General features: G+C 40.5%; 1 protein-coding gene across 1 annotated transcript; it reads left to right on the top strand.

Moving 5' to 3' along the window:
• The first annotated feature begins 31,954 nt into the window (after positions 1 to 31,954).
• LOC145579148 (DNA-damage-repair/toleration protein 111-like) lies at positions 31,955 to 40,991 on the top strand. Its single transcript, XM_081636414.1, has 2 exons — positions 31,955 to 32,996; positions 40,515 to 40,991. The coding sequence occupies exons 1-2, from the start codon at positions 32,136 to 32,138 to the stop codon at positions 40,806 to 40,808; spliced, it is 1,155 nt and encodes a 384-aa protein (XP_081492540.1). The 5' UTR covers positions 31,955 to 32,135; the 3' UTR covers positions 40,809 to 40,991.
• The last annotated feature ends 31,098 nt before the right edge of the window (positions 40,992 to 72,089 follow it).

The raw sequence follows: 72,089 nt of genomic DNA, 5'->3' as shown, positions 1-72,089 counted from the left end.
CCTATAGGAGAATGCCACTTGGGCTTTGCAACGCCCCCGCCACTTTCCAACGATGTATGATTGAAAAGAATAGTGTCCTTCGAACTAGTGTATTATTCCGATAGGGGTTCGGAATTATTAGAAAGCTAACTTTTCAGTGAGGTCAAGTGATCGGAATGCCTGGGTGGAGGCCGCTTCCGATCAGTAATATTAATGCATAATTAATATTACAGCTTAATCTTGACTTAACACTTCGGGTCACACCCAAGCAACTAACGAGCCAAAGTGACGAATTAATTATGAATTAATTAATAAGTCGACCGAGTAATTAATACTTAGATGTCGGAAATTCGAGCTTGGAGCGTCGAAACCGAGCGTCGGAAGTCGAATCGAAAATAGTAAAAGACCAGACGTGAAAATAATAATAAATCAACAAAGACCAAAATACCCCTAGCATCGAAATGCCCCAAGCAAACCGAGTGCTAGGGGCATATGGCTTAGCATGGTGGCTAGCATGCGCACCAAGCCGAGTCTAGGCTGGCTGGTACATGCTAGCGCACCAATGCTAGCATTGCATTGTTGGGCGCTGCCTTGTGCGTGCATTGGCTAGCAGCCATGCTACAGCAGCATGGCTAGGCCATTGCGTGCTACCTAGCACGATGGGCCTCGGCCTAGCAGCCCGTAAGCAATGCATGGCTTGCTGGCCGAAGCATGGACAACAGCGCAAGTCAACCCACCTTGGGTGCCTTGATGCCCAAGTGTGGGTGCCATGTGGCGCAAGGTGAGAGGGTAGTGAGGTGTTGTGTTGGCCGATTTTGGGAGAGGGAGTGGGGAGCAAGTTTGGTCACCCACCCCTTCCAAATGGTCCTCACCTAACTTCTCATATGAGCTCGCCACTTGTTGATTTATTACTAGTTTGATTATTAATTTTATTTTAGCTTTAAAATAAAATGGGAAAATTAAATTCTCCCACATTGATGGGAGAGCTTTTCACACTCATGATTTTCCCTATAAATACCCAAGTTGGGGTATTGGAAAAATCACTTGAGTAAGAGTTGAAAAAGGCATCACTAGTAGTGAAAACCTTTGAACTCAAGGGTTGAAAAAGGCATCACCTTTGTGAAAACCTTTGAACTCAATTTCTCGGGTTTCGGTCGGGCCTTGCTAACTCCAAGGCATTGGACCTAGTCGTTGTTCGAGTTGTGGGTGGACTTCCGTTGGAGGCCATCGTATTTTCGAGCTAGCTTTCGAAGTAAGAGCCCCGCGAAGTCGGGCGAAGCACGCGTCTAAGGTATAATTATTATCTTAATCTTGTCATTAAGTTAATTATGTTTATAGTTTTATTTATTGCGAGTGTGGTCTTGTTTTGGGTTTGTTTCCCCGGTGAGTCGGACTCACCAAACCCCAACAGCGGTATCGGAGCCTCGCTCGTTTATTTTTAAAATCATATTATTTTTCAAGGTGTTTTATGGCTTAATTTTTCTGGTTTTAAGTTGCTAATTAGATTAGTAGCTCGTTTTATCCATTTTAACCTCGTATTAGAGCTGACTTCAGCTCCCGAACCCAGATTTTGACCCAAAACTAGTGAAATTTGGGTGGAAAAGGTTTTCTGAAAATGGCTCTACCCTTTCAGGACTCTGTTTGTAGCCAAAAAACGACCAGAAATGCACTTTTCGAGGGATTTTTCATTTTGACGAAAAAATTTAAGTCTTTCTAACCTTGAAAATTAATTGCATATTTATGGTGGTTATGTAATTGGTTCAATACATATTTTATATGCAATTTTTAACCTCTTTAGGCATGATTACTTGGTAGTAATTTGTGTTTGAAAGCTTGGTTTTATTTTTCACATAATTGCAATTTAATTGCATTAAGTGTGAAATTGTTGTTCTTTGAGGCTTCTAAGTACTAAAGATTCAATCTTTAATTATGTTAAGTGATTGAAACTTTAAAGTTACTAAATTCCATGAATTTTTGTTGAACTTTGTTGATTTAATCATTTTTAAGTTGATTGGAATCATAAAGTTTTAAACTTGTGATAGAAATTTGTTTATCTTCATATTGGAAGATATAGTTTTTCAAGGATTCACAAGTATTAAAGTTGGAATCTTTATTGAACTTATGTTCATTTTTCTAAATTCCGTTTAACTTTGTCAAAATCTCAAGATTAATTTAAATTGATTAAATTAATAGTGAGAAATTGCCTTATTTATTTTGTTGCACCAAGTTAAACTAATTTTATTAAAGAATGGTTCTTGGAAATAATTTTGGTTATATCCACTTGGATGAATTTTATTTGAGTCAGACTTGTTTAATTTTTAATTTTTTGCTCATTAAAATTAGTTCTAAATTTAATTTAGAATTAATAAATTGTCACGCGAAATTTGGGATTGAAATCCCGAGGCTATGGCACGCAAATCGAGGCAAAGCCTCTCTTGGCTTGCATGTGGCTGCCAAAGGGGCTGCTAGATGGTTGCGTGCAGCCTTGTGCGTGGCATGCGTGCCCAGCCACAGCAATAACGCAGCAGCACCAGCCAAGCAGCAACATGTTGCGGCTGTGCTACGTGCGTGCGTGCTGCTGCCGTAGCGCAGCACATGGCTGCTGTGGTGCGGTGGTGTGTGCAAGCATTTTGAGTGCATGGCTTAGTGCGGCAGGGGTGTGTGTGTGCGCTGTGCTGCGAGCTTGCGGCATGGTGCGCATAGCTAGCAAGCTTGTGCGGCCTCGTGGCTTGTGTTCTTGCACGCCCCGTAGAAGAGTCGACGCGTATGCGGTATTCTAAGCTATGGGTGTGACGCTTAGCATTGGTCACGGCTATATGCACCTCCCCTTAATTAGCACATATACCCCGGTTTTAAGGCGATGTTATTTTGCATTTTAGCTGTTTATTTATTTTAATTATTCTTGTGTATTTTAATTAAAATTTTGGAGGCTAGACCTCGGTTTTGAGCAGCGTTGGCAAAATTTAATTTTGGCAAATTTTGGGCTTAATTAATTGGATTAATTAAGTTGGATGCGGAATTTAGTGGGAGCTTCAAATATTAATTGCGCTTATTTACATAATCGGTTAAAACAACTTTGACTAGTTTTAATTAGGCGTGTTAATTAGATTAACCACCTAGATTAGTTACTAGTTATTGCGTGTTTATGCATTGTTACTTGTTTAATCGTTGTAAAATGCATGGGCCATTCACAAATAGTAAATGGATGAATGGAATATATATTCTCTCACAAGTTTAAAAAAATGGCAACTAGTGGGGCCCAATTAGGATAGAAAATACGGACTGCGATCCGTGATGTATTTTTGTAAATCTAAATATGGTCTGCGTACCATTGTGTATTTTTGTACCTTAATATTTAGATTAGTCCTAATCGTAGATACTAGTAGTTGCATAATTTTGGTCAAGTCTTGAAGATGGAGGTTCTTGGAAGACAAAGTCATGAAGTTGCAAAAGAAGACCTTTTGAAGACTTGAAGAATTCAAGGGGTCATGCTAGTTGCCAAATATGCATCAAATGCTTATGCTTTACATATTTATGATCATTTATATGAATTATATGTTAGATGCATGTTTAGGATTTCGAATGTTGTGATGATTAATTAAGTTCACTTAAATCAACCAACATAGAAACCCTAGGTCCCTAAAATATTGAGTAAAATTCCCATTCCAAAACAACACTTATTGACTTATTGAGAGTAGTGATGGGCTACGCCAAAGCGAGGCATCACTACTACTCCCTAGACTCATAAGGCATACCGGGTATGCAAGTTGGTTTTGGTTGTACTCAACGATATGAGTGATAGAGTCCTAACATGTCGTGGCAAAGTGAATAAATTGTTGAGAGAGCATTAGATGCGACGATTTATTCAACCAAGAGTGGCTTGGAGCCATTAGCAAAGCGTTGCTTACCTTGGGAGATTGAGTGCTAAGACAAGCCAAAGCATGCTTAGTCACTCTTTGTTTCCTTGGATCTTGGAATCGACTTATTTTCACAAAAATAGGGACAATTTTATGTGTAAATAAGACGTTAAATAAGTTTGAAATATGCATGAATTAAATTCAATCTTATTTAAGTATTATGAATGGTTTTTCATTAAAATTCTTTCAATTGTAGAATCATGTCTTCAAGTAACTCAAACAACCAGTTTTCATTACGCTCAATTCTCGACAAGGAGAAATTGAGTGGGCCAAATTTTCTTGATTGGCAAAGAAATTTGCGAATTGTTCTCATGCAAGAGCAAAAGGAATATGTCCTTGATGAGGAAATGCATGACGTTCCTAATGAGGAGGTGACTCAGGCTGCCCTAAACCGATGGCAAAGTGCCAATCGGGATGTCAAATGCATCATGTTGGCCACCATGTCTCTCGAGCTTCAAAAGACTTTCTTTGAGAAGGATACGACTTTTGAGATCATTTCTGAGCTGCAGAATATGTTCCAAGAGCAGGCCCGAACTGAGAGGCTTGAAACCCACAGACAGATCCTTGAGAGCAAGCTCAAGAGAGGAGAGTCAGTAAGCCCACATGTACTCAAGATGATAGGATTATTTGAGAACATGGGAAGGCTTGATGCACGGTATTCAACCGAGATGGAAATTGAAATCATTCTCCACTCGCTGCACAAAGGCTATGATCAATTCAAGATGAACTATAATATGCACAGCATGGAGAAAACCCTCACTGAGCTTCATGGTATGCTAAAGCAAGCCGAGCAAACGCTCAAGGATGAGAAAAAACATGATATGCTCATGGTCAAAAAAGGCAAGCCGTTCAAACGCACGGGCAAAAAGAAGAAAGGCTTTAAGGGGAAAGGTAAGAAGAACTTTCCGCCTAAGCCGAAAGCTACCAAGGACAACAAGGAAAAGAAGGTAGCATCTTCTAAATCTAATTCCGAATGCTTCTATTGTAAGAAGAGAGGACATTGGAAGAGAGATTGCCTCAAATTTAAGGAAGATAAGAAGAACGGAACCGTTGCTTCTGAATCAGGTATATTCGTAATAGACTTAAACTTCACTAGCTCAACATCATGGGTATTAGATACTGGATGTGGCTCACACCTTTGTTCCAATTCTCAGGGTCTAAGGAACGTTAGGAAGCTAGCGAAGGGAGAGGTTGAACTTCGGGTCGGCAATGGAGCCAGAATTGCAGCCGTATCCGTAGGAACTCTCAGTTTATCTTTGCCCTCTAGGCTTGTTTTGGAACTTGAAAGTTGTTACTATGTTCCCAACATTACCAAAAACATTATTTCAATTTCAGCGTTGGACGCCAAAGGTTTTGAATTTCGAGTAAAAGACAATGAATGTTCATTTTATCTCGATAATGTTTTATATGGTATTGCACATTCTGAAAATTGTCTTTATGTGCTTTCTTTAGACAAACAAGTTTATAATGTGAATAATACTACCAAAAGATCTAAGACCATGGAGTCAAATCAAACTTACTTGTGGCATTGTCGTCTTAGCCACATTAACGTCAAACGCATCAAGAAGCTTCTACAAGAAGGCGTTCTTGACTCTTTCGATTTAGAATCTTTTGAGAATTGCGAAGGATGTTTATTAGGCAAGATGATAAAACAGTCATTCTCCAAGTTGGGAGAAAGGGTCGATGACTTATTGGGTCTAATACATATCGATGTATGTGGACCAATGAGCTCCGCCACAAGAAATGGACATCGATATTTCATCACCTTCACAGACGATTATAGTAGATATGGCTATGTCTACCTCATGTCACATAAATCTGAATCGTTTGACAAGTTCAAAGAATTTCAGAGTGAAGTGGAAAATCAGCTTGGCAAGAAAATCAAAGCCCTTCGATCGGATCGAGGTGGTGAATACTTGAGCCAAGAATTCGATGACCATCTGAAAGATCATGGCATACTTTCAGAACTAACACCTCCGGGAACTCCACAATGGAATGGAGTATCCGAACGGAGAAATCGAACCTTGTTAGACATGGTACGATCAACCATGGGTCTTAGTGATCTTCCTATCTCTTTCTGGGGACACGCACTTTTGACTGTGGCACTAACACTAAACCGTGCTCCATCGAAAGCTGTAGAAAAAACTCCATACGAGTTATGGACAAAGAAACCTCCTAAGTTGTCTTTTCTAAAGATATGGGGATGCGAAGCATATGTCAAGAAATTGATTTCTAACAAACTTCATCCCAAATATGATAAGGTTTACTTTGTGGGCTACCCAAAAGAAACCAAAGGGTATTACTTCTTTAACAAATTGGAGAACAAAGTGTTTGTTGCTCGCGATGGTGTCTTTTTGGAGAAGAAACACCTTTCCAAAATGACAAGTGGGAGGAAAATCGAACTCGACGAAGTTCGTGAGGATGAGCAACAAACTCAGAATGACAGTCAAAGTGCTCAAACAGCATCTGTTGACAAAAGTCAAAGTGATCAAAATATGCAAAGTCGAACCGACAATGCAAATGCTCATTCTATTACCCTACGTAGGTCTCAAAGGCCGAGATCTCAACCTGATAGATATCTTGGTTTAGTATTAACCGAGAATCAAGACATTCTGATCGTGGATGGAGATGAACCAGCAACCTACAAGCAAGCAATGGCAAGCACCAACTCTACTAAATGGCAAGAGGCCATGAGATCTGAAATGGATTCCATGTTTGAAAATCAAGTATGGGACTTAGTTGACTTACCCGAAGGTTACACACCTATCAGATGTAAGTTGATTTTCAAGTTGAAAACCGAAAAAGATGGAAATGTATTCATTTACAAAGCTAGATTGGTAGCAAAAGGTTATAGACAAGTTCATGGTATTGATTACGATGAAACCTTTTCTCCAGTCGCAATGCTTAAATTCGTTCGGATCCTCCTAGCGATTGCTGCATATTACAACTATGAAATATGGCAGATGGACGTCAAAACCGCCTTCCTAAATGGTATTTTGGAAGAAATTGTGTATATGACACAGCCTGAAGGTTTTATCGACCAAAACAACGCTGGAAAGGTATGCAAGCTTAAGAAGTCCATTTATGCATTAAAGCAAGCAAGCAGAAGTTGGAATCTGCGATTTGATGAAGCCATCAGTAAGTTTGGTTTTATCAAGAATCCAGATGAATCTTATGTTTAAAAGAAGGTTAGTGGGAGTGACATCGCCTTCCTAGTCTTATATGTCGATGACATATTACTCATTGGACACAGTATTCCGTTACTAAAGTCTATAAAGGCTTGGCTCGAAAAATGTTTTTCAATGAAAGACTTGGGAGAGGCTCAGTACATACTAGGCATCAAAATCTATAGGGATAGATCGAAAAGGATGATAGGATTGAGCCAAAGTACTTATATTGATAAGGTACTAACTCGATTCGGCATGGAAGGAGCCAAGAGAGGCCACCTACCCATGTCGCATGGCATAACCCTAAGCAAGAAGTAGTTTCCTAAGACACCTGATAAGCGAGAAAGGATGAATCAGATTCCATATGCTTCGCTTATTGGATCGATCATGTATGCCATGATATGTACTAGGCCAGATGTATCGTATTCCTTGAGCGCTACGAGCCGATACCAATCAGACCCAGGAGAGGCGTATTGGATTGCGGCCAAGAACATCCTAAAGTACCTGAAAAGGAACAAGGATAAATTCCTGGTCTATGGTGGCAGAGATGAATTAGTTGTTGAGGGTTATACTGACGCAAGCTTCCAGACAGACAGAGACGACTTCAAGTCACAATCTGGGTACATATCATGTCTCAATGGAGGAGCGTTTAGTTGAAAGAGTGTTAAGCCAAGCACAACTGCAGATTCTACAACTAAAGCCGAATACTTGGCAGCATCTGAGGCAGCTAAGGAGGCAGTTTGGATTCGCAAGTTCATTGGTGAACTTGGTGTTGTACCCTCCATCGAGGGACCAATAGACCTCTATTGTGACAACAATGGAGCTATTGCTCAGGCCAGAGAGCCAAGAGAACATCAGAAGGTCAAACATGTCAAGCGGCGGTTTCACATGATTCGGAATGGAAATCAGAAGGTGAAATCAGAATTTGTAAAGTTGGAACGGATGACAATGTAGCCGATCCATTGACTAAACCTTTGCCTCAAGTGAAGCACAACAAGGATATTGAGGCAATGGGAATCAAGCACATCGGAGATTGGCTTTGATTTCCTTATTTTAGTGTTTTAATTAATTTTGGACAATTTTAATGTAAAGCACTATGATGAACCATTCAGTTTTGGAGTAATTAAATTTTTCATGCGATTTAAATCACTCCATTAGCTATTTAATTGTGGTTTAGAATTAAATAATGAGTCCATTCGATTCTTGGAATATTCAAAATAGGATATTAAGACCAGTCTTGGTAAGGAAACACCTATTAAGTGAACATTGAATATTATAATCGAAATTTTCCCTAATCAAGGTCATTTAAACGATGGACGATTAATGACCATTTGAGATTAGTGTGTAGTTTGATTTATAGCACCGTTTCTTGTGCTATAAGGACATGATTAAGGATGACAAATTAATCTTACCTTATAGTTCATGAAAAGGTATTAAGCGACATAGGAAAAAAGCTATACATTAAAAGCGCACTTGTCCGGAAGGACAAATGGGAGATTGAAAGGAATAGTGTCCTTCGAACAAGTGTATTATTCAGATAGGGGGTTCGGAATTATTAGAAAGCTAAATTTTCAGTGAGGTCAAGTGATCGGAATGCCTGGGTGGAGGCCGCTTCCGATCAGTAATATTAATGCATAATTAATATTACAGCTTAATCTTGAATGAACCCTTCGGGTCACACCCAAGCAACTAACGAGCCGAAGCGACGAATTAATTAGGAATTAATTAATAAGTCGACCGAGTAATTAATATTTAGACGTCGGAAATTCGAGCTTGGAGCGTCGAAATCGAGCGTCAGAAGTCAAGTCGAAAATAGTAAAAGACCAGACCTGAAAATAATAATAAATCCACAAAGACCAAAATACCCCTAGCATCGGAATGCCCCGAGCAAACCGAGTGTTAGGGGCATATGGTCTAGCATGGTGGCTAGCATGCGCACCTAGCCGAGCCTAGGCTGGCTGGTGCATGCTAGCACACCAATGCTAGCATTGCATTGCTGGGCGCTGCCCTGTGCATGCATTGGCTAGCAGCCATGCCGTAGCAGCTAGCACGCTAGGCGCGCCAGCCCGCAGCAGCTAGCAGCAACATGGCTGGGCCATTGCGTGCTGCCTAGCAAGCTGGTCCTCGGCCTAGCAGCCCGCAAGCAATGCATGGCTTGCTAGCCGAAGCATGGACAGCAACGCAAGGCAGCCCACCTTGGGTTCCTTGATGCCCAAGTGTGGGTGCCATGTGGCGTAAGGTGAGAGGGTAGTGAGGTGTTGTGTTGGCCGGTTTTGGGAGAGGGAGAGGGGAGCAAGTTTGGTCCCCCACCCCTTCCAAATGGTCCTCACCTAACCTTTCATATGAGCTTGCCACTTGTTGATTTATTACTAGTTTAATTATTAATTTTATTTTAGCTTTAAAATAAAATGGGAAAATTAAATTCTCCCACAATGATGGGAGAGCTTTTCACACTCATGATTTTCCCTATAAATACCCAAGTTTGGGTATTGGAAAAATCACTTGAGTAAGAGTTGAAAAAGGCATCACTAGTAGTGAAAACCTTTGAACTCAAGAGTTGAAAAAGGCATCACGTTTGTGAAAACCTTTGAACTCAATTACTCGGGTTTCGGTCGGGCCTTACTAACTCCAAGGCATTGGACCTAGTCGGTGTTCGAGTTGTGGGTGGACTTCCGTTGGAGGCCATCGTATTTATTGCGAGTGCGGTCTTGTTTTTGGGTTTGTTTTCGCGGTGAGTCGGACTCGCCAAACCCCAACAATGATGAGCATATATGGAGATATGTTGGAAGAGGAAATGGAGGTGTTCATGGATGATTTTTCGGTAGGTGGAGTTTCATTTGAGGCGTGCTTTGAGAATCTTGAGAAATGTTTGGCTCGATGTGAAAAGGTGAACTTGGTTTTGAATTGGGAGAAATGTCATTTCATGGTTGAGGAAGGCATTGTCCTTAGTCACAAGGTCTCTCACAAGGGCATAGAGGTGGAAAAAGCAAAGATTGAAGTGATTGAGAAGCTTCCACCTCCGGTTAATGTGAAAGGAGTGAGATCTTTCTTGGGGAGTGCCGGGTTATATAGAATATTCATCAAGGATTTCTCTCTTATTGCAAAACCTCTCAATGATCTTCTTCAAAAAGATGCCATATTTGTGTTTGATGAGAGATGCTTGGAGGCTTTTAACAAGTTGAAAAAAGCTTTGATCTCTACTCCCATTGTCCAAGCCCCGAGGTGGGATTTGCCTTTTGAATTGATGTGCGATGCTAGTGACATGACCATTGGAGAAGTTTTAGGTTAAAGGGTGGATAAAAAGCTTAATGTCATCTACTATATGTCAAAGACCATCAATGGAACTCAAAGGAACTACACAACAACGGAGAAGGAGTTCTTAGCAATTGTGCATGCTTTTGAAAAGTTCTGTTGTTACTTGTTGGGTTCTAAGACCATTGTCTTCACGGATCATGCGGCTCTCAAATATCACTTTGCCAAAAAGGAATCCAAGCCAAGGTTGATCCGTTGGGTGCTCGAGCTTCAAACCTTTGACATTGAGATTAGACATAAAAAAGGAGCGGAAAATGTTGTGGCGGACCATCTTTCTCGCCTTGAAGATTCCCAAATCTAAGATGATGGTTCTTCAATTGAAGATAGGATGCTTTATGACTCCTTGTATTCCTTTAATGTGAAAGAGCGGTCCATGGTTTTTCCGACTTGGTAAACTATCTTGCATGTGGGGAGTTTTCGCCTTCAATCTCCAAAAACCAAAAGAAGAAGCTCAAGAGAGAGGCTAGACACTATTTTTGGGATGATCTTATCTTGTACAAAAGAGGAATTGATGGCTTGCTAAGGAATTTTGTTCCAAATGAGGAGGTGCCAAGTGTGTTGAAAATATGTCATTTGGATCCTAGTGGTGGTCATATGGATGTTTCTAAAACCGTTACTAAGATTCTTCAAAGTGGTTTATGGTGGCCTCATCTCTTTAAGGATACATGGGGTTTTGTCAAGACATGTGATTGATGTCAACGTACCGGGAACATATCAAAGCACAATGACATGCCTCAAGAACCAATCCTTCAATTGGAAGTATTTTATGTTTGGGGAATTGATTTTATGGGACCGTTTCCTTCTTCTTATGGGAACCAATACATTCTTGTGGCGGTGGATTATGTGTCAAAATGGGTTGAGGCCATTGCCTCCCCAACAAATGACCACAAGGTGGTGATGAAATTGTTTAAGAAGATCATTTTCCCAAGGTTCGGTGTTCCCAAGGAGGTGATTAGTGACAATTACTCACATTTTGTGCATAATGCTTTTCGAAAGATGTTGAAGAAGCATGGGGTTCATCACCGTTTTGGCCTTCCTTATCACCCTCCAACAAGTGGTCAAGTTGAGGTGTCAAATCGTCAAATCAAGTTGATTCTTGAGAAGACGGTTGCTAGAAATAGAAAAGATTGGGCGGACAAACTTGATGATGCCTTGTGGGCATATCGAATGGCATTTAAGACCCCTATTGGCACCACTCCATATCGTCTTGTCTATGGCAAGTCTTGCCATCTTCCGGTGGAACTTGAATACCGTGCTCTTTGGGAAATCAAGAAAATCAACTTTGATTTAGCAAGTGCAGGAGAGCAACGGTGGTTAGATCTTAATGAATTAGAAGAGCTTCGACTTGATGCATATGATTGTACTAGCACCTACAAAGCACGTTCTAAGGAAGCTCATGACAAGCTTATCGAGAAAAAGGAGTTTTGTGTTGGTGACAAGGTCCTCCTCTACAATTCCAAGATAAAATTGTTCCCCGGAAAGCTCATGTCAAGATAGAGTGGTCCTTTCATGGTGCAAGAAGTCTTTCCTAATGGAGTTGTGGAAATTTCTTCAATAGATTCATCATCTCCTTTCAAAGTCAATGGCCACCGGCTTAAGAAGTATTGTGATGGTGTCTTTGTTGGCCTTGTTCATAGAATGACTCTTTATGACCCCCCTTAAGAAAGGGTGGAGAACATCAAGTTAATGACGTTAAACAAGCGCTTCTCGGGAGGCAACCTGACTTTCCAACTTTCTTTCCATTTTTCTTTTGATTCTATCTTTCCTCTTGATGCTTATGAATTAACCAATTTTCTTTGTTTGTTGTGAATTTTAGGTAGTTTTGAGATAATGGAGGTTAGTTTGCCAATAATCTTGGTAGCAAATTTTGAAGATGAAGTGTCCTTGTGCTTATTGGAAGGTTTGAGTAAGAATTGAGCTTTGTTGGGTTCAAGATGGTGGGCACATGAATCGTGGATATTGAACCCATCGAAAAGGGGTTTAGAAACTGCCTATGTTCGTGTTTATCATCATCATGGGTGTTGTGTGCACCGGTGTGCGCACCAAAAATTGTTCGAGCATAAGCAACCCAGAAAGGAGCGGCCGCACATGCGACTGGCGACGGCGCGCAGGGGGTTGGCATGGGCGCGCGCCTCTGCTACGTTCCCCCTTAAACGCACCCATTTCTCTTTTCTCTCTCTCCTATTTCATTTTGCTTTATTTTTCATAGTAGTGTTCAAGCATTCTCTTTATTTTACCTGCTATATTTCATCATAAAATCATCATTTTTCACTTTTCTTAGTTGATAATCATTTCAAATACTCAATTATATGCTTTGAAATTGATTTTCTCTCTCCAAAGTTGAGAAGTTGGGTATTGTTGATTGGGGTTTTTGAAACTTGTAAGTTTTGGGTTATTTGCTAGAAGTTGTGCTTAGTTCTCCATTTCATTTGAATTAAACCATCTTTCAAGGTATGAATTCTCTATTTCAATTGAATTTCATGTTAAATTTCACACCTTGTTTTGTGTCGTTGAATTTGAATGTTATGATGTACTCTTTCATGGTGATTCAACTTTCCCTATTTCATGACCCCAAATTTTGCATTCATGATGATTATTGGTGGATTTATGAAATTGTGATGCTATGATTTTGCTTGTTTATGCTACTATTTTTCTATCACCATTGTTGGTCTTCACTCTCTTTGAAGTGGTCATAGGGCTTATGAATGTTGCTCACCCTTTTTGTATGATGTTATTAATCACTCTTTGTTCTCAATTGGTTTATAAATCCTTTCTTAATTGTGGTTTGAATGTGCTTACATACTTGCTATGTGACCTATTATTCATTCTAACTCAATGATTATTATGGATTCATTCATTTTGGTTATGTAACTTGTTGTGAGCACCATCCCTTTCATGCCTTTGAAATATTGTATTGGTTTGATTGTGTAGATGGCTCCCCTTCGACGTCCCAAACGAGCCCGTAGCTCTAACTCACGTGAGGTGGTTCCACCCCCACTGAATGTGAGTGAGACCTACGATATTGAATTTGCAAAGAGCGAGCATTGGGATAACTTTGTCCGGCTCTCTTCCCGAAAGCTTCTTTCAACAAGATTCTATGATCGATCAACGACTACAAAGCTTGGCATTGATGAGGATGTGAGGCGATTAGCCCGGAATCTTGGGTTGGAGGACTTTATTAGCTTGAATGCTCCAACTTATGCCCGCCTCACCTTCGAGTTCCTTTCCTCTCTTGAAATACATGAAGAAAAAGTGGATAGTGAGACGGTTTGCATATTGACATTACAAATGTTTAACAACGACCATTCCATCCCTCTCTCCTTCTTTAATGAGATTTTCAAGCTTCCCACCCCTTCGGAAGATTCCGAATATATCTACCTGGCTTTTGAGGTGTTGCAAAACAATCATATTAATTGAGGGCTGATGGTGGCGGCACATCTCAGTTAAGGACTCTTACCAGCCTCAATACTCCAAGGCGGCCTCGAAAATTCACCCGGCTTTGAGATACTTTAGTCAGTTGCTTACTTATGCCTTTTTCTCAAAGGAGTCTCTTGGTGCAATTTCAAGGGAAGAACTCAGTTGGTTGTGGCTAGCGGATCATCCTTCCGATGATATTGGGGTCATTGATTATGGGACTCAGTCGATAGATCAGTTCATCGACATTCGCGATGGTGTATTCCTCTCGGGGAGAATCCAAATGGGTGGTTTGATCACCATCATTTCCCTTTCTCTCAACAAGAAATATGAGAAGATGATCTTGTCCCTTGAGCCCATTAGGGACCGTCGAGAGAAGTCCTCCTCCTACCTCCTCAACATATATGCTTTAATCAACCAAAAGTTTTTAGAGTAGACTACTAAAGAGGACTTGTTCATTTGGAAGGTTTCTCGGACGACCGATTGGTGCCCTAACCCTCACTCGGAGGCCACCGCTCAGTGTGTTAACACCCCTCTCCCTTGGCATCCCAACAAGTGGCTCATTGACCCCTCTCTCAAGCGAGCCCCTCGGCCCAATCTCCGTATCAATCCTTGTGTTCCTATCCATACTCTCCCTCCAGAGTTGCCTCCGATGTCCCGGGGAGGTACACCTTTGATCTCTTTCTCTTCATCCTCTTCTTCTAATTGTGACTTGTCTATTTTACATGCAAAGATTGATTCCATTGCTAATGTTTTCAATTCTTCACCTTTAGGGAATGACTTTGTATTAGGTTATGATTACCATGCTAGGTAAGTCTATGATATGTATTTGATAAGGGGGGAGAATGAGCCTTATGTAAACTATCCCTATCTCCCGGTCCAGTAGGAACCCATACCTCAATGGGTCTCGTATGACCCAGCCCATGGACCTAGTTTGTGCTATCCCTATTGGGAGGGGCCCCATGTGCCCCCCCCCCCAATGCGATTAGGGGGACCTCTCCAGCCTCTTACGACTATAAGAGGCCGGGAGGCTGTAACTTTGCATACGACCCGGCTAACCCAAACCCACTCCCTAATCCCAAGACCTTCGTTCGATAGGGGCTCTCGGGTGAGCCGGTTATAAATGATTGGTCCCACTATTTTGCTAGGGACAAGGCCCGGAGGGAGAGTAGGTTGAGGGGTAAGAACTCGATGGTGGTGGATGATGTAGTTAGCCATGTTTCTTCTGAGGTTGGTAAGGGGAGTACCCATTCTACCCCTTACTATAGTGCTGGGTGATACCATATTGACTACCCTCCCTTTTATGCTTGTTTTGCATTGATGATTGTTCTTTTGCCTGCTTTTTGCTAGGTTTTGGCTTGGGGGGTAGCTCATTTTAGGCTTGGGGGAGTATTCTTATGTTTGTTTTGCTACTTTGGTCTCCTCCTTGCTTCTGTGGTTCACTACGGTTCTGTCTTTGAGTTTGTGTCTTATTTCTGCAGATGATTTATGATGATGATTTCTGTCTGATGAGGTTATTTTCTGATGATGATGATATGATGTTGGTCTGTTGATTTATCGTTGTTTTCCTGCTGAATGATTGATTTTTGTTTGGATGAGTTTTCTCTCTGCTATTTGATTATGCTTCTCTGATTCTATGATCATTTTTGTCTCAATTTAGATGTTTCAAGTTTTTGTTTGGAAGTTACTAACAATTTCTTTTTGTATATAGCTTTTTATTTCTCACTTGGAATGTTATCCTTGCTTTTGCTTTTGGAGCATCATGTAGGTTTATGCTTCTTTTCTTTTCTATTCATTAGCATTGCTTGGAGTACCCGGTGAGATCTTTATATTTCTTCTTTCTCTTTTCCTTTCTTGTTTGTTTAGAATAGGTTTAGTCTAGGATGAGTTGATTGTTCGAGGATGCTTGCCTTGTAACACCTTAGAGTGTTTTGGGGTCATTGGCGATGTTGCCGAATGACCACTTGTATGTCGATTGGATTTTACATGTCTTGTATGTATTCTTGCGCATTTCTTTTTCTTTTTCCATCCTTTTTCTTTTTTTTCTTTTTCCCTCTTGTTTTCTATTTTTCATCCAAATATGAAAAAGACAAAAAGATTTTGAGGCTTTGTTTTCTTTTTAGTTGTTTAGCTTTTGTATTTGGACATAATACCATCCGAGCCTTTGCATTTGAATGCAAAATTTCCTATGTCGTATCGGTGTGCATATTTTGAGAGTATCTATGGTTGATTCTAGGATAAGGTATGCTAAGGTAGCGGTTTAGACCTTTTGGGGCCTTAAAGCCGGATTCCATTGGTTTGTGGTAAGCAGGAGTTGCTCCTTTTAGTGGATTAGAAGCTAATAGTAAGTTTTTGCTACAACCATGTGAGGTTTTATTTCTTCTTTCTTTCAACATTTCTTGATTGAGCGGCGCATGGATCCTTGGCTATTGTATAATTTATCTAGAATTTGACATTCATCTCCCGAGATCGCGACCGAGCCACTTAGGAAGGACAAAGGCATCTTTTCGAGGTGGTAATTTTTACTTTTCTAGGATAGTTTTCTTTTCTTTGTTTTGGGTTTACATTTGCTTTCTTGCTAACCATTTGAGCCTTATACCCTTCTTTTCAAGCCACATCTTTAACTTTTGAACCTTTTGTTTCATTCTTGTTCCCATCATTGGTTTTTGTGAAGCATTGGTCTCTATTGTTGGAGTTTTGGTGGATGAGAATGATTGTTTGGTTCTTTCATTATAATCAAGTTTGTGTTGTAAATATTTTGTGAATAAAAAAGCAAATGCAAGTTGAAAAAGCCGTCCATAGTTAAAAGAGAAGAGGACAATAAAGTTCAAAAATGAAAAAGTTGAATAAATGAGAAAAGGCAAAGCAAGTTTAATAAGCTTTGACAAAAGTGAAAAAAATGTGTGTAAAAATGATAAAGTTCAAAAATATTTTAATGTGAGTGGTTTTCTCCCTATGCATTGAGGACAATGCTTTATTTTGGCTTGGGGGGAAGCATTCTTACGCTTTTTGTATATATGATTGTGATTTTGGCTTTGAATAAGCTTGGGGGTGTTGGTGTTTTTGTTTGGTGATTTTGGCTTTGCTTCACAATTTAGGTATACCACCAAATTTCAAATTTTTAGCCTACCTTCACCCTTTTCGCCCTTACATTACAACCCTTCTCAAGACATTTTGACCTTTGTGGTTGAGTCACAAGTCGGTGGAGGGAGATGTGGGTCAAGCCTTTAGAGCGGTATGCAATAGTCGAGATGTCGAGTAGCCTTGAACTTCTTTCTTTTTCGGTTCCTTCGAGGAACCATTGAGATGCTCACTAAAGGTAGATTTGAAGCTAGCTGGGAGAACGCGGTAAGAATGGTTGGGATGAAGGTGAATTGTGCCTCATTAGTTCTCTACGCTTAGCATATCTTATGTTTCAATCAACCTTAGATATCTTGGAACATGCATACCCCTATTGTATAGAAAGTTGTTTATTCTCTTGCATTTGATCATTTGCAAAAGTCCATGTCAAAATCTATTTGTTTGAATTTTTAATTTTACTTTCTTTCAATGATTTTGCCTCATTTTTACCAAGAGTTATGGGTCAAACTCTTAGGATACCCTTACGAGACCTCACTCGTCCTCATTGGCGACTTTAGGGTTTAAAGGGCTTGTTGTAGCTAAAAACAATCGTGATTCCTACGAAAGTGAGTCTTAGTGTATATTCTTATCTCTTTCTTCCCTTTTTCTTGGTTTGAATAAGTATTTCATCCTAATTCTTCTTGCTTTTGTTTTGCTTGAGGACGAGCAAAAGTCTAGCTTGGGGGAGTTTGATGAGTGTCATTTATGGCACTCATTTAGCTTCTTTTAGGATGATTTTTCATTGATTTTACATTTTTTTTATCTCCTTTTCTCTAGTTTTACTTGTATTTTCTTTACTTTGCATTTTCTTTAGTTGCTTTCTTACTTTCTTGCTTTTCTTAGTTTATTTTGCATTTTCCTCTTTACTTGTTTGTTTTCCTTTGATTTTAGGAAGTTGGTGATGTTCAAGAAACTCTTAGGCATTCTCTCGGGGTATTCAAGGCCGAAGATGCATCTCGATTCCCCCTCTTGAAGCTCAAAAGCAAAGGAGTGCATCAAGTCTTCAAGGTCACGCTCTCATGCCGCGTGGACATCAAAAGACGGTGCTGAACCCACGTAAGAGCTTCAAGAAACTGCCTTAGCAACATGCATCATCCGGAGCGCACGGAGGCATCTTCGAGCGCACCCAAGGCACATGCCCTGCTCCCAGGGCGCGGCCACGCACACGGGAGGAGCGGTCGCGCAGGTGGATGGCGCGGCCGCGCACTCTCTCCCCTGTTTCCGTACCCATTTTGTTGCGGCCGCGCTTAGGGGTAAGAGGCCGCGCCTTTTGAGGTCTCTTTTGGACATCTAACTAACTTCTTCTTAGTTAGTTTTAGTATATATAGATTTCCTTCATTTCTAGAGAGAGAATATCATATAATTAAGCTTTAGATTTAGTTTTTAATGAAATTTTAGAGAGAGAAGCTCTTGATTTTGATGATTTGTACTTAGATTTTAGAGAGAGAAACTTGGTAATGTTGATGAATGGTACTTTCAATCTTCTTCCTCTTTGATTTTGATCAAAGTTTTGTAAGAATTCTTTACTCTTTAATGCAATTTCATGTTTGGTTTTTGATTTTGATTGAATTATTTGTTTGTTTGTTTTGATTTGATTTTGACAAGTTTGAGCATATTTTGATTACTATGTTGATGATGAAATTTGTGATTAGATTAGCTTTGTTGTTCAAATTTGCAATGAGTAGTGAGTAGATTGCTTGTTGGGGATAGGATGAAGCATGTATGAGTGATAATTCATGGTTAGTTAGGGGAATTTGATTGATCATCATTGTTATTAAATTGGTTAGTGAAATTTGTGCATGTGTTTGATATCTTGAGGAGTGATCAACCTCAACTATCGTGCTAGATTGCATAATAGGTTTCAATGACACGAACAATTGATTTGGAAGCTATTATTATCGATTGATCTTAATTTGCAATTTTCCTTTGAAGTCATTTGTAGAGGCATCTAGCTTAACCCTAGGAAATAGCTCTTTGAGTGATTTTGATTGCATTTCTTGCTTTCCTTCGCATTGTATACTTGATCGATTTCTTTCGCAATTAAATACTTGATCGATTTCTTTCCCAATTAACGTGCTTATCACGAGTGCATGTGAATCCCGACTCCCTAGCATTCTTTATATCTTTCTAGTAATCGTTTAATTACGTTGTTAGACTTGTTAGACCAACCCTCATTTAACCTTTGGAATAACTTAGCTTGAGACCGTAGTAAATACCACATTCCCTAGGGTTCGACCTGGACTTACCCCTATACCTAGGGTTGGGTTTGGTTGTACAAATTTTGTTTTGATCGGGGAACTTAATCACCAACGACCTAGGTTAATCCCTTGTCAGTATGTCCTCCTGATTGATGGTATGGACAGTAAAACCTATCTGTCCTTTTTAATGATTCAAATGGTCTTGGCTCGAGAGGTTTGATCTTCCCATTCTCGAAGAGCATTTTGAACATGTTCGCATAAGAAGTCCTAATGGGTGTGTATACCTTGTCACTCCTTTTGAGCGTTTCGATTACTTTGAGAGAAAAAGTTTTTCTTTCAGTAGTCTTAGTGGATGTCATCTTTTCAGCAATGCGTCTTTTCTCCATCTCCTTTGCTTCTTGGAGGGAATATTGCAGTAGAGTCATTGCCGCCCTCATCATGTTTATGAGAACCCATATATCTTCTTTAGAGGCTAGTTCTTCATTTGGAGGAAAATCACTCATGGCATCGAAGAAGGTTTCCTCTTCTTCTTCGTTGGCATGAGTTTCTTTAATTGGTTTGATGAGGAATGATGGGTCAACGTGACTGATAAGTGACTTTTATGTCACTTTTAGGGGTCCTTTTAGTGTTGTTTTCTGGTTATTTTTCGAATAATTTCTCTCTTTTTAGTCTTTATTTCACTTATTTTCCTATTCTCGTCTTTTGTCTTTTAATTTGAGTATTTTGGTAATTTTTAGTTTAATTTCGTAATTTATTTATGTTTCTTATTCTCTAATATTTTAAGTCTTGGTTCTAGGTAATAATGATCTTCTCGTTTTCCTCCTATTATTTACTTTTATTTTATTTAATTTCATTTGATTTTATTATTTCCTTTAGTTTTAGTATTTTATTTTACTTTATTTTGTCTTTATTTTATTTTATTTTATCTCTTGTTTTTGGTTGTAGGTGTTTTCGGATCCTTGATCAAATTTCAAGTTCAAATCGAGTTCAAGGTCCGAGGCACAAAATTTGAGCCAAGCAAGCTGCTGCCCCTGACCCCCAAAGTTGTTGCACTCTTATCCTTCACCACACCAATCATCTAAACCTACACCACAGCCCAAACCACCTTAAACACCTCCCCTGCTTCCCTCACCTCACAAACACAACTCCACTCACAATACCACTAGTCACGCATTCCCACCACTAAACCATTTCGCCACCACTCACAGCGTGGCAGTAGCAAAACACAGCCACCACAACCCCCTGTTCTCGCACTAACCCGCATCTCACACCCCCAAATTCGCACTTCCCTTACTCAAACACCATGCACACCAGCCCACAACCCCTGCTTCCCCATTTACACCAATAACGGCAGCAAGCCACCGCAATCACCTCGCCACCACTGCCCACAACAACCGTACCGGCGATTCAAAGCAATGTAGCCCGTAAATCACCATGAATTAGCAGCAAGTAGCTGCACCGCAGCAACAAGGAGCAACCCAGGTCGCAGCGAGTGCGGCTGCTGCTGCCGCGGGAGCGGGCGCGGCCTTAGTTAGCTCCCAGCCACTCCACAAACAGGAGATGGCTGGGAGATGCCTTGCCGCGGCCGCTCCGAGTTTTGTATGTGAGCTGTACAGATTAATGAAGTTGGACGGCTGCGATAACCCGCTCAAATCAACAGATGAGATCGGTGATGATGGTGTTTTAATGGGTGATTATAGCCATTGATGTTGATGATGCGTGGTCAGGATGAAATCAGAGCAGCCAAGTGAATGATGAAGAATGATGATGCGTGGGTCTGATTGTATTTTTGGGGTTCTTTTCCTTTTTATTTTCTTTTTATTTTTAGTTTTGTTATTTAATTATTTTAATTAGTTTTATTTATCTTTTATTTTAGTAACTTATAATATAAATACCCTTTGGGGTTTATTACTTTCTTAACTATTATTCTAATTGGATTAGGATTAGTTTTTCTCTCTCTTATTTTCTTTCTCTTAGGGTTAGATTGTGATTTTCTCCATTGCAAAACTTGGATCTTCTACAAGCTTTGTCAATTCAAGTCTTCCATTAGTAATCTCTTCTTCCCTATCTCTTTACTTTAGTTTATTGCTTTCATTTGATTTGCTTATTGTTTTGTTGATTCATTACTTACTTAATTGTTCTTGCTAGTTTGATTTTCATGTTCAACCTTGTTAATTGTGTTTTCTTACTTTGTTTAGTTTTCATGGTTTCCTTTACTTCTCTAGGTTAAGTTTTTAGCTAGGGGAAAGGGGTGAAAGGCATGGATTAACATTGATGATTTATGATAATTGATTGAATTCATGCTATGAATTGATGAATGTATGATATTTGATGGTTTGAGATTATTAGTAGCACATTATTTGATGTTCCCTAATTTAGATGCACGGGAGTGATTTGAATTAGGATAAGATATCTTTTACTTGAATGATTGCATGGAAATGAATTGTTTAAGTAGAGTTTTATGTATTGTGCACTCTTCATCCCTTGATTTAATTAGTGTCTAATTGGATGCGCGGAAGTGATCTCGATTAGGTCAAGATCTCATCTATTGATTTTCTTGGACAATTGCATGAGAGTGAATTGTTTAGGTAGAATTTTGTATTATATGGCATGATCTTCTTGATAATCGTCATTGTCTATCTTTGTTAATCGTGTTCGACACCCCCGTACCCCCTAGCGTTGTTTCCCTTTGGTTTAATCCTTCTTTATCTTTCTTTCTTAATTGTTTTAGTGTTTTTAATCAAAGAAACTAACCCAACAAAAATATACTCTCCATTAACTCTTGCATTAGTGAATTTGGTGTTTAAACTTGTGTGCTTCCTTTTAGGTCCGATCCTTTGCTTACCCCTATACTCGTATTAGGGTAGTAAAGTGTTTATAAATTTCTAATTTGATTAGGGTAGTAGACCAACGACCTACTTCACCTCGATCAGTGACCTTCCTCGTCAGAAATTGCCAAGGAGTATGAAAGTAGAGCACTATTGATACTTGGCTTTTTGCTTGCAAGAGCCAATGGAAGTTTATTACTATCGATTAGATCTTGAATAGCTTCTTTCAACTTCCAGCAGTTCTCAGCGAGATGGCCCCTGTCTTGGTGGTACTTACAATGTGCATTGGGGTTCCAACTAGCCGTCCTCTTTTCGATTGGTGGATCTCCATCCAAATGGTCCTATAAGAGTTATGAGACCTTTAGCATGAAGGCGATCAAATGTTGTGTCATAACTCATGCCAATAGGTGTGAAGTTTCTCCTAAAGGGCTTCTTTTGTCCTTGATTGTTCATGGCTAGGACCTCGTTCAGGTTAAATGTCAACATTGTTTGAGTGGGTAGTTTTGGAAGAAGAAGGATTGCCTTTCTTCTTTCCTTTCCAGCCACTGTTGGAGTTGCTAGCAGCTTTTTATTTTGCAAGGCCGTCTTCGACATCAATTCCTATGTCATAGACAGCCTTGAAAGTACTTAAATTGCTTTGGTATTTGAGATGTTTTGAGTACTTTTCTTAGAGGTTCTTGATGAACAACCTCACATATTCCATTTCAATAGGAACTTCAACCATTTTAGCGGAAGTTTCCCTCCACTTGTTGAAGAAGGAAGTGAATCCTTCGTTCTCTTTTTGTTTCAACATCGATCTCAAGTTCCCTATGGTCAGTTTCAACTTGAATGTTGCACTTGTATCTATCAATGAAAGCGTTTGTCAAAGAATCCCAAGAGGAAATTTTCTCTTTATCAAGGGAGAAGAACCATTGTTGACAAACGGTTTCTAAAGATAGTGAGAACAACGAATGGAAAGCTTTCTTATTAATTCCCTTAATATTCATTATTGTTTCGAAAGCTCTTAAATGAAAGTAAGGGTTATCAGTTGGCTTGAATCTAGGGATGTCATTGGCATTGAATTTCTGTGGAAGAAATTCTTGTCCACTGAGACCCCTTGTGAGCTAATCCCCTAAAACTTGTAGTCATTAGAGATTTTGCTCAAGCTTTCTTCCATTCGCTCAAGCTGTTGTTGTTTCACAGGGTCATTGACTTGAAGAGCGAGAGTTTTGAACATCTCGGTCAAGCTAGCCATGTTTTGCCTTAGTTCGTTAACTTCTTCCTGAGACGCCATTTTCTTCTTAGCCTTTCTTCTTTGTCGAAACGGTTTATCAAAAAGTAAGACTTAGATGAAAGTGTTGTCTTTGATTAGTCGCCCTTCTTTTCTTGACCAAGCGATGTAAATATTAAACCATTTTTTACATAATGACTTGACTCAAATTGACTTTGACTTTATTGGTTTTAAAAGCAAAAGCAAAAATAGGGTGCATTTTTTTTGGGAATCAAGTATGGGGTTCAAACATGATTATGTTGGGAGGATTAATATCCGAATTACCCCCCTAAAAAAATGACGAAAAACACGCGCACACAAGACTCTCTAGACAAGGTTATGGTGAAACACGTATACAAAGTGTGTGCTTAAAAAGTGAGTGAGAGTGGCATGCTTTGACACTTGTGTAAGACCATTGGACTATGTGCCTAGACTCAATTTAGGACTAAATATGGCTTTAGTTACTGATTAATTAGACTCAGCGTGAGGACTCGGGCAGAAAAACTGGACCATCGCAGAGGCAATGGGACTGTCGCAGCGCGTCAGGGCCATCGCAATGCGATTTTGCTATCGCGTCGCGATGGACACTTGCTGTCGCACCACAGGTCGTCAAACCTTCGCATCATTACTGAAAAGTCATTCTGGGCCTATTTCTAGCGTTCTACCTTAAAAGGACAAGCTATAATCGTACTAAGTCAGGTTTAGTCAATTTATAAGACTTTTATTACTTATATTAATTAATTAAGCAAAGTCCTTTAGTCATTAATTAGTTTATTTAGACTTATACACAAGTCAAACAAACATTAGTGTAAACACACATAGATTATGTACAAACAAAAAATGCACAAATAGTCAAATAAGCACAATATGATGCAATGAGTTTGCAACCTAACCATGGCTCTAGTTCTCTAAAGTTCAAGGAATAAGTTAGTCAAAAAAGGGTCCATGGTTATGAGTCTAGATGCATCGCGCGGAAGCCTTACCTTTGGAAGGGTTGGCACCTATGTGTAGGCGTCGTTTGAAGTGCACCTACGTTAAGCATGTTGTGAATATGCTTGGCACTCATAGGAAGTGGGAATTGACGTATACGATTAGGGACAAATAAAGTAGGGAGCCGCCAACAAGTTTTTAAGGAACTTGTAAACTGTTTACGGATCATAAAAGGCAACCACGATTAAGGGACAGCCAAAGGCAATAACGATTGACCTGTGAAGGTTACACCCCATTCATATCCATGAGATTACTAACTCCATATGGTTCGGAACCACGAAAGGAGGATCGGGGATCGATGATGGTACGAAGTGAGTCATGGAGTCACATTCGCCCGTATTGGCCTCTACTCGATTCTTATAGTGAAAAGTGGATTCCTGCGATATCAAACGCATGCAAACAAAGATTCAATTTGCTCCAAACTATTATTAGGCTAAATTGGTTGAATATTAACGCAACACATGATTCTAAAATATCGTGATCACTTGAATTAATAACAAGATTAAAAAGGAACCTAATCCGGTTTTCCAAATTATCTTATTAGGCGTGATTTTCAATTACATATTCCCTTTAAACATGCAATATGATGATCAATATAATATATAATAGAATAAACATTAATATTCGAAGCAATTTAACAATAAATTGTTAGTCAAATCAAATATAAATTAACCTAATTATGATACTAGCAATGTAAAAATAAAATATAATAAGTAATAATTAATTAAATACTCACATTACGCGCGTTCCTTTAAAATTCTACATCATGAATAAATTGTTAGTAACTTCAATAAAAATTTAAATCAAATTGAAATTAAATTAAATAAAAACTAGAGTTGATTTGATCCAAACCCTCAGTTAATTCTACCCTTCACACCTTGGTTTAAGGACAAAACCTCAGGTTAAGTATGATCCTTGAAGTGCTTAGGGAAGGAATAATGTAATTAGAAATACAAGTATAAGGTTTAGAATATAAGAGAGAGAAGAGAATGATTTTTGGTGTAGAAGAGAGGAAGAGAGAATGATTTGGTGCCCCGAACTGTAGAAATGAGGGGTTATTCATGAGAAAATGAGCAGAGGAAAGACACGGAATCCTAAAAAGATAAAAACCCTAAAAAAGGTTGCCGCAACACGTCAGTAGTATGCCGCGACACGGCAAAATATGCCGTCACACGGTATAATTTAGTGTGACGTGGGAAATCAGCAGCCCTAAAATGATAAAGCGCGTCCAGGTGTACACGCAGAAAACACGAGAAATTTCCGTGGCACGGAATATGTACCGTGACACGACACAGGGCACCGCGACGCAGCATTGTCCACTGTGGCACGGTACAATACACCGTGTCACGATAAAAACGCGCGTGAAAAAAATGCACAAATGACACGGAAAAAGCACCGTATCACGGTATGTGTACCGCGACACGGTACAGATTGCCGTGACATGGTACTAACTGCCGTGTCACGTCAGATATTGCCGCGACGCGGCAATTTTGCTGCTGTGCGGTAATTCTAGTTTTTTTTGCGTTTTAAAAACTACAATAACTTTTGATCTGTAACTCGGAATAAGGCATATAATATATCATTGAAAAGCTTATCATGTCTACTTTCCAACCCAATTAAAATCAGGTCAAAATCATTTGTGTATTTTAAGATATGGCCATTTTAGTGAAAGAGTGTCGGCTTTGGGCCGAGTTTAGTACTTTGCGCATATCTTCTTCGTTTTAAATCGGAATTGGGCTTATGATATATTGTTGGAAAGTTTATTTGAAGGCATATCCAACCAAATAATTATTGTATCAAAATTAGAAGGTCAAAAAATCAGTTTCTCTCAGTTTTGTGATGTGGAAACGAAAAGAGGAAAACAAGTTATGGCTTAGGGAAATGAGCTAGGAAATGGATTGGTTTATGAAATGTATTGAATGGAAACATGGATATAAGCACTCCAAAGATTAAATACTCAACCCGACCAATAATGGCGGTGAAAGGTTGTTCATCATCGGGTTTGATTTTGGGGAGACATTTTTAGGTGTCTACACTATGGATGGGACCCCACAAGTTAAACTTGTTTCCATGGTTTGGTGAATTCACAAATTCGGATATACCCTTCGTTGCAATGAGTGTTCTATTGGGAGATGGAGCGTGAATTCCCAGAGGGTTATGGCCATATGTAGAACACATATGGGTTTCAGAAAGAGGGAAAAACTGAATCAGAAAGTAAAATCGGCCAAACAGTACTAGAATTGGTTAAAGTAAGAAGGCAGACTTCTAGCTCGGTATCGGAAGAACTTGGCGCGAGACAACAGGGACCATCGCGAGGAGATAGCCCTGTCGAGTCGCGATATTTCTATCGCATTCGCGACAGAGCCAACGCACAGCGATGGGCACTGTTTTCTCAGCGCTACTTCCTACATCCCTCAGCAGCTTTCTGTGTTCTTAGAATTTTCCAGTTTTCGCAGCGTTTTTTTATTCTAGTTGTGAAAAATATTTCCCAAATTTCCTACGTGTAAAAAGCCTATGTTTTTGACACATTACGGATGGTCTATCCAATGCAGACCTTTTTTATGCTTATGCCAATAATGTCGATCAAAATTACACACATGAATACTTAAAACTTTTCGAGTCTCATCCACTGATTCTAAATCATTGCCAAAATAAATTTTATGAATTAAAATAGAAATCCTTCCTAGTGGAGTCGCCAAAAACTGTAGGGAATATTTCAAGCATCCCACACTTGAGCCCCACTGTGATCATACATTTAAGCATGGTGGCGTCCAAAGGAAAGGAAGCTAGAGCAAAAGAGTCGCCAACAAGTTTTAGGAACTTGTAAACCGTTCACAGGGTGAATGTTACACCCCTTCACGATCCATGAGATCGCTAACTCCATAGTGGTCCTGAACCATGACTAGATATTCGGGGATGAAGGTACAAATCCAACCTAAAAGAGATTGAACCTGCCCTAAAAATAGGCCTCTACTTTATTCTTCTCATATTCATGTGCGCTTTCTGAAAAACATATAATCATTATATTAATCCTAAACCTGTTTAATCTATGTTAGTTGAATATTAATGCATAAACAAATCTATTATTGGCGATCACTTGAATTAAAATCATATTAGCCTAAATAAAATTATTAATTATCTTATTAAGCGTGATTTCAAGTACAAATTCCTTTTAAGCCTGCAAGAGAGGGCGTGATCAAGTAATAACAATAATATACCAAGCAACATATAATATATTGATACAACAAATCATCGTCATCAATAATAATAATCTCAATAAAGCATAATAATAATAGCAAGATCCTAGGCATGATACTAACAAGATTAATAACAAATCCTAGCATGTCACTAAACAATAAAGATCAAAGCTTTAACCCTAACATGATACTAACATGATAGAAGAAAATAGGAAGCAACCTAAGCATGATACTAAAAAACAATAAAAGACATCCTAACATGATACTAGGAATCAAAATAATCTAAACATGATTTCTATAGATATATAACAATGAAATTACTCCCTTTGTTGCCTCGTATCTATTTCTATCAAAACAATGCACACATTAGTAACTTCAAGGAAAGTATTAAATCAAACATTTAATTTAGATAATTTAAAATAGGGATTTGGGACCAAACCCTCAGAAATTGTTAACCTTTCACGTCTAGGGCGAAGGCAATTTCGAGCTTGGTTATGTGCATCTAAGACTCGTGAATGTGGTATTGTGTTTTGAAAAGGGTTAGGGTTAGAAATCAAGAGAGAATAAGAAAGAATAAGCTTCTAGCTTTTAGAGAGAAGAGAAAGATGATTGTTGATGATTGAAAATGGGGAAATATGACCCTATTTATAGACAAAAACATCCGAAAACGATAGAAAAGAGTTTGAAATTGACTCGGAGTAAAATTGCTCCCATCACGATGCGATAGACTCCTCGTAGCACAATGGCACGGATATGATAAAAATTCTGTACGGAGTCCTTTTTCCAATTTAATTAGGTAATTAGACTTCGTAGTTATCACAATTAAAATCAGTTTTACCATTAAAACACTTGTTTTATCCCAAATTAAATTCATTATTTTTTCTAAATAATATAATTATTAATCCTAATTCCACTAAAACTTACAAGAACCTTCTAGGTTATTTCTAGAAGATTAAATTCAATCCTAATGACTTTAGGAATAACAATTAATGGACCCTCCACCTGATCATTGGGTTGTATATAAAATTCATTTTGGGCCCAGTTTAGTATTTTGGCTATAACTTCCTCATTATTCATCGGAATTAGGCTTATAATATATCGTTGGAAAGCTCTTTTCGAGCCCTATCCAACTACACTATTATTAGACGGATATCATGGACCAAACTAAACTGAATTGGACATTTTCATAAACATGGTACGAAAAGAAATATTTTGGAAAACAGACAGAAGTATTTTTATTAAAAACAAGTGCATCACGAGACTCTTTCACATTTCACCTTGTTCGATAATTAGGTGTCTACACATAACAATATCCAAACATCATAATTATACAAGTAATCAATCATACCAAATTAATTCTTGAATAATTAGTGGCCACATAGCTTTTAATGTTGAATCCTTTTTAATCTACCTCGGTGTCAAAGATACGTTAAACGCATAATGCGCCTCAAATCCTATCCCTCGGTGTTGGAAACACCTTAAGTGCACATAGGCACCACAATGTACTTTAATCCTCGTGTCCTTAGAGTCTTAAATATCTCTTTCCTCATACTCATAACATCAATAAAAATTATATGAACCATAATAAAATTCCCTTTTTATATTACAAACCAAATTAAACATTTAGTTTAATTAAACATGCTTCCAATCATTCCAATAATAAAAGTATGGTTCATACTCAACGTGCCAATATAATTATTTCCAATCCCTAATCCATCATAAATAAACCATGCTTCATAATTCAATCACCAACATCAACCAAATAACAAATTCCAATCAAAACCTATCATGATGCTACTTGGAATTAATTATTCAAATCCTAGCGTGTTCCTACATCATCAATAAATACTAAGTACGTAAACGTACCTTGAATACGATCTCAAAATCGCCAGGATTACACAAAATCACTGACTTGGAAATCTCCTACAAATCCAAAATTACAAAGAGGTATTAATATCTACTCCAAACAAATATCCAGCAATATATATACTCCTTATTTCACTCGTAAATTATTTAAAACAAACTGAAATTTAATTTAAAACCCCTTACTTTAATCCCAATTAATGGGTAGTAAAAAATTCCTTCAAGAAACTTAATTATGGCTTACTAACAAAATTACTAGCTTTATTAAATTATCAAAACTTGCTGTAAAAATATTTTAAAACACCTATTTCAATAATTTAAACCACCCATAATCAAATTCCTTCAATACACAATAATTTACAAACCTAAGGCTTTTAATTTGAGGCTTTTTAATTCAAAACCAAATCTGAAAATTTATTTACATCATACTAATAATCAAACATCATAAAATCATCAAAAAACCCAAAATAACTAATTAGATGAAGGATTATAATAGAAAGATTTTTTTTTATTTTTTATATAACACACGCACACGCACAAAGGGGAAAGGGAAGGTGGCTGGCGCCACCTCCCATGGCCGCTGCTGTTGCCGGCCCTGTGATGGCGGTGGCGTCTGGCTGTGGTGGTGGTGGCAGCCGGCCACCATGTGTGTGGTGGTGGTGGAGAATTAAAATAAATAAATAAAGGAGAAAGGGAAATAAGAGAGAGAAAGAGAAAGTAAGAAGAGAGAGACTTACCTTTGGGTATTCTCCACGTTGGGCAAAGTTTGTTTTTGCTCATATAGTGGGTATTTATACCCTCACTCAAAACCCTCCTTTCTAAAATTCCCTTCTTACCCTTAATGATCTCTTTCCTATTCAAACTACAATTTGACTTTACTTTAATATCATTGACTTTAAAAATTATCCTTTTATAAAATCATATGCCCCAATATTTTTAAATTATAAAATAAAGTATTTCAAAATTATTAAATAAATAAATTAGACTTTTAATAAAACTCTTTAAATTAATTAAAACATCATAAGTAATTGATTTCAACTTATTTAAATACTTTGAGAAATACTATTTAAATTAGAAATACGTGTAAAAATACGGGGTATTACATTATCACAACTTATCTGAACTATTTTTCCTCAACTTATCTTATCTAAACTTATTAACCCTAATCAAAACTTATTTTTTTTAAATAAGTGGAAATAAACTTGTTCTTGGTTCCCTCTAGGTTTTCTCATTGGGAGGGTTTTTTGGTTCCCTCTAGGGTTTTCCCTTGGGAGGGTTTTTCTAGCCTACATTGCAAGATTTTTTCTGCTTTTTTGAAAGTTTTCCTTCACTCTTCTCCTTTTTTCTCTTCTCTTCCATCTCTTTTCTTCTGATCTAAATTGTAAATTTTTGTAAGGACTTCCACCGGTGGTTTTATCGGTGGTAAGCCCCAAAAAACTTTTTAATTGCTTTCAATAAATGGATCCCATCTTTGTGATAGTATTAGGCTTATTTTTTTTGTTTGTTCTTGTGCTAAAGATTGAAGATTTAGGGTTTCATCATTTCCAAAAGTATCTATAAGGCTATATGAGTTTCTTCACCCAAACAACTACTCATCCGTGGATCTCAAGCCGAATTAGTGCTAACTCACAGTTTGTATTGCTTTAGTTGAAGTTTATTATTAAGGCGATCGTTGATCGAATTTGCGATGTAACTAGTTTTAAGGTGATTTGTACTTGTATTGGAATTTTATATTTTCTAGGAATTGTTTGTAAGTTCCGTTTGACTATCTTTCATAAACCCTTTCTCTTCTCATAAAAATAAAATAAAATAAAATAAGTGAAAATAAGGTAAACAAATAAGGAAATTTTGTCTAGAACAACCCTAAAGATAGGGTCATTTGTGAACAACTACCCATTTTTTTTTAATTTGTTTAGAATTACCCAGAAATTACAAAACGTTTGGGTAGCACTACCCATTAATTAACTCCACTACCCAATTAAGAAGTTATTAGGCCCACCTTTTCATTTTTTCCACTTAATTAACTCCCCTAATTACCTTCTCTCTCCTCCTTAATTAACTTCCTCTCCATTCTCACTCAAAAAATCCAAGAGAACATACTCAATCAATTGAACACAAATTCTCAATTTTTCAAGTAATGCTTCACATTTTCCTTTTAATTCATTGTTTATTGCATTTGTTTACAAGTTTTAATTGAATGCAAGTAGGATAATTAGGTGTAAATTAGTGATTCGGATTAGGGTTTATGAGTTCAAATAAATTTTGGGGTTTTGATTTCTAGGGTTTAAGTGTTCAATTGAGTTCTAAGTTTCGGTTATTTTGAATTTGAGATTGAATTCAATTGCATTTTAATTACTAATTGGCCATTGTAATTGGTAGGATATCTACTTGACCATTGTAATTGGTAGGATGTCTAAATTTAAGGGTTTTAATTTTTAGGGTTCAGGGGAAGTTAAGTAGGGAGGAGAGATAAGGAAATTAGGAGAGTTAATTAAGTGGGAAAAGTGAAAAAGTGTGCCCATTAACGTTTTTTTGGACGAAAAATGTTATTGGGTAGTGCTACCCAAATTTTTCTTCACTTTTACATAGTTTTTAATAAATAGTAATAAAAAAAACACAGATAACTGTTTACAAATGACTCTATTTTTAGGATAAGTCTAGACAAAAGTTTCAAACAAATAAGACCTAATTCCCAAATGTAACCAAATGAGTCCTTGGAATTACGTATTTGGGTGAAGAATTATACTCTCGGTTTCTGCTCCTTTTTCATAACGAAACCATAACCCGCTTACCACCATCTCAAATTCTGAATAATAGTTTACAAATTCATGAAATATTTCTTCTCAGCTTCGTGAAATCACCTAAGTTAATCACTTTGATTAAATTATTTTCTCTCAAATAATGTTGGGTGGTTTATACGGCGATCTTCCGCCGCCGTCGTCAACTACTGAGGTTGAAAAACCCGCTAACCCGTCGGCTAGCGCTGTATGGTCAAGCAGCGCGAAGATGGCTCCTCCGACGCTTCGAAAGCCAGCGTTCACCACACCGCCTTCTATCATCCGATCTCAGGCGATTATCAGCAAGCCCAAACCATTTAAAACCCTACCTGCGGAATACCCTCCATCAGAGGCCCTGCAACCGGCATTGGTGGGGATGACTTCATCCGTAGTTGAGGAGTACGACCCAGTGAGACCCAATGATTACGAGGAGTATAGAAGAGAGAAGAAGAGGCGAGCGCGGGAGGCGGAGCTGAAGCGGGAGCTCGAGAGGCGGCAGCAGGAGGAGGAGGAGAGAGAGAAGGAGAGGAGGGAGAGGGATAAGGATAAGGATAAGGATAGGGATGAGAGGGATAGTAAAGTGGGTATTTCTGGGGAGGAGGCGTGGAGGCGGCGGGCTGCAATGAGTAGTAGTGGTGGTGGTGGGCAGCCGCCTCGTTCCCCGTCTCCTCCGGGTGGGAGTGTGGATGGGTTTGCTATTGGGAAATCGGATACAGTTGGATTGGGTGTAGGGGCGGGAGGGCAAATGACCGCGGCACAGAGAATGATGGCGAAAATGGGGTGGAAGCAAGGCCAGGGTTTGGGGAAGTTGGAGCAAGGAATTACTACTCCTTTGATGGCCAAGAAGACTGATAGGAGAGCTGGGGTTATTGTCAATGCTAGTGAAACTAAGCAGCAACAGCAGCAGCAGCAGCAGCAAGAGAAGAAGGTAAAGAGTGTCAACTTTAACGGGCCGCCTACCCGAGTTTTACTTCTGAGAAACATGGTATGCAATCTACCTTCCCCAACTCGTTTAATGAAATATGTTTATTCTGCCTGTGTATTCCTGATTATAAAGTCAAAGATGATATGCTATTCCTTCTGCTGCCTGTCTGACGCCATTGTCGAAAACACACAATAATCATTATATTGCATTCAGTCAATGAATCAATCACTATAATCATTATATTGCATTGTAGGCGGTAAAAGATGTAGCTTTCTAATGTGCATTATGTTTGTCTTGAGTCCCTTTTGATGAATTTGCACATTTGACTTTGGTCGTGTTCGGAACTAGTTTTGAGTGGTTTGACCAATTCAAACCGCTACTTAATAAAAAGTTTGAGTGTATAGCACGAGTAATGTAGGAGCTACTACCACAACCATCAACTACCCCCACAATGCGTTTTGCCAAACATGGCCTTAAAAGGTACTGCGTTGAATAATAATCTTGAAAGTCCATGGTAAAAGATTTAAGTTGTTTGGTTCGTCCGTTGTGACTAGTAGATTGGCCCAATACTTTATGCTCCACTAGAATTATAACTCTAATTAATAGTTTATTGGATTGGATATGAACTTTGATTTAATAAGTTTAATTAGGTAATCAATATGTTTAGCCGAAAACAGCTATTGCTTAGTAAGTCTAATGTAATTAGGCATTTGGGCTTATAATCCTATAGAGTTGCACACACAAGTATGGACTATGCTGAATTAGAATTGAGTGGGCCAAATGAAACAAAGCCTTGCAACGCCCTAGGTTGTGTGTGTGAGAGTGGCTGTGCAATTATGTCAATAAAGGAAGAACAAGTCTCCTTTGATTTACTGAAAAGTCGGTTAAGAAATAATATCTTTAGATGTATTGCATATTATTGATTTCAATAAGATTTACATTTTCATCCCCGCGAGAATGAGAAAGAGAGGTTAATCTACGGCTTGATTGTGCGTGTGCGTGTGCGTGCTGTTAGAGGGATTGCAATTGGGATAATTCAATTTTCATCAAAGAGGCATGTACCAAAAGCCATATTAATAATCTTATTAGGTTTATAATTAATGTGTATAACTTGTATATGTATTTAATTCAAATCTTAACTGTGGTATCAATAGCCATCTTAAACATTATTTTTTAGTCTAATTATAAATATATCGTTCGAATTATTTATCCGCTCTTGGCGAGGCTCATGAATTCATCAAGGTGTGCGTGAGGCACACTTGAGGTGCATTTGTGGCACGCAAAAGCAATTTTTCGTAGTTGTTTATTGTGCACCTCGCTTTAAAGAGGCACATCAAAGCGCGTCATTTCCTTTATGGCTTTATCATCTCATTGAGCCTGAAGCATATTTATACATTGGTGATATTATTAATTGATCTAGTTATTAATACTAGTCTGCAAACAAAACTAGAATAATCTGCTATTGACGAAATAGTAGAAAAGGAACTTTGGATTTAAAATCATTATTGAACTATGGTACCACATAATCAGGTATCGATAATTAGTGGATTCGAATTATATAGTTATAATTAGGCCAAATGGGTTTTGATATAAATATATTTTGTAGAAAAACATCAAAAGAATCTATACACACATTGACTATGAATCTAATGGGACTATTAATATACCTTTTGATGCGTGCCTTTTTGGTAGGGATTCGATCGGGTTATGATCCAATTGCAATCCCTCTAACGGCTTGTACACACACTATATTGCCACAAGAAACGTGACAGCCTATATCAATTGGAAGAGGAAGAATTCTATTTCTCTCTTTCTTTGTTTCTCTCTGGAATAGGGATAAAATGTTTGTCTAATTGAATTTACCAATTTTCTATATATCTAATTACCTATTATTGCTTTACCAATTTTTTATTCAATCAAGGAAGACTTATTTTTCCTTTATATACATGGTTGGACTACCACGCCCACTGCCGGTGATGGCCTTGTTTCATTTGGCCCACTCTATACTAATTGGGCTCGGTCCATCTTGTGTGTGTGTAAGATCAGTTTAAGTTAATCGTAAGCCCAATTACATTAAACTTTCTATTCAACCGTAGTTTCTTGCTAAACATATTGATTATTAAATCGAAGTTCGAATATAGTCCAATAAACTATTAATTAGAGTTATGTACATTATTTAATGACTATAATTTAATAATCTCCCACTTGTACTATAAACAAATGTATATAGTTATTCCCACTTATTGTCTTTATTTTTATTTGAACATAAGGTAAGATTATCATGTATCCTTATCTATAACACATGAGTTAAACCATCAAGACAAATATTTATTCAACATTCTATTTGAGTGCGGGTATGTATTTCACATTTTGCACTCTTCGAGAGGCCATAAGACAATGATCCTAATATTCAAAGAACAATCCCAATCTTGTACATTCAATTCTGTCTTTCTAAATATCGAGCACTGCCTTTATTATCTCCTTTTTCTGTACGAAGTTTAGCAATGTCAAAGTATACTAATCCAGATGTAAGCAAATAATGAACTACTTAGATAAGCAACATTCTATGATAGTTTAATGAGATATGTTTGTGAAATTTTAATTCGTACAACATTCTATGATGGTGGTATGTCCAATACAAGTTCTTATTTAGTATCCATGCAATTGATTTATGACAACTTCATCGACTAGCCCATGGTACAACACTATAAAACAACATGAAAACCAGTCCATTTAAAGATCATTAGTGTCCATTTTCAATGATTTAGGTTAGGAACTTCTTTACTCTAAAATCTCCGGTTCACTTTATAAGGTTCCTTCATTTAAGACCTCATCTCAATGACCTGTTTGAAATTTACAGATTAAATTTGGACATTAATTTAATACTAAACCAAGATTAAATGACATGGAACTTTAAGTTCATTAAATGATAAAAAAAATATAACATAGATGTTTTACAATTATAACTACGAGTTATAATCTAGATTGCCTCTAGAGATTTAATCCATATCTTCATATATGCTTTAATTTTAATTTCTAGATTAAGGTATAAGCTAAAGTGGTTCGGTTATACAAGTTAGCAACTTTGCCATTTAGGTGTTTCTCTTGCAACTCTTAAATTGTAAACTCAAGGACGTGAAATTTTCACAGAAGATCCATTGGATTTGATGTGCTCCCTTTGCTTCTTGACTTAAACGATGAATCCACTAATAGTCTCAAATTGGAAATAGGGAATAGTTGAGTTGGTACTTGTTTAGGGTAACATCAAGTTCAATAATGAATATTTATATCCACATTTCCACCTCTGTCGAATCTTTAACAAGGTATTCTGTGAATTATGCTAAGCTTTGCTCATCTTTCCTTTCAGACTAAATGTATAAGATGAAGTTTGCTTAGTTATATCTTTAACAACCAAATCATCTTCTACTACGATACATTCTTCTAGTTCTTTCAAGGTACTTTACGAATGTTCTTTGCTACACTGCAGTGCACCTTACCTAGATATGCATGGTTTCGACATAGAAATATATCTTCATTGACATGTACTACAAAGGACATAAAATTACCCCCACTAGCCTTGTTATCACAAGATTTCCCAAAGCATTCCTTTTGAACTATAAATTACTTTAACTACTTGTTTGAAGTGTAAAACTTTAACTCAATGCTTAAATTTATCCAAAATGGATTTTAAAGCTTGCATACCTTCCATTCATATGATTAGTTTGATTAACAAAGCCCTTTAGGTATTTCATATACATTATGCCTTCTGAAATTCCATTGAAGATGGCTTTGATATCTGTTGCTTAGTTTCGTACAGTTTCGTACATATGACAACTTGCAATTGTCGGATGTATATAGATAGGTTCTAGCATAGGCGCATAGCAAATGAAGAAAAGGTTTCAATAAATCCTCTTGGTGAATTTTGTCTGTAATATTTAACAAAGCTAGCTTTAAAACATAAATGTTTTTGTTTCGCTAAACAAGCTTTTCACTTTATCTTAACAACTTTATTTTCAGCCAAGTTAAACATTGAAATTTCAAATATGGATTTCATCTTAGATTTCATGGCTTTAAGCCATTTGGAGTTTGTATCATCAAAACTTTCTTAGAGGTACAAGGTTCATACTTTCTAGAAGTAAGATTTCATAGCCTTTCGGTAAAGAATACATAGGTGTATCCTTGTCACCAGTGTTTGAAAAGTCTAAGGGATAAAGGATCATGCTCCTTTTATGGTCTAGGCGCGGCGATTTTGATGAGGCACAGCAAGGCGCATTACACCCTAGGCGCAAACCATTTTTTTTAGAAACTTTATATTCCCTCCGTTTCATAATAATTGCAACACTTTCCTTTTTCGTGCTTTTCATGATAATTGCAACACTTCCTTATTTGATAAAGACCAACTAATACTTTACTATTTCTCTCTCTTTCCAACCCCACTTACACTACTTTTTTTTATCATTTCCCTCCCCTATTTACGGTTAAATATATCCCCACTAACTATACTTATATTTTAAAAATTCCCTTTTTGAACTCTACCCAGCTACCTTATGATTTTCTAAAAACTTTGTGCCCACCCTACTATTGCGATTATTACGAAATGGAGGGAGTATTGCTTATTATATGTGCCTCACTTCAACGAGGGGCGCCTTAGGTGCAGGGAACTTTGAAACGCGTTGGTGTGCCTTAAGCCTTTTTTACAATGCTTTTGACTTGCCTCTATGTCTTCCAAACCTACGTGGAGTTTTTGTAACTATGGAATTCTTCTCAATTGAGCTTGTGTTAGGAGTTTCAATCCCATTTCGGGTTGTTGCCCTTCTCGAATATCATCGACATGCAATTTTACCTTGTGGTATTTACTTTATACTTTTGGAATGGATAAAGTATAAAACTTATGCTAGTCTGATAGATTTGTGGGAGTTAGAATTAAATTTTGGAGGCTGCTAATGATTTCATCAATAGCTCAATAGGAGCATTGTACAATTGGTGAATATCGCTATTGTGGAAGCTGATATCGAGTTTAACGTTTTATACTCTTGGACACCATGGGTTGCGTAATGGTTGCCAATCTTGCCATTCAAAGTTATTTGCTAGATTTGATTGTTGTTGCTGTCACACACACACACACACACACACACACACACACACATTTTTATGTTATGGAGATGCCTTCTTGTCTTTTGCTTGACATGTGTAGATCAGTTATCTAGTACTGGTCTATTCCTTTGAATTAGTGATGACAGAAGTTCCATTGGCTACTGAATTGTAATATTTTTCCATTTTTTCTATCTAATAGCTATTGTAGATAAGTATGTTTGAGCTCTAATGCTCATATATTTTTGGTGATAACTTGTACCAATACAATTTATTTGTTGATGCTTCATTGTTATTTTTCAAGGGGTTGTTAAACATTTAATTTCAACATTTTTATAAGAAGTAATGATGTCTGTCCAATTTGGGACATTTCAATATGCTACAAGGTAGTCAAGTTGGTGATGATCTTGATGATTTTGTATTGTATGTTTGCATCTAAGCTCAAAAGCACCTTGTTCAATAAATTCTTTTCTATGCTTTAAACTTTTCTCTCTAGGCTGTGGTTCTAGTATCATTTTACCATGAATGCTTGTTATAATTAGCATCTATAAGGAATCAATATTAGGGGAAGGGTATGTTAGTCATAGCCTATTTGTAGTAGTTTGGGGAATAAGCTAGAGATTTGTTAAGAGGGATTTTCTATAAATAGACCTCATTAGGAGGAATTAAGATATGTTGAAAATATTGTGAAGTTTGATATAGGGAGAGAGTGAGCCTCTCGAAAGCTCATGTTAGGAGAGCATCTACCTCTCAAAAGTGGAATTATCGTTCAATTTAGTGTAATTCACATATTAATACTATAATCATCATCTTCCTTCTTAATTTTTGCCATTGTTAGTGCTGTAATCAAACGAATCTCTAGCAGCATCATCCTAGAATTCCTAGTGGACATCTTTCTTGTGTTTAGAGCTAAACATAATTAGCATTTAGTTTTGTAGAGCTCGACATGGATAATTTAGAAGACACTTATATTGATCTCATCTAGGAAGAGGGTTGCCTGATTCTATCTGAATGTAATTAGGATTGTATTGCGTAAGACCACATTTTGGTATTTATGGTTTGCTGTTAGAGGCTATAGAAGTTTATAGAGCTTTACATTTGATTCCAATTATGAGCCATGTGGAAAGAAGGGAATCAAGAGAGGGAGGAACGTGGTGAGTACTCACACCCACCACCATCACCACCCAAATTCACCTGCAAACTAAATCCACCCATCAAGAGAGAGGAATTCTAACCACTGTTATATCCACAAGCTAAAATGCATCCCAATATATAGAGGTTAAGCCACATGTCGCCTGCTTGTAATAAGGTTAGTTATAGAAAGGGCCTTGGGACCTGCTCAACAAGCTTCTGCACTACCTCCTCAGCTAACTTCTGAGTTAGTGCTGGATGTTGAACCAGAGTCCTTACTGGGGGTCAGAAACAAAGCAGGAACTGGAAGTGTTACTAAAATGGAAGCAACTACCAGAGTATGAGGCCACATATGAAGATATGGACTACAGAGGTAATGACACTCAGATTTCCAGATTTTCACCTTGAAGACAAGGTGAAGCTTTGGGCTGGGGTAATGCAAGGAATCAGAAGCCTTTTATTCTATTCACCTATTTTCGCAAGAATGGCGCCAAAGGTGGTTAAAACTACCTAAGGGTAGAGTAGTTATTCAACACTAGTTTGCTATGAGATGCCTGGGAAGAGGAGTTTGTTATGGGAAGCTTGGGAAGTAGTGAATTCTGTTATGAGTTCTGTTAGAGGCCTTTGAATATAAATACGTTGTACTAAGCTGTTTGGGGGTATGCTGAATATCCTTTTGGAATTTTCCTCTTTATTTTTCCTTGTAGGAGAGCCCTTACCTCTCGAAAGTAAGGAGGTTGTATTGTGTGATTACTTGGATTATCAATAGAATCCACTATCCTAATTTTGTTTTCTCTTTACTCTGTCAATTATTTCCTGTTCTCTCCAGTTTCCAGCATCTTTATAGAAAAGAAAATAAACAACATTGATGCAATATGATTGACATGATTGATCCAACTTAATAGTGTGCTTGTATTGCTGGTTTAGGTTCAGAGATGACTTCATGAAAATAATGTTTCAAAGGTGTGTTTTGACATTTAAAGAAGATTTTAGAGAAGTTTGGGGTGAAACTCTGTGAGTTGGCGACTATATTATAAATCTGCTTTTTCTGGTTAAAGTCTTGTTAATCCCCTTCTGTTTTATATTATAGTGTCAACATATTGTGGAGAATAACCTTAATTGAAATACAATCATTGATTAACCTTCAGAATTAAATGGTTCTTTGTAAGATGTCACTGACCTGATACTGTTTTATGCTTTTATGTAGTGCCTAAAATATTGGTGACAGAGTAACAATTCCCTGCATCTTTTATTCACAATGTTCTGAGACATTCTGTATACCTTTATTTTTTTTATTTTTGTTATCTCACTTGTGTGATAATAACCACTTTCTCGTTTCACTTATGGTTATTGAAGGTTGGTCCTGGTGAGGTAGATGATGAATTGGAAGAAGAAGTAGGATCGGAGTGTGCAAAGTACGGAACAGTTACTCGGGTGCTTATATTCGAAATCACGGAGTCCAACTTCCCATCTGATGAAGCTGTGAGAATTTTTGTGCAGTTTGAGAGATCAGAGGAAACAACCAAGGCTTTAGTTGACCTTGATGGCAGGTTTTTTGGAGGGCGAGTGGTACGTGCCACATTTTACGATGAAGAGAAATTCGGCAAAAATGAATTAGCTCCGTTACCAGCAGAGGTTCCTGGATTTTAAGGATTTCGCAAGTGTAGGCTGGTCCAGAAGATGCATACTAATTTATCAACATTTTGTAATTTGTCAAAATAGGCTGTTTCTTGTGTAAAAAAATATTTGCTTATACTTTTATTAGCTCTTATTCGTAGTCATAACTGTTAAATTAATTTATTTACCTATTTTATACAAGAGTTATATATGCAATTCAGGCTTTTTGATCAATTGCTTCCTCATTGAAACGTTTCTTAGTCATTTATTTATTAGGAAAAATTGCCCTGATTAATCCCAACTTTGCCTCGTCCGCCAATAATAATACCTACTTTTGATTATTCACTATCACTCCCAACTTTGTATGGGATTAATTTCTATTGCACCCCAAATGACTTGGAACCGGTTGAAGAGGTAAATTTTGCTGACTTGTGATTAGTTGCACATGTGTTGCAACCTGATTGGTTCAAATTTTTTTTTTAAAAAAAACACAAAACAAAAAACAAAAAATTTCAAAAAAAACACACAGCCACTTCCACCACCACCACCACCCTCAATCTCGCCAGAACCTTAACCCCAACCCTCAATTCCACCGGAAAACAATAGGCCAACCTCCGACTTCCACCAAAAACCACTGACCGTCCTCCACCACCCTTCCCCGACCCTCGAAACCACCCACACAGTCGGTTATCGTGGCTGATTGTCGGGGAAGGGGGTGAAATCGAGGGTGGGGGAAGGGAAAGGGGTGGGTTTCGAGGGAATGGGGAGGGCTCGGCGCCGTTTTCAAACAGCGGGGGAGGGGTTTCCGGGGGTTGGGGAAGGGAAGGGGTGGGTTTCGAGGGAAGGGGGAGGGCTCGGCGCCGTTTTTCGGCAGCGGGGGAGGGGTTTTCGGGGTTGGGGGAAGGGAAGGGGTAGGTTTCGAGGGAGGGGGAGGGCTGGGCACCGTTTTTCGGCAGCGGGGGAGGGGTTTTCGGGGATGGGGCCGATTTTTAGGCGGGGTGGGGGTGGGGGTGTGGTGTTTTCCGGGATAGGGGTGGGAGGCTGGGTGTGATGGCAGCTGCTGGGCACGGGTGGTTTTTGGGGGTTTTTTTTGTTTTTTTTTTTAAAATTTTTTTTAAGCCAATTATAAGCTGACACGTGTCTTGTAACCTGTAATATTAGGTTGGATGATCGGTTGGGTGATATAGAAATTAATAGGATATAAAGTTGGGAGTGATGGTGAATAATCGAAAGTAGGGATTTATTATTGGCGGACGAGGCAAAGTTGGGATAAATAGTGGCAATTTTTCCTATTTATTAAGAGTAAATAATAATTTAACACAAACTATTAGGTGCGGCACTTGCACCCAAGTATTTGTGCGTTCGAAGACGACGATGATGATGACGACGATGGTGGATGACGACATGACGATGAAGACGAAGGTGACATGATGACGATTTTAAGCCTAAATTAGCAACGGTTGGTCGGTGGAGTTCCGTGCTGGTTTGCGTGGTTGGCACTCCGCCTGGCTGTGCGTTTGGCCGTGGCTGTGGCTGGGCTCTGGTAGGGTGCTCGTAGCAGGGGAGGGATGGTGGCTCGTAGCAAGGCAACAACAGGGGAGGGGCGGTGACCTACGAGCAGCGACAAGGGAGGGGTCGTGGTGGCTCGTAGCAGGGCAACAGCGGTTTGGTGGTGGCGTAAGGTTAGGGCGGTGGTTGGTTGGGTGTGGTGTGAGGTTAGGGTCATGAGGTTGTTGGTTCTTGGGTGGGAGGTGGCGCGAGAAACAAAGAGAAAGGAAGAAGGAGAGAGGAAGAGGGAGAAAGAGGACAGAGAAAGAAATAAATGTAGTACGGAGTAGTATTATATTAGCCATCAAATAACTCATATCAGTTACCAAAATGTACATATTAGCCAATTGATGTATGATATGAGTCAATATTAGGGACATCTGAGATATTAATAAAAACGTATTAGTTAACACAAGAAACCTATTAGCCAACAAGAGTAATATATCAGCCGACAAAAGTAAAATAGCAGTCAACAAAAAGGTACTTATCAGCTAAGAGACGGAACATATCATCCAACAAAAGAAGCATATCAGCCAATAAAAGGATGAAATTAGCAAACAAAAGGTACAAATAAGTCAACAAAAGAAACATATCAGCAAACAAATGAAGCATATCAGCCAACAAAAGGATGATATCAACAAACAAAAGCAACTGATAATCCAACAAATAAACATATCAGCCAACAAAATGAAGCATATAAGCCAACAATTAAAATATACATATCAGCCAACAAAAAAAATATATTAGCCAACTAAAGAAACATAAAAGCCAAATGATGTCTGATATCAGCCAATAAAAAGAAAAAAAATATATCAACCAACAAAAGGAATATATTAGCCAACACAAAAAACATATCAGCCAACAAATGAAACATCAGCCAACAAGTAAAATATATCAACCAAGCCTTCTGCACCAAACAGTTCGTGTGTTCGTCCGCACCCAATACCTTCTCATAATTTAAAGAACATGGTTTGATCATGGGAAATCAGAGAAATATGTGAGGCTGAGAATCTGTTATTGGAAGGATGTGGGTGGAATGTTGTGAGAAAATAAGTGTAGATGTATTCAAATTTTCAAAACACAAGCTGTCATTCTCAAACACGTATAAACATGGTTTGGTTTCAAAACTAGTAAAATATAGTCGTTTTGTTTTAATGAACTTTTTCTTTTTCTAAGGTAGAGAAAATGTGCCCATATAAGATTTAAATTAGACAAAAACATAGTATTGCATCTCAATTCAAAGTATAAAATACGAAGTGTTTCGGGGATTTTTGGAATCCCTCGGGATACTGGTCTTGAATACGATTTGATGGACGCGGACACCTGCAAAACAACGAATATTCTGGTTGACGGAATATTTGCCTCCGACGATCAAATTAGTGACCGGAAACGGAATAAATGTAGAGAGAGAAAGTAGAGAGAAGTTGGAGCTATTCAATGCTCTTAGAATAATATGTCTCAATCGACCCCTCCCATCATAAATGATTGGGGTATTTATAGGGGTGGAAAAGTGTGCCCTATAGGGTTTGGTAACCTAGGATGGCACGTTCTGATTAGCGGCACAATCAGGTGGAGGCACGCGTCCATAGGGGCGCCGTTTTGCGACTTTCTCAGGATTTGGGTCTCTTGATATAAAGAGACCCTTTTCTCTCATTTCAGATGCTCTTGTGTTTGACACGTGTCATCTTCCTATAGGGACATGTGTCACCCTTTAATTGGGCCACGTGTAACTATGAGATTGGACCACTGATGAGTGTCATAAATGACACTTATTTGATGAGTTTTTAGATTGTTTTTACCTTCTTTTCATAGCTTTCTTCAGTAATAACTGCTTAGTTTTTATGCATTTTCTCTTTATTTCCCTTTTCTCTCTTATTTTGTGTTTTTATGGTTTTTCTAGTGTTTTCTCCTTTATTTGCTCTCTTTTTGTGGTTGTAGGTATTATACGAGGTTCGGGTCTTGATATTGGTGGTTTACTAAGTTGGAAGATACCTTTGGAGCGAGCTTATAGAATGAAGGAAACTCAAGATGTGAGAAAGTGGCATGCTCCAAGTTCTAGCTCTTGCGCTCTCAAGCTAAGCCGCGCTCTCATGAAACCGCGGTGTTGAATCCACTGTCAAGCTCACTTGAATCTGCCATGCTTAGTGACTATCATGAAGATATTGCATGCACATACGAAGACTCATTTGCGAGCGCACAATGCTATGAAGAAGTCGAAGAAACCCAGAAGTGCGCGGGCACGCAGCCCACGTGCCGCGCGCAGCTCCCTTGCGCGAGCGCACAACCCCGTGCGAGGGTGCGCCACCTTGGGTTTCCGTTTTCACGCCTCTTATAAATACTTACTCTGGGTGGTGGGAGCTCCGCCTCCGACGATTAAGTAAGAACCGGTCGAAGAATGTAAAAAAGTGTAAAAAGGTAAAGTGAGATCTTTTGGGATTCCGAAATCAAGAGATTTCTCTGATGTGAGAGAATTGATTGTGGTGTAATAAATGAACATGCCCCTAAAAAGGGGGAAATCTCTCTATTTATAGGGTCATTGGAAAATGTGCCCTTTCTTAGCTCACTTTGACCTAGATTTGGTGGGCTGCGCTGTTATACAGCTTTCTCGGGAATTGGGCCCTAAAGGCCGCCTTTTTCTATGCTGATTGGGAATTCCATGTGTCAACTGGTAAGTGGTTCTTATTGGGCCTATTCTGGGATGACACATGTCCCACTCTGATTGAGCCGTGTAGCATGGGTATTTTTACCTAAATTAGTGTTGGTTCAGTAGGATCTTTCATCTTACCTTTAAAAAAAAGGGTTTTTCTATATAGTAACCCTCTAACTTTCTGTTTTTTTTTCAATTTGCCCCCCCTTTTGAGAATTCCACACTATAAACCCAAAATACATTTAGTTTCTATATGATAACCTTGCCGTTATCTCGCCGTTAACAAATTTCGTTAGCGGGCTTCACTCTCCACATAATAATATTTTGTTATCGATTTGCGTGTTGGAAATTGTTCCGTTGAAGGTTTTAGGGGCTATTTTGGATCTTAAGGAACCAAATTGAGCTAAAATTTTGGGAAAAAATCATGTAAACGCCTTTTTTTTTGCGTATTAAGAAATGTCTCGAGTTGCATGTTTACGTATTTAATACGCAAAACGAGGCATTTACATTATTTTTTTTTTTGCCAAATCTAAGCTCAATTTGGATCTGTAAGGGCCAAAATAGCCTTAAAAACGTTTAACAGAACAATTTCCAACACGCAAATCGATAGAATAAATATTATTAACTGAAGAATGGGCTCCACTAACGGAATTTGTTAACGGCGAGATAACGGCAAGGTTACCATATAGAAACCAAATGTATTTTGGGGTTATAGCGTGGATTTATCAAAAGGGGGGCACATCGTACAAAACGGAAAGTTAGAGGGTTATAATGTAGAAAAACCCTAAAAAAACCAATTATAAAATTACAGTCTTTTCATTAAAGGATTCTTAGTAGCTGATTGTGAGAGAATCACTTTTTTTTTTTTTTTTTTTTTTAATACAACAATTTGAATTATTTACTTTGTAAGGAGGGTGTGCCTATCGTAGGGGATCGTTCTCCTTTATGTCCATGTCCCTTTAAAAGCGTAGGACTTTACACTTGTTAGGGTGTATTAGGATTTGAATTCCTGACTGTTTGGGGGACCTTGAATTAGAATTGATCCTATCATTATGCTTTTTTGTAAGAAACTAGTAAGGAGTCGCCAATGAGTTTTAGGAAAACTCATAAACCTCGTTCATGCCTTTCTCCCAAGTAGAGTTCAAGGGATATTTAGCACGAATAATAAGTTTACTCATGCCCAAATTGATCTACTTGTACCAGAAATGAGTTCGGGAGCGAGGTTACTAAAATAACGTTCCCTTTAGGGAGGAATCGCTATTTTAGCCCTAGTGCGGCCTGTACTAGCTCTTCCTTTTACACAATTTCATCACCAAATAATATATGCAACATGATACCTAAAACTAAGTTAGTTGATTTTATTTACAAGCATTAATCACGTAGGAATTACATTGCTAAAGTCGTTATTCTTTGTTTAATTATTATTCGTGGAAAGAACAATAAATAAACAAGATTCGCCTTGGCTTAGGTGATTAATCAACAATTAATTATTCAATTCCTACTCTTTGATTAACGAAAGAATACTATGTGAAATTAATTAATTGAAAGTTTATTTTAAATGATCAAACAACACTAATAAATTGATTAAAAGGTGATTTAAATAAGAAAAGAAAAGGTGATTGATTTAAGTCCTCGGGAATTTACCACTTTTCCTTGCTAGATCTTCGTTTAGAACACTTATGGACTCCTTGTTCGGGAACCTCCACCGTAGTAACAAGTAATAAAGGGGCTGAGTGTTTAGGACAAGAGGGTTGATAGTACACAAGTTCACAAAGTTTCTGCCAGAATTTCCGGTTAATTTCTATCTGTTTAAGCCTCGTATTAAGCCCCTATTTATAGGGAATGGGTGCGTTTAGGGTTTTGATTGTTCTTCCGTAGCAGGTGTCGCGTGCATCTGAATGGGTTGCGCACGCCTCCTCAGCGCAAGTGATTTAGGTGCGCTGCTATGGGTAGCGTAACTGAACGTCTTGCGTGCGGTATTATGGTAAGATTTGATTCTATATTTTTATGAAATTCTGAATCTTCCGCGAGCGCATCACTAAAGGCTATGTTAGGCATCACGCGCAACCTTATGAGTTGCGCGCGCCAGACCAGCGTGACTCATTGAGATGCGCGCGGATTTTTCTGCGGCAGCTTTAATTTTTAACCTAGGCGCCTCTAAGTCTGTCAAAATTAGGTTTAGACTTCGAGTTTAAGCCTAATTATTGATCGGGTTTAGTTGATTTGGAATTTAATTCATTTGTTTTGGGTTAGGCTAGTTGTTTTGTATTCTTGTGGCTTAATCAGTTGTCCATAAGCATTCTTCACGTTGATCCAACACAAAAATGGTTTTATTTATTGTCATAGCACTTCCGGTCGGGACAGGAGGCCAAAAGTAGATGACTAAAGTTAGCCCCCACTTTGATCAAGTCTAGAATAGACGAGAATCAAAGTAGCTAAGGAAATAAATCCGAGATCATTCTACGAAGTTCCCTAAGAACAGAGAATCTTTCAGTAGTGTTAAGGATGTCGAAACTATCCTTGATTCGCTAAGTGTTCGAGACAAGTAGCTATTAAGGCTAGGAAAAGTATTTTCTAGACTTAACGCGCTAAAGAACCTAGATTGATCGTTTGCAAATGTAGGACGCTTTTACAAGTAAAGGCTGTCCTAAGTGATGTCATGTCATTAGAAGATATCGGTTTTAATAAAGAGTAAAGAGGATGATATCCTCTGAATTATGGCATCGTTGATCTAAAGTCCCTCGATATGTCATTGAAACTTTAGTCCATGATTTTAACAAGTTTAAAAGATGATAAAAAGAGAGGTGTTTCGGCGTTCGGAGCATAACACGTGAATAGAGGTTTTGACACTCGCTTGCCAAAACGAAGTATTCGGGGTCCACAAGATAGAATTACATGTCTCAGGACTGGAGGCATATATCCAAATCCAGTGTAAGAGAAGAAAATCGACGACTCTCTCAGCAGTTTTGTCCACAAGATGAAAACACGCGTCTTAGGACTGGGGGCACGTGTCTAAATAGGTGCGGCTTCGGCATGTCGCTCTTTATACAGGAAGTGGACGAACACCCTAATTGTCCGGTAAGCTAGTAAGCTTACTAAGTACTGTATTTGCTTCCAATCGAGAATGTGTCTGTTCACGATGGTTTGGTGCGATAGTCGACTCGTAAAGCTAACGCCTAAAGTTGAAAAGATGTTCTACCGTTTTTGTTTTGGGTGTTTTTGTCCCTTGGGAGAGTTACAGCTCGAAGACTAGTCCGACGACGCCTGTACCTGCAAAAACAACGGAGACTCCGGTTGGTTGGAGCTCCGCCTCTGACGATCAAGTTAGAACGTGTATGGAGTAGGTAAAAAGGTGCGAAAAGTAAAGAAGATCCTCTCGGGTTCCGAGATCAGGTGTTTTCTCTGATGTAAGAAAATGTAGGGTATGTTGTAATTAATTTTTAGTAGGTGTTCCCCAAAATGGGGAAAATCTCCCTATTTAAAGGGTCATTGGTAAATGTGCCCCTGATTAGGTCACTGTGACCTAATCCTGTTGGGCTGCGCCGAATTACGGTTTTCCCGGGATTTGGGCCATTGAATGCCGCCATTTCTTCCAAATTCTGGGAATGACACATGTCAAAGGGAGATTGGTCCAATTTGGACGAATCTTGGGTTAACACGTGTCACCATTTGGTTGGCCCACGAGGCATGGGTAAAATTGCCCAAAACATTTGCCCCTCACAAATGTGACGTGGCACGCCACGTGGCATTGGTGACACGTGTCACTCAGCCACCTTTTTTTTTTATTTTTTTTACTGTAAAATTTTAACCTTTCACATTCCGGGGAAATTACAAGGACGCTCCTGTATTTACCCCTCTATAAATTCAAGTTTTACCGTCCTTATTTTAGACATTTACAAAACTTTTTTAGAGAGAGAAAGTCAAAGCATTATAGAGAGAGAAGCTCTGACCACCGTCTGTGTTAACACACAATCGTCGTTTCTTTTCCGCCTGCCCCAGCCGGTTGAGCAACCGCTTGTTCCATATACAAGTAAGGTCACTCACACCAGCCTACTGCAGCCGGTCAACGCTTGATCCCTTTTAGAGTCAAATTCTAAAGGTACCGTCTCTACCCCCTTCAGCTCATTCTTACTTTTTCCGTTTGTATACTTTCATTCAATAAATGGACTCATCACCAACACACACGGCACGGCCTAGGTCAGTAGTCAGCCGGTCTCCTAGTATAGTTGAGTCTAGAACTAGGAGTGCCGGCTCTGGGTGCATGGAGAAATTTTATACATCCCCCCCAACCGACCGTCTCTACATCTGTGCAAGACACAATGGCTAAAACTAAGAAAATAGCCACCAGACGGCGGAGAAGAGACGGTTCATTGGAAGTGCCGTCTGATGAAGTGACCCCGGTTGAGGAGGAAGAGATGCAAGATGATTCTGGAGATACTCCCCGCCTGGGATCCCTAGGACCCCTAGTGATATAATATTAGGAGATGCTCCTCTATCCCCGCTTGAGGATAGTGAGGCCGAGGAGAGGAAAAAATGGGACAAGAAGGCGGACCCCTTCGAAATCCACGTCTCCGCCAAAGAGGGAGAAAGCATGGTGAAGGGGCTTAAAAATTTTAAACTCAAACGGCCCCTAGGAGAAGGATATATGATCCGGGTGCCGCCTGAGTTAGGCACCGTCTCTTGGAAGGACGATCAGGAAAACGCTAATGCCTACGTTGGCTGTTATGAGGCGGCATTCCTGGCTGGCCTCCGGTTCCCCCTCCATGATGTTGTGAAAGCCATCTTGCGAGGCTATGGCCTAGGCGTCTGGCAGTTAACCCCAAACTCGTGGGCTATCATCCTTGGATACATCGCCGTCTGCGATGCAGTGTTTGAATCCCGGCTGGGAGGCTTTTGCACACATGCACTACCTTAGTTGCAGCCCAGGCGGCTGGAGTGTGTGGTACACCATGACCACTTACTCCAAATTTCAAATGACCTTGGACATGGTATCCAAGTATGACAACTGGAAGCACCGGTTCTATTTATTGTCTGCCCCCACCCAGCGTGAAAATTTTGAACTTCGTCGGTATAATAAGAAGCCTGACCTTCTTGGTCTTAAATGTGCCCTCCCCCGGATTCCAGAGGACCAATGAGAAAATCATAGAAACAAGGTTTTTTGAACTTGACACTGAGACCCTCTCAACCGGGGACATAATAAAGGTTCTAAAGAATTGGATACTGTAGACACCTAAAAATGTCTCCCCAAAACCAAACCCGATGATGAACAACCTTTCACCGCCATTATTGGTCGGGTTGCGTATTTAATCTTGGAGTGCTTAAATCCATATTTCCATTTCATAAACCAACCCAAATCCTATCTCATTTCCGCAAACCATAACTTATTTTCCTCTTTTCGTGCATTTAAACCCAAAATAATTCATTTCGTGTCCTTTAAAATCATTCATTTCGTGTCCTTTTTATAAACACGTTTAATCTAGTTTATTTTGGTCCATAATCTGGGTCCAATGATTTAATAATTGGATGGGGATTGAAAAGAGCTTTCCAACGATATATTATAAGCCCAAATCCGAGTTATAGCGAATAAGTTATGACCAAAATATTAAATTGAGCCCAAACCGAACCTAAGCCCACCTTACCTACGACCCAATGATCATGTGGAGGGTCCAAATGATTTAATCCCATTCCTAAACCAATTAGGATTAATTAGAAGCTTTTATAAGTTTCTAAAATAACTTAATTATCCTTTTTGAAAAGATAAGATTAAAGAGTTTGAAATTAATAAAACTTTTCTTTTTGAAAGTCCTAATTCTATCCGAGTTGAAAGACGTTCAAAGATAGATATATATTATTTTTGTGCCTTATATTTTTTTATCCAAATATTATATGGTTGGATAGTCCTTGAAATTATCTTTCCAATGATGTATTATAATATCAATTCCGAGCTATAACGGAAAACATATGAATGAAATATCAAACTCTATCCAAAACTGACACCGTCTCACTATTTCGGCCATATATTTTATTCTAACAATGATTTTAATCTTATTCCAATTGGGTTAGAAAGTAGACTTCAACAGCTTTCCAACGATGTATTATTTATCTTATTCCAATTTCTGGATCAAAACATATGATAAAAACAAAAACCGCAAAAACTGCTGTCTATCGCAAGAGTATTATTTCAATTCGAATTCTTATCTTTTCTTGATTCTTCAACCCTGTTTTTTCCTTATAAATATAGAGGTCATATCTACCCTTTTTCAATCATCGACAAGATTGATCATCGAATCCTTCTCTCTTTCTCTCTTTTACACCAAAAATCATTCCCTTCTCTCTCTCCCATATTCTAAGCCTTAAACCCATATTCCTAATTACACCATTCTTCCCTTAAGCACTCCAAGGAGTCCATACTTAACCCGAGGTTCCGTCCTTAAACCAAGGCGTGAAAGGTACAAATAACTGAGGGTTTGGACCAATTCAAATCTACATTTATTTAATTTAATTTCCATTTGATTTATTATTTATTGAAGTTACTAACAGTTTATTCATGATGTAGCAATTTAAAGGAACGCGCGGAATGTGAGTAATTAATTAATTTAGTTACTCTTATTTTATTATTGCTAGTATCATGATTAGGTTATTTTATATTCGATTTGACTAACGTTATTATTGTTAAATTGCTTCCAATATTAATGTTTGTTCTATTATTATTTATGATCACCATATTGCATGTTTAAAGGGAATATGTAATTGAAAATCACGCCTAATAAGATAATTTGGACAATCGGTTTAGGTTCCTTTTTAATCTTGTTATTAAATCAAGTGATCACAATATTTTAGAATTATATGTTGCATTAATATTCAACCAATTTAGATTAATAATAGTTTGGAGCAAATTGAATTTTTGTTTGGATGCCTTTGAGATCGTAGGAATCACTTTTCACTATAAGAATCGAGTAGAGGCTAATACGGGCGAATGTGACTCCATGACTCACTTCGTACCATCATCCCCGATCCTCCTTTCGTGGTTCCAACCCATATGGAGTTAGTAATCTCATGGATTATGAATGGGGTGTAACCTTCACCGGTCAATTGTTGTTGCCTATCGTTGTCCCTTATTCGTGGTTTCCCTTTATGATCCGTGAACGGTTTACAAGTTCCATAAAAACTTGTTGGCGGCTCCTTACTTTATTTGTCCCTAATCGTATTATGTCAACTCCCACTTCCTATGAGTGCCAAGCATATTCACAACATGCTTTAAAGTAGGTGCACTTCGAGCGACGCCTTCAGATACCCATGAGCGCATGGCTGAGGGACGAGGCGTTCTTGTCCGCCTACGGGTTGAGCACAATGTTCACACAGCGTACGTTTACTGCGCATCCGGCATACTTGCCCCTAGGCGGCTGTGTGGTTAGTTTTAGTACCTTGCCAATTGATTGGCTTAGGAACTTTTGATACTTTAGAGAGTATGGGAAGTTCCCAAGTCAATAAATCACAGTAGTGATTGCTCCAAACCAATCGCATAGCCGTCCAAATTCTCAAGTGGGCAACCGTCATGCCAGGCGGTGGAATTGATGACCTGCGCATTATCTCCTTCGCCTGGGGTATCTGCAATCCATTATACTCAATGTCCCTTTACCCCATTGGGGGAACTTGTATAATTTCGTTGAAAAATCTAAGTTAGAACTTCAGTCACTACACATCCAGCTTTTGAGCTTATTCATTCTTTAGATTATTTTGGTCAGACGGCTATGAGTTGACCAATTAGTTCATTCAATCTTTGCCATCTGCATGAGTATGTGTAGAGCACTTGGTTACCCGGATGGGAGATACTCTCTGCTACGATTCCACCCGGATGGGCGTCGCCGGACGCCTTACTCTGGAGTAGACGAATTTATAAATAAAATAACATCCGGCCATTTGCCTCATAGTTTAAAAATTAATTTAGCCACTAAGTTTTTTACTTAGTTTAATTCATTCAATTGACTGTATATGCCTTGCACAGGTGGTATTTAATCATTACACATGTATATATATACGATGTAATCAACAGGATTGAAAACAAAAAGCAACTTTTTCAATAATAGGCTTTTTATTTACAAAAATTTACAAATCTCAGAAGTAGTACTTTTTCAAGTTGTCTACATTCCAAGTTTTAGGCAGTCGCCTGCCGTTTGGAGTTTCCAGGCGCTAGGTGCCGTTTCTCACTTCCTCATAGATCTGGTAGGGGCCTTTCCAATTTGGAGTTAGCTTTCCATGCTCATTGGCCCTACCGGTTGCCTCCATCTTTTGTAACACAAAGTCCCCAACTTTCAAAGGCTGTTTGTGCACTCTGTTGTTGTAGGCACGGGTCATTCTCAGACGGTAAATCTCATGGTGCAAGGCGGCATTGCCCCTGCGCTCCGGGAGTGAGTCCAATGCTAGCCGCATGACCTCCTAGTTTGCTTCTTCATCGTATAACATGACTCGTAGAGTCGGCTCATAATGCTCGATGGGCATGATGGTTTCAGCACCATAAACAATGAGAAATGGGGTTTTACCGGTTTCCCTTTTTCAGTTGTCCGGATGGCCCATAGGACATGATATAACCCTTCAGCCCATAAATCACCGGCTCTCTCAATTTTCTTTATGATGCCGTCTGAGATGAGTTTGTTGAAAGCTTCAACTTGGCCGTTTGCTTGGGGTCGGCCGACTGATGCAAAACAATGTGAGATCACTTAATCTCCCAACCAAGTCTTGAGCTAAGGCGTCTCAAACCGAGGGCCATTATCAAACACCATAGACATAGGTACTCAATACCGGGTGATGATGTTCTTCCAAATGAAAGAGATGACATCCTTTATTTTGATGCCTTTGACTGCTTCTGCCTCAACCCACTTGGTGAAAAAATCCACAGCCACCAGAATATAGCGCTTTTTGCTTGGCGTAGGCGTATAAGGACCTAAAATGTCCATGCTCAATTTAGCAAACGGGATCGGGCTGTGGATTGATGTCAGGTCAGTTGCCGGCTGATGGACGAGCTTGCCAAATCTTTGGCACTTGTCACATTTTCTGACCATCTCCATGGCGTCTGCCTCAAGAGTGGGCCAGAAGTAACCTTGCCACCTAGTCCTGACAGCTAGGGATCTGCCGCCTATGTGAGAGGCGTAATATCCCGAGTGCAACTCTTCGAGTACTTCTTTCCCCTTTTCCGGGGTAACGCACTTCAACAAAGGTTTTAGGAAACCCGCCTTGAAGAGCTCTTTGTCTTTCATCTCAAAGTTTGCAGCACGATTCTTTAGTACGGCCGTCTCATGGGGTGAATAAGGAAGAAAACCGTATGTAAGGTATGCCCGGATGCCCATCCAAGTAGAGCTTCGGTCAAGCACTCAATGGGTTCTTCATCAGATATACTCCGTTTTTCCATAACTTACCCGAAGACTGACCGAGGCGCATCACAGGAGTCGGAGGATGCCAATTTTGACAGAGCATCCGCCTGGTTGTTTTTAGACCTAGGCACTTAACTTAAATGAAATTCTTCAAGTGTCCCGGCCTCATCTTTGACCGCCTGCAAGTATTTGATCATTGCCGAATGGGTGGCTTCATAATCACCATGGTATTGGCTAACGACCAACTGAGAATCTGAGCAGGCGTCAATTTTTGTTGCCCCAGCCGCCTTGCACATGTGGATACCGGCTAGGAGGGCTTCATATTTCGCCTCATTGTTTGAGGCTTGGAACTTGAACCGTAGTGCATATTCATATTTAGCTCCTTCCAGAGACTGATAGATTATGCCTGCACCACAGACGTTCATAGTAGAGCTCCCATCTACATACACTTTCCAAACCTGATCAAGGTTGTCCGGAGCAACCGGCCTTGTCATTTCGACAATGAAGTCGGCAAACGCCTGACCCTTCACTGCTTTTCTTGGTTCGTAGGTGATTTCAAGACTTTGCATTTCAATAGCCCATTTGAGCATTCTGCCGAATGACTCCAAGGTTGTCATTTTCCGTTTGAGGGGTTGATCTGTATAGATCACCACCGGATGTTCTAAGAAGTAAGGCTTCAACTTCTTAACATCCATGTAGGGAGCAAGGCCAAAATTTTCAACCATGGGGTATCGGAGTTCAGCATATCTGAGAACATGGCTAATAAAATAGATTAAAAGCTGAATGCCGTCTCTCTCAGCAAGAAGAACGACACTGAGGACATGATCTGAGACGGCTAGGTACATGTAAAAGCGTCTCCTTTGGAAAAGGGCTAACAAGTCTTAGCAAGGAGTGTAGATGTTCTTTCAACTTCTGAAAGGCCGCCTCAGCATCATCTCCCCATTAAAATCTAGTCTTCTTCCTGATTGCTTGGAAGAAGTAAAGGCATTTGTCACCTGACCGGCTGAGGAATCTCCCAAGCACAGCCAGGCAACCGGTAAGCCTCTGAGCTTCCTTGACAGTACGGGGTGACTTCATGTCAATCACCACCTATATCTTCTCGGGGTTAGCCTCTATCCCCTTTTGATCAATCAGGAATCCGAGAAACTTCCCAGACTCAAACCAAAAACACACTTTTTGGGATTTAACATGGCCTTATGCTGCTTGAGTGTGGTGAAGCTTTCTCAAAGATCAGCAAGGTGATCCGTCTGTAGCTTGGATTTGACTATCATGTCATCAATATACGCCTCTACATTCCTCCTAATCTGATTAATGAAGGCTGTATTAATCATCCGTTGGAAAGTAGCCGGCGCATTCTTCAAGCCAAACGGCATCACTGTATAACAGTTAACCCATGATCAGTGACGAAGGCCGTCTTCTCTTGATCTTTTTTCCACAGGGGTATCTGGTGGAAGCCAGAGTAGGCATCCATGAAACTCATCAAGGCATGCTCGGCTGTAGAGTCGACAAGACTTTCTATCTTTGGAAGTGGGTAACTGTCCTTTGGACATGCCTTGTTCAAGTCAGTGTAATCTACACACATGCGCCAGGTACCATTCGGCTTCTTTACAAGCACCACGTTCGCAACCCAATCAGGGAAGTTACATGGCCGAATGAACCCGGCGTCTAACAGCTTTTTGACCTTAGCAGCTGCCGCCTGACTTCTTTCCTCGCGATTTCTTTTCTTTTGTTGGATGGGCTTCTTTTTAGGGTCCACGGCGAGCTTGTGGACAACAAGATCCGGGCTGATGCCTGGCATCTCTTCCACTTCAAAGGCAAAAATGTCTTTGAATTCTTTCCGCAGGAGATGCAAGTTTGCACCCAACCTTTCAAAAGCAGCCGTCCCCACCTAAACAGTTCGCTTAGGACAGCTGACAGCTGTCGTCTAGAGGAATATCAATGTGATCACCAACAGGCTGGGGACGGAGATCATCTGACCGTTCCCAAGTCAATGATTGCTATTTCTTCTCCTTTTTCACCTCCACCAGCTGATTAGCTTTTCTTTTCTTTGCGGCTGTTGGAGGGGGTGAATCAGGGTTCTTGACATCGTCAAGGTCTATTGGCTCCTTCGGCTGACCAGCTGCAGCAGCCGTTGATTTGACGTCTGAAAGATAACACTCCCTTGCCGTCTTCTGATCCCCTTTGAGGGAGCCAACAGAGCTATCATCCTTTTCATACTTGAGCAGGATGAGAGTTGGGATGATGACACTCGTTCAGAGTGGGTCGGCCAAGAATAATGTTGTAGGCGATCAGCTCTTTAACCACCAAGAATCGGACTATCATATGCCGCCCTTTTCCCTTCTGCCCCAGTCAGATGGGTAGATTAATTTGTCCGACTAGGTGCACAACCCCTCCCCCAAAGCCAACAAGTGGATGAGCTTATAGCTCAGCTTGGATAGACACTTGTAGCTGATGAGATCAGAGGAGCTACCCGTGTCTATAAGGATCCGACCAACCAGCTGGTTGGTGATCACAGGTTAATAGGTCGTTGGGACTACTACCCTAATCAAATTAATTATTTATAAACCTAAACCTTTCACTAAACTAGTTAGCGACAAGTATAGGGTCGAACCATGAGGAAGAACACAAGTTAAACATCAAATCCACTAATGCAAGAGTAAATGGGAGAATACTTTTGTTGGTTTTCTTTGATTAAGTAAACTAAAGCAATAAAGAAAGGAAGATAAAAAGGATTAAACCAAAGATAAACAACGCTAGGGGTACGGGGGTGTCAAACATGATCAAACAAAGATGGACAATGATGATTATCATGAAGAACATGCCATAGAATGCTAAGTTCTTCTCAAACAACTCACTTTCATGCAATTGCTTAAGGTGCCTCGGATCTTCATTTCGTAACAACTTAATTAATGATGGGTGTCTTAAATGGCCCCCATTTGATGAGTATTTAGGTTGTTTTTACCTTCTTTTCATAGGTTTTCTTCTTAATAAATGCTTAGTTTCATGCTTTTCCTCTTTGTTTTACCTTTTCTCTCTTATTTCGTGGTTTTGTGCATTTCTATGGTTTTTCTTGTCTCTTTCCCTTTTATTTGTTTGTAATCTTTCATTTTCAGGTTAAGATCGTTGTCCAAGGATTCCCGAGGTTTCATCCCGAGTTTTGCATTGATTAGGATGCCTAGTGTCCTCCATTTGAAGCTCAAGTATGGAGATGTGCGAGTTCCAATTGACCTTAGGCCGTGCTTTCAAGCCGTGAGGGCACCAATTCTGGTGTTGAACCCACCGTCGAGGTGTTTTTGGATCTGCCATGCTCTGTGTTCATCAAGCACACCAAGTGGAGCGCACGAGGAGCGTCAAGATGAAGGGGAAGGAGGTTGCCCTGTTCCCAGGTGCGGGCGCGTGGCATAGTGTCTCGGGCGCGCGTGGCCTTGGCGTGGGCGCGCCTGTTGCTCCCCTATTCCGTACCAATTTTTGCGAAGCCGCGCTCCCTCTTGAAGAAGGCCGCGCCTGTACGGGTCTATTTTGGACGATCTAACTAATTTCTCTTTGTTAGTTATACATATATAGATTTTTCTTCTTTCTTTAAAAAGGGAGAAGTAGAATTAGAATTAGAATTCATATTCTTAGCTTAGTTGAGAGCTTCTCTCTCTAGTTTTAGGGTTAGTTTAGGAGTAGATTTAGAGAGAGAAACTGAGGAATTTCAATGGTGATTGAGAGATTTAGGAGTAGTTTTAGGGTTAGTTTACGTGCACTCCCTAACTTGTTTAGAAAGATTTGCATTCATTTATGCCTGTACATTTGCAAAAGGTCCATTCATGAACAATTGTTTTCTTTCCTTTTCTTTTCTTTTTGCTTCTTTTTCATGCTTTGCCTTGTTTGTTTGGTTTGTGAGAGTTATGGGTCAATCTCTTAGGAAACCCTTACGAGAGCATTACTCGTCCTCTAGGGCGATCTAGGGGTTTAAATGGCTTGTCTTTAGTTTCTAAAATTGACTGTGATTCCTACGAAAGTGAGTTAGTGTATATTCTCATCTCGTCTTTTCTTTTGTTTGTTTGTATAAGCTCGTCATTTTCTTTCTCTTGGTTTTATTTTGCTTGAGGACGAGCAAAAGATAAGCTTGGGGGTATTTGAAGGGTGTCATAAATGGCACCCATTTGGATAGTATTTAGGTTGTTTTTGCCTTCTTTTCATAGCTTTTCTTCTTAATAAATGCTTAGTTTCATGCTTTTCCTCTATGTTTTACCTTTTCTCTCTTATTTTATGGTTTTGTGCATTTCTATGGTTTTTCTTGTCTTTTTCCCATTTATTTATTTTTTTTCATTTTCAGGTTAAGATCGTTGTCCAAGGTTTCCCGAGGTTTCATCCCGAGTTTTGCATTGATTAGGATGCCTAGGCTCCTCCATTGAAGCTCAAGTATAGAGATGTGCGAGTTCCAATTGACCTTAGGCCGTGCTTTCAAGCCGTGGGGGCACTAATTCTGGTGTTGAACCCACCGTCGAGGTGTTTTTGGATCTGCCATGCTCTGTGTTCATCAAGAAAACCAAGTGGAGCGCACGAGGAGTGTCAAGATGAAGGGGAAGGAGGCTGCCCTATTCCCAGGCGCGGGCGCGTGGCATGGTGGCACTGGCGCGCGTGGCCTTGGCGTGGGCGCGCCTATTGCTCCCCTATTCCGTACCCATTTTTTGTGCGGCCGTGCTCCCTCTTGAAGAAGGCCGCGCTTGTATGGGTCTATTTTGGACGATTTAACTAATTTCTCTTTGTTAGTTCTACCATATATAGATTTTCTTCTTTTATTAAAAAGGGAGAAGTAGAATTAGAATTATAATTCATATTCGTAGCTTAGTTGAAAGCATCTCTCTCTAGTTTTAGGGTTAGTTTAGGAGTAGATTTAGAGAGAGAAACTGAGGAATTTCAATGGTGATTGAGAGATTGAAGATTCAACGGTGACAATTCTGTTGAAGATCTTCTCTATTATCAATGAGCATTTCTAACTCTATCTCATTTTATTGCTTTGTTTAATATTCATGTTTGTTTGGATTGGTTTTGATGTTTGATGCTTGGTGTAGTTGTTCTTGATATTGTTTTGATTCTTGATTTCCTTAGTTGTTAATTGATTAGACGATGGTGTTAGAGTAGTTGTTTGGCTAGGGATAGGGTGAAACTTGGACGATTAATTGATTGTGCTTAATTTGGGAATTGTGTTAATTAATTATTGAGATTAAAGTGATTAATGGAAATTGTTCATGTGTGTAATTCGATAGGCCTTGAGAATTATGCTAGATTGCATTGTAATTGCTAATGATACAAACCATTGATTTAGGAATTGCAATTGTCGATTGAGTTTTATTAGTGACGTTCCTAGTTAGTGTCTCTCGTAGTTGGCGCTAGTTAGACCTCTAAGAGATAGCTTGTCGAGCTCTTTTGATTGCTCTTACCATTAGTCTTCGCAACCATTGATTTTCATGTTGTTCCCGAGTTGCTACAATTATCATGATTACTTGTTGATCCCCACTCCCTAGTGCTTTATTTCCTTGGTTTTTTGTTTTGTTAGTTGGTTAGTGTTTACCTTTTATCCTTAGACTTTGACCTAGCTTAGGCATTGATTGAAAGCACTTGAACATCACCGTTCCTAGTGGTTCGACCCTTGACTTACCTCTATACTTGTATTTAGATTTGTTAAGTGAGTATAAATTTTGTTTGACCGAGGGAGGATTAGTCAACGACCTAGTTTTTCCCACGTAAATTAATCATCGCAACATTCAAAATCCTAAACATGCATCTAACATTTCATTCATATATATAAGCATATATATTGAAAACATAAGTAAATGGTGCATTTGGCAACTAGCATGACCCCTTGAGTCTTCATGTCTTCAAGGGTCTTGATTTGCAAGTTCTTGGCTTCGTGTTTCAAGAAACTCCGTCTTCAAGACATAACCAAAATAACGCAACTACTAGTATCTACGATTATGACTAATCTAAATATTAAGGTACAAAAATACACAACGGTTCGCAGACCGTATTTAGATTTACTAAAATACATGACGAAATGCAGTCCGTATTTTCTATCCTAATCGGGCCCCACTAGTTGAAATTTCTTTAAATCTGTGAGAGAATATACATACCATTCATCCATTTACTATATGTGAATGGCCCATGCATTTTACAACGATAAACAAGTAACAATGCATCAACACGCGTAAACTAGTAACTAACTTTGGTGGTTAATCCGATTAACGCGCCTAATTAAAACTAGTCAAAGTTGTAAACCGATTATGTGATTAAGCGCAATTAAAATAGCTCAAATAAATAATGAAGCTCCCAATAAATTCCGCATCCAACTTAATTAATCCAATTAATTAAGCCGGTAAACCCAATATTTTGCCTAATTAAAAATTTGCAAGTGCCACTGAAAACCGAGGCCTAGCCTCCAAAAAATTAATTAAATTACATAAACATAAATAAAATAATTAAAACTGCAAAACGGAAAAATTACAAAGCCGACTGCACGCAAGTGGCACGCGCACCTAGACTATCTAGGCTAGCACCATTGCTAGCCACGGCTGCCTAGTAGCTTGGGCAATGCGACGTAGTGCGTGAGTCCGCACCACACCAACGCATCACTGCTAGGTTCTCCCGTGGGCTACCTAGTAGCGTAATCTGCGGGTTACAAGGTGCGAGGCAACACTCACTTGGCTGCTAGCCCTTCGCACCAAGCTACGGCAGCGCATAGCAGCTTGGTCGCACACGTTCGCACGCACAACACACACCAAGCTGCTGCCATGCGCGCACCATCGTGGTATTTGCACGCACTGATGTGCACAGCAGGCATCCTTGGCAGCCTCATGCGGGCTGCTGTGCATCCCGTCTGGCTGAGAGATGCTCGTGCTCTTGTGCCTCGGTTTGTGTGCAAGTGCCTCGAGATTAGTTCCCGATTTTTCGTGTGACATTTGTCATTAATTCTAAAATAATTTTAGAATAAATAGTTTGAGCAAAAAATGAAAAATAAAATAAGTGTAACTCAAATAAATTCAATTTTAAGTGCATAACCAAAATTAAATCCAAGAACCAATCTTTAATAATTTTGGTATAACTTGGTGTAACAAAAATTGATAAGGGCTACTCTCATTATTAATTTAACTAACATAAATTAATCATGAGGTTTGACAAAATTAAAGGGGAGTTGGAATAATGAACATAAATGTTCAATGAAAAATTCAAACTTTAACTTGTGAATCTTTGAAAAATTACATCTTCCAATATGAAGATTAATTAAAATTCAATCATAAGTTAGCAACATTATGATTCCAATCAACTTAATAAATGATTAAATCAAGAAAGTTCAATAAACAAACATGGAATTTAGTAACACAAAGTTCCAACCAACTAAAATAATTAAAAGTTAGATCTTTAGTTCTTAAGAGCCTCAAAATACAAACTTTTCACACTTAAAGCAATTTATTTGCAATTATGTGAAATTTGAGCAAACCATTAAGCACCAGTCACTACAAAGTAATCATGCTCAAAAGTGGTCTAAAATTGCAGAAGCATAAAAGAAAGAACCAAACACATAATCACAATTAATGTGCCATTAAGATTCAAGGTTTAAAAGATTTAAAAATTTTCTTCAAAACGAAAAATCCCTCGAAACAAGCATTTATAATTTGGCTTTTTTGCATTCCTGAAAGATTCAAAATGTATCCAGAACATCGATTCCACCCAAAATTCACTAGTCCTGGGTGAAAATCTGGGTTCGGGAGCCAAAATTCTAAATAAAACGAGATTAAAATTAATAAAATCGAGCTACTAATCTAATTAGCAACAACAACCAGAAACTAAATCCATTTTAAACACCATGAAAATATTAGTTACAAAAATAAATGAGCAAGGCTCCGATACCACTGATGGGTTTCGAAAAGTCCGACTTTCCGCGGAAACAAAACCCGACCCTAAGACCCGCTCACAAGTAATATAACTAATAAGCATAATTAACAAGATAAAGAGAGAGACAATATTACCCTTGCCGCGTGCTTCGCTCACTTTATGAGATCTTACTTCAAAAGCTTCGAGTCCCACAAGTGCGAAGACCTCCAACAGAAATCCACCTATAACACGACCCGTTCGGCCCTTACTCGGAGTTTAGCCGAACTCAACCAAAAATAAACTACTCATGTTTTTATGAACTTAAAGGTTTTCTTGCTTTTGGAGATGCCTTATTGAGTTCAACTCAAGTGAATAATCCTAACTCCTAAGGTTGGTATTTATAGGTAAAGGCTTGCAAAAATTCTAATCATCTTTCCATGTGGGAGAAATGATAGTGTGAGAAAAATAAGCAATTAATTTAATTCTAAATTAAATTCTGTTTTGGGGTTTTTTGTCCCTCGGGAGAGTTACAACTCGAAGACTGATCCTGCCGGCTCAGTACCTGCAAAATTAACGGAGACACCGGTTGGATGGTGCTCCGCCTCCAACGCTCAAGTTAGTAACTTGAAGTAGAGTAAAAGGTGCGGAAATTAAGGTGGGGATCTGCTTGGATTCCAAGCTCAGTTGTCTCTATCAAAGGGACGGTTTTCAATGAATACCTTAAAATGTGAACGTCCCCTCCAAAAGAGGGGAATCTCCCTATTTATAGGGTCATTGGGAATTGTGCCCCTGATTAGGGTATCAAACCCTAATCATTGGTGGGCTGCGCCGATCTACGACTTTCTCGGGATTTGGGCCTGAAGGCCGACATTTTCCCAAATATCTGGGATGACACGTGTCAAGCGGGGAATGGTCCACTTTGGACTATCCTTGGGCTGACACGTGTCGCCCTCCGATTAGGCCACATGGCGGGGTAAAAATACCCTAAACATTTGCCCCTCACAGATGTGACGTGGTAATCCGCGTGGCATCTGTGACACATGTCACTCGCTGAACGATGGTAAATTTACCGCCAAAAAATTACTGTTTAACTTCTGGGTAAATTACGGAGTTGCCCCTCCTTTCACCCTCTATATATAGCCGTTTACCCTCAGAATCTTGCCACACTTCACAAAAATTTCAGAGTAAACTTAGAATCTTGAAAGAGAGAACAGAAGTCATCCGTCTGAGTTAGGCGCATATTTGAAGAAACCCAGACGCACCAACACAGGCGGAACCGTCTACCTTCAGATATCAAATCTAAAGGTACCGTCTCTGACTCTTTCAGCTCTTTTTTCATTTTTCCGTTTGTATATATTCCTTACAATAAATGGATTCATCACCAACACACACGGCACAACCTAGGGTAGGATCCAGCCGTTCACCAGGGACGGCTGAGTCTAGGACTGGTAGTGCCGTCTCAGGGTGTTGGGACCACCCTCATGCTTGGATTCCGACCATCTGCGCGTCTGTGCAGGACACAATGGCTCGGACTATGCAGACGGCACGAGATCCAAATTATAGGAGCGACGACTCAGGAGCACAAGCGTCTGAGGGGGAGGCGTCTGGCTCTGGACACCAGACGGCTCTAGAAAGGTCCCCTCCGCGTGGCCCCCCAACTCCTCCTGATTCCTTTTTGGAGGAATGCGACCAAAGCGGGGAAGAGGACAATGACCAAGGCGGGGAAGAGGCCGCCTCAGTTTCCCTTTCTTTATCAGGGGAGGAGACGAGAAGGGTTGTTGACGTCTCTTCCTCTGAAAGCAGTGACGATCTTCCCCCGCTTGAGGATAGTGAAGAAGAAGAGAGGAAGACGTGGAAGGAGAGAGATGATCCCTTCAAAATCCACGTCTCCTCAAAAGACATTGACCTGATGGAGAAAAATCTTCCAAATTTCCTGAAAGCCCACCCAATGGGAGACGGGTGGAGTATAAGGGTGCCTCCCCCAGACGGCACCATTTCTTGGGAGGACACTGAACGCAACGCAAACGGCTACTTCGGCTGTTACGAGGCGGCGTTCAGGGCAGGTCTTCGCTTCACCCTTCACCAGGCGGTGAAGGCAATTTTGAGAGGCTACGGCCTCGGAGTCTGGCAACTTTCCCCCAATTCTTGGGCAAACATTCTGGGGTACGTTGCCGCCTGTGAATTCCAAGGGGTTCACCCCGGCTGGGAAGCGTTTGCCAAGATGCACTATCTCAGCCGCAACCCAGGCGGGTTCAGGGCGTGGTATACTCTGTCCACACTCCCCCAATACATGATGACCTTGGATAAGGTTTCCAAATTCTACGGCTGGAAACACAGGTTCTACCTGTGCACGGCTCCCACCAGACGGGAGAACTACGAGCTCCGTCTGTACAATAAGAAGCCTGACCTTATGGGTCGGAAGTGCTGTCTTCCTCGAATTCCGGATGAGGACTTCGACAAAATAATTGAGGCTGATCTCTTCGGCCTCACAGACGCAACCCTGTCAACCGGGGAAGTAATAAAGGTTCCAAAGAACTGGATCCCAAAGAGCGCCTGGTTCAGGGACGAGTGCTTCCTAGCCGCCTGCGGGCTAGGGCACATGTTTGATAGAAGTATGCGCCTGAATCATTTCCGTCTGGGGTACTTTTGTGTCGGAAATGAATTTCTTGTTAATGTTCTAACTGTTTTCCGTCTGACCTTGCAGGAGAAGCATTAAACATGTTGCCCGAAGAGAAGACACCCAGACGGTCCTCTGCCCAGATCCGCCGAGATTTGGCGGAAGCCCAGGCGCGTGAGCTCAGGGTCAAGGTAAACGCCTGACCTGCTTTTTGAGTTAACTTTCAAAGTTTCCTCACGTCGTCTGCTGACATTAAGTTGTTGTATTTTCAGGGAGGCAAGGTGGACAAGACGTTTGAGAGGAATCTCAAACGGGCTAGGGAGGAGACCCCCGTCTCTAACCCAAGCAAGTCCTCTAAAAAGGCCGCCTCCTCTGCTACTCCTACTGCCCCGCCTGGGAGGCAAATGAGAATGGGAGGGAGGAATGAGCAGGTGTCAGGCTCTCTTGGCCTAGACTTGGCCCGTCCTCTTCCTGCAACCGGGGGGCTTTCAACGGCTGCTAGCGGCTCCCGCCTGGCCGGCTCCGCAGGTAAGAATCCCTTTGAATCCCCGTCTGAGCTGGGATGGCCGCTGCGAGTGAAATCACACTCCCAGCAAACGTCATCCTCAGACGGTCGGAACCAGATAGGCGCTGCTTTAGTAACCCAATCTGATGCTGATTGTGATGCAGATCAATCGCCTCGCTGGCCAGACGTCCAGAAGCATGCCAGGGCCATGCTGGGCGCTGTAGGCAAACGGGATAAGGATGCTATCCCAGGGATTGAGACGTTCAATCTTGAACGCATCGTCACCCTTCTGGCTGAGGTAGTACACAACCAATTTTTTCAATGGCTATTTCTACACTCTTTCCCGTCTGCATCCTTAACCTTTATTATTTGTAGGCCTTGCTGCGGGTAGACGGTCTCAAGCGCCCTTACACCCGCAAACGGGATGAGGTAAGACGGGCCAAGGAGTCCGCCTCCATTGCCAATGATGTTGCTTTCCATTCAACCATAATTAACGACCTTGAAACTAAAGCAACCGAAATGACGCAGGCGGCCAAAATTCAAGAGCTGGAGGCGGCACTGCAGACGGCCAACCAGAGGGCCGAGGCTGCAGAGGCGGCCCAGAAGCAGGCGGAGGACCTCCAGAAGGCCCAAGAGAACCTCCAGGCTCTTCAAGGAGCTTCTTCAGAGAATGCTGATCTGAAGAGGAAGATATCTCAGATGGAGGAGGCGGCAGCTAAAGCTCAGGAGAACTTCCGAGCAACCCTCCAGGCGGAGCAAGACCGTCTGGTTGCTGAGATGGCCGCCGATAATGAGGCCATGATGAAGATCGCCTGGGATGCCTTGAATCCTGGAAAGGATTACGGCGTCTGGGCCCTGGCTCACAAGTATGCTGACGAAGTCGTCTACTTGCGAGAGAGAGGTGAGCCAGAGCCTGAGTCCTTCCTCGCCTGGGCTGAGACGGAACAACCGGAGCCTGAAACTCCAGAAGCTCCAGACGTTGAAATCCTTGAGGAGGGCGAGAGGAACCAGGAAGGGCCGCCTGCAGGGCAGTAGCTTCAGCGGCTGTGCGCCAAGCCTTAGTTTTTCCGCGGCAGTATGCCAAACACTTTGTTTTTCCGGCCTGCGTGCCGAGTATATTTGTATTTTTACCGGCTGAGGAGCCGGGTCTTGCAAACAATATTTGATAACAATTGATCCATCCAGCCGTTTGGTTGGACGGAAATCTTTTATGAATGCACCGACTGAGTCGGTTTTATTACTTTACGCTTGTGTTTGAGCTTTCAAATTTTTGCATTTCAAATTTCTCCGCCTAACTTATCAAAAGTATGCGGCTGCAATTTTCTCCGCCTAACTTATCAAAAGTATGCGGCTGGTCTTGCCCCTGGACGGCTGTGTGGTTGGTTTCAAGTGAAGCTGGTTGATTGTCTTGGGAACGTCTGATGCTGCAAAGAGCATGATACGTTTGTAAGTCAATCAATCACAGTAGTGATTGCCCCAAACCAAGTACACAGCCGTACATTAACAGGCGTTTCAGCTTCTAGCTAGACGGTGTTGCCCGTCTGAGCAGAATTTAAATAGCCGTTGCACAACTCTTTTGCCCCAAATGAGGATGTGTACAATTTAAAAATAAAAACGCTAAGTAAGAAATGCAGCCGGTCCCCGCCTGATGTCCTTAGACATCCGGGTTCCGGAACTTGCTCTTTCCATAGACAGTTCAGGTCAGACGGCTATGGATGGCTGATTCAGCCGTCCAATTGTGGCCATCTGCATTGATAGAGCAGGAAGGCAAAAGCCACCTGGGGCCAGGAGGCATAAAGGCCGCCTGACCCTTCATGGGGCAGGAAGGCAAATGCCGCCTGCCCTTCATGGAGCAGGAAGGCAAATGCCGCCTGTCCTTCATGGAGCAGGAAAGCAAATGGCCGCCTGGCCCTTCATGGAGCAGGAAGGCAAATGCCCGCCTGGCCCTTCATGGAGCAGGAAGGCAAATGTCCGCCTGGGGTGTTTGCAATCCAATTATACATTCAATGTCCTTTTGCCCCATTGGGAGGACTTGTATAATTTTCGAAAGTAATCTAAGTAGGAACCTCAGTCGGTCACCGGCTGATGTCCATTGGACATCCGGTTGTCGAAACTTGATCGTTCCTTAGATTGCTCTGGTCAGACGGCTATGGATGGCTGATTCAGCCATCCAATTGTGGCCGCCTGCATAGGTACGTAGAGTAAGCAGGTTGGCTTCTCTCTGCGACGATTGCACCCGGAGGGGTGTCGCCGGACGCCTTTGTCCATGTTGGGACAGGCGAATTTAGGTCGAAGTAGCCATCCGGCCATTGGCCTCTGGTCTTGTTATAGACCGGCTGTATAGCCACTAAGCGTTTCTATGCTTAGCTTACTTATCTGGCCATTGGCCTCTTCGTCAATCAGACGTTAATTCAATTTTCAAGTGTCAAACTCAGAAAAACAAACAGGTGACCCGTCTGGGTTCAGACGGGAAACAAAATATGATAACAGAAAGCAACTTCTCATTAATGTGCTTCTTGTTTACAAAATTTACAAAATCTCAGAAGTAGTATTTTTTCAAATTATCTACATTCCAAGTTCTAGGCAGGCGCCTGCCGTCTGGAGTTTCCAGGCGATAGGTGCCGTCTCTTACTTCTTCATAAATCCGGTAGGGGCCTTCCCAATTAGGAGTTAGCTTTCCAAGCTCATTAGCCCTACCGGTTGCCTCCATTTTCCGTAACACTAGGTCGTCCACTTTCAAGGGACGCCTGTGTACTCTCTTGTTGTAGGCTCTTGTCATTCTCAGACGGTAAATCTCATGACGCAAGGCGGCGTTGCCCCTACGTTCTGGAAGTGAATCCAATGCCAGGCGCATTGCCTCCCAGTTTGCCTCTTCATCATATAACATGACTCTGAGAGTCTGCTCATAGTGTTCAATGGGCAAGACGGCTTCAGCACCGTAAACCATGAGAAATGGGGTTTCTCCGGTTGACCCCTTTGCTATTGTCCGGATGGCCCATAGGACATGGATTAATTCCTCAGCCCATAAGCCACCGGCTCTTCCAATTTTCTTCTTTATGCCGTCTGAGATCAGCTTGTTGAAGGCTTCAACTTGGCCATTTGCTTGGGGACGGCCGACTGATGCGAAACAGGTTGAGATCCCTTGATCTCCCAACCAAGTTTTTAGCTGAGGCGTCTCAAACTGAGGGCCATTATCAAACACCATGGACATAGGTACCCCATACCGGGTGATGACATTCTTCCAGATGAAGGAAATGACGTCTGATGTCTTGATATTCTTTACCGCCTCAGCCTCTACCCACTTGGTGAAGTAATCCACAGCCACCAAGATATAACGCTTACCGCCTGGTGCAGGCGTGTAAGGACCTAAAATGTCCATGCCCCATTTTACAAACGGAATTGGGCTATGGATGACCGTCAGATCAGTAGCCGGGCGGTGAATAAGTTTGCCAAATTTCTGGCACTTGTCACATTTTCTCACCAATTCCTTGGCGTCTGCCTCTAGAGTAGGCCAAAAGTATTGCCGCCTGGCTCTGACGGCTAGAGATCTGCCGCCTATGTGGGAGGCGCAGAACCCCGAGTGCAAGTCTTCGAGAACTTCCTTCCCCTTCTCTGGGGTTACACACTTCAATAGAGGCTTAAGAAACCCCGCCTTGAAGAGTTCTCCATTTCTCAACTCAAAGCTTGCAGCTCGCTTTTTCAGAACGGCTGCCTCCTGTGGCGAATCAGGGAGCGTGCCGTCTGAGAGGTACGCCCGGATGCCATCCATCCAGGTGGAGCTTCGGTCTAGGACTCCAATAGGATCTTCAAAGATGCTTCTTTTTTCAAGTACTTCCCAGAAGACTGACCGAGGCGTATCATGGCAGGCGGAAGATGCAAGCTTCGATAGCGCATCCGCCTGGTTATTGTCAGACCTGGGCACTTGATTCAGCCGGAACTCCTCAAGTGACCCAGCCTCTTCTTTGACCGCCTGAAGATATTTGATCATAGCCGGGTGAGTTGCCTCATATGCTCCCTGATACTGGCTAACGACCAACTGCGAATCTGAGTAGGCGTCAATTTTTGTTGCCCCTGCCGCCTTACACATACGGATTCCGGCTAGCAGGGCTTCATATTCCGCCTCATTGTTTGAGGCCTGAAAATTGAACCGTAGTGCATACTCATATCTGTCCCCTTCAGGAGACTCATAAATTACGCCTGCACCACAGCCGTTCTTCGTAGAACTCCCGTCTACATACACCTTCCAAACCTGATCAAGATTATCCGGAGCCACCGGACGGGTCATTTCCACAATGAAGTCGGCAAACGCCTGACCTTTCACTGCCTTTCTTGGTTCGTAAATGATTTCAAGACTTTGCATTTCAATAGCCCATTTTAGCATTCTTCCGGATGACTCCAAGGTAGACATTGGCCGCTTGAGTGGCTGGTCGGTGTAAATTACCACCGGATGAGCCAGAAAGTATGGCTTCAATCTTTTGAATGCCATGTACAAAGCAAAGCCAAATTTTTCAACCAGGGGGTACCGGAGTTCAGCATTTTTAAGAACATGGCTAATGAAGTAAACTGGGAGCTGAACGCCGTCTCGCTCAGCAAGGAGAACGGCACTGAGAGCATGGTCTGAGACGGCCAAATACATATACAACGTCTCCCTAGGTAGAGGACTGACCAACCTAGGCAGAGAGTGCAAATGCTCTTTTAGCTTCTGGAATGCCGTCTCAGCATCGTCTCCCCATTCAAACCTGGTTTTCTTCCTGATTGCCTGGAAGAAGTAAAGGCATTTGTCACCTGACCGGCTGAGGAACCTCCCCAAGGCGGCCAGGCAACCAGTTAGTCTCTGAACTTCCTTGACAGAACGGGGTGACTTCATGTCAATTACCGCCTGTATCTTTTCGGGGTTAGCCTCTATCCCCCTTTGATCAATCAGGAATCCGAGAAACTTCCCAGACTCAACACCAAAGACGCATTTCTTGGGGTTTAACATGACCTTATGCCGCCTGAGGGTGGTGAATGTTTCTCGGAGATCAGCAAGGTGATCCGCCTGTTGCTTGGATTTGACTATCATGTCATCAATGTACGCCTCCACATTCCTCCCAAGTTGATTGATGAAGACCGTATTAATCATTCGTTGGAAGGTGGCAGGCGCATTCTTCAAGCCAAACGGCATCACAGTATAACAGAATAACCCCAAATCAGTGACGAAGGCCGTCTTCTCTTGATCTTTTTTCCAGAGGGGTATCTGATGGAAGCCGGAGTAGGCATCCATGAAGCTCATCAAGGCGTGACCGGCTGTAGAGTCGACCATACTGTCGATCTTTGGAAGCGGGTAACTGTCCTTTGGACACGCCTTGTTGAGGTCTGTGTAATCAACACACATGCGCCAGGTCCCATTCGGTTTCTTAACAAGGACCACATTGGCCACCCAGTCGGGGAAATTGCAGGGCCGAATGAACCTGGCGTCTAGCAGCTTTTTGACTTCGGCAGCTGCCGCCTGACTTCTTTCCTCGCCATGGTTTCTTTTCTTTTGCCGGATAGGCTTCTTTTTGGGATCCACGGCGAGTTTGTGCACAGCGAGATCCGGGCTGACGCCTGACATCTCTTCCACTTCAAAGGCAAAGATGTCTTTGAATTCTTTCAGCAGAAGGTGCAAGTCTGCACCCAGAGCAGCATTAGCAGCCGTCCCAACCTTCACCGTCCGCTCTGGACGGCTGTCGTCCAGAACGAGATCAATGTGTTCTCCAGCCGGTTGGGGACGGAGCTCGTCTGACCGTTTGCCGGCCAGTGATTGCTATTTTTTCTCTTTTTTCACCTCCACCAGCAGAGGCGCTTTTCTCTTCTTACCAACGGCTGGTGGGGCAGGGTTGGCATCTTTGACAGTGTCAAGGTCTATGGGTTCCTTCCCTTGGCCGTCTGAGGCCACAGTATCTTTAACGGCTGAGAGATAACACTCCCGAGCCGTCTTCTGATCCCCATTCAGGGAACCAACAGAGCCATCATCCCGCTCATACTTGACAAGCATGAGAGACGGGATGATCACCGCCTTGGTTTCGTTGAGGGTTGGCCTACCAAGGATAATATTGTAGGCGGTCAACTCCTCCACGACCAAGAACCTGACGACAACATGCCGTCCCTGCCCTTTTTCTCCCAGCCGGATGGGCAGATCAATTCTGCCGGCTGGGTAGACTATCCCACCCCCAAAACCAACCAAAGGGTGGGAAACCGGATGCATGCTGCTGGAGTTGTACTTCAGCTTCTGCAGGCACCGGAGGCTGATGATGTCCGACGAGCTGCCGGTGTCAATAAGGATCCGTCCAACCAGCTGGTTGGCAACCTTACATTCAATGACGACCGGGTCGTCGTGCGGACGGCGGACGCTGCCCCTGTCCTTCTCAGTTATGAGGACGTCTGGGAAGGTGGAGGAGGCAGACGCCTGCTCATCATCATCCTTGTCCATCTTTCGAAGATGGCTCTTGGTGCCCCGGATGGTAGGGCCACCATATGAAAATCCGCCTGCTATAGTGTAGACAGGATCCTTATCCGTATCCGAACTACTAGCCGGCTGGGTAGCCTTGGAGGACTGACCCTCGCTCTTCTTTCTTGCCCCGACTGGGGACTTAGAAATGTAGGACTTTAAAAGCCCTTTGTCAGCCAGACGGTCCAACGTCCGCTGCAGACTAAAGCAGTCGTTGGTGTCATGGCCAACCTCCTCATGGAACTGGCAATATTTATTTTTGTTTCGTGACTGGACGGAGCTCTTCATTGGATTCGGCTT

The sequence above is a fragment of the Chenopodium album genome, chromosome 14 (assembly GCF_948465745.1).
Source record: "Chenopodium album chromosome 14, dcCheAlbu1.1, whole genome shotgun sequence".
In the NCBI taxonomy this organism is placed as follows: Eukaryota; Viridiplantae; Streptophyta; class Magnoliopsida; order Caryophyllales; family Amaranthaceae; genus Chenopodium; species Chenopodium album.
Note: the sequence above shows the minus strand (reverse complement) of the source record. Positions and strands in the feature narration are given on the sequence as shown.

Bases quoted from the DNA above. Each gene is read 5' to 3' on its own strand.
- LOC145579148 (XM_081636414.1), top strand. From the start codon at position 32,136: ATGTTGGGTGGTTTATACGGCGATCTTCCGCCGCCGTCGTCAACTACT. The intron at 32,997-40,514 runs GTATGCAATCTA...TGGTTATTGAAG, and splicing joins TTTTACTTCTGAGAAACATG to GTTGGTCCTGGTGAGGTAGA.